The 72,089-nt window shown below is 38.9% G+C and overlaps 1 protein-coding gene across 1 annotated transcript; it reads left to right on the top strand.

Annotated features, from left to right (window-relative positions):
• Window positions 1-39,064: 39,064 nt before the first annotated feature.
• Window positions 39,065-40,062, top strand: LOC103376867 (calmodulin-like). The gene has a single exon (XM_008307403.3). The coding sequence runs from the start codon at window positions 39,267-39,269 to the stop codon at window positions 39,714-39,716; it is 450 nt and encodes a 149-aa protein (XP_008305625.1). The 5' UTR covers window positions 39,065-39,266; the 3' UTR covers window positions 39,717-40,062.
• Window positions 40,063-72,089: the final 32,027 nt, after the last annotated feature.

The following is a 72,089-nucleotide window of genomic DNA, read 5'->3' as shown; positions in this document are numbered from 1 at the left end:
GTGGTTTGTACAGATAAAAAGTATACATATTATTAGGCTCTCAATAGTATTTCAATTTGTAGGGGTATGTGTCGGGGGGCCGGGGGGAGGGGGGGGAGGGTTCGGGAGTGCATGACAAAATGCACTGCAGTGCATGAGAAAATAATTAAGAACCACTGATCTCGGACATACATATTCTGACTTATGCTCTGGAGCTAAAATGAAGGGCAAAAAATCCCCAAGCAATGAACACGAATTAGCACAATCCAATGTATGGCATACAACCGCAAATGTAAACAAAGCTGTGTTTTGCATATAACATTTTAACACACGGGTGCAAATGACTGTACCTATTAATTCTAGCGTCTGTTTACTCGTTAATGCTGTAATACATGTTGGCACATATCTGCAAAAAACTCAAGGTAAATATGGAAGAAAATTAAAAATGCTTTAGCAGAAATGCTTTTTCATTTTCAGAATATACCTGCAATTTTTGACTCCGAAATTAAATTAATAATTAATCATGCCATTTCATTTTGTTCTTCAACACCGCTCATTCTGTAACACAACTGAATAGAAAACAAAACAGGAAATGTATTTTTATTTTTCATTTTCATGTAAGCCCTACAAAAAAAGGTAACAAAATTCAATCCGAATTCGCAATCCGAATCTGGGTTGGTTGGGCTCACACTCACCACATGGCTCTTCCTGACACTATCGTGCAATCCTTATTAAAGTTAGCTTCAGTTTTCTGTCACGGGCGATATAATTTATCAGATTATGGAGAGCTTGGCAGTATACTCTGCCGACGCGGACGTCAACATTGTTGCCTCAGCAAATGATGCTCAGTTACTACAACAATTACCAAAGTTTCCAGACTATAAGTCGCACTTAAACATTTCATCCTTTGGCTAGGTTTGCGACTTATCCTCAGGTGCAAGTTGTATATTAAAATATATAATTTCACGTTTGGTATTTTCAGTATTTTTCAGCTAGAGGGCACTCTACGCTTGTGTACCCAGTATCTGATACTCCTGTACCACTTAAAATTGACATGTTTGCAATTTTCGCACTGACAGTGTGAGACTGTTTTTTTTTTTTCTTCTTCATTATGCATTATTTGGCTGGTGTGACTAAGTAATTCTATCTGTTGGAATAGTCACGAATGGATCGCAAATAATCCACAGCTAGCCTATGATTATGATGTACAGAGAGGGACAGGAACTGTCTCCACAGGCTGGTAGCGTAGGGCTACCTTGGTCATAGACAGTTCTCTGGACCTCACTCAGGAACTGGGTAAGAGAAGGTTTTTTTTTTTTTTTTTGCTGAGCTAAAATCAATGATGGACTACTCCTCTCTTCCTCTGCATCACATTGTGGACGCACAGAGCAGCTCCTTCAGCAGCAGGCTGCTGCATCCACGCGTCGATCGTTCACCCCCGAAGCTATAAGACTGTATAACACCATGGTGTAATCTCTTTCTCTCTCTCTCTCTCTCTCTCTCTCAAGTCTCTCCTGCCCCCTCTCCTCATACTGCGCCTCACCTTCTCTTATCATACTCCAGTCTTGCATTATGGGTATAGTCCATTATTATTCTGCTCATGTGCCATAACTGTCAAATGGACAAATACATTTTTTTTATTTACTTTTACTTTTATTTCCCTACTTTGATTCAAACACTGTATTATATTATTCCACACTGTATATCTATCATTTGCTCGACTGTTTTTTGTTTTTTTCATTGTACCTTGTTTCCTGTATTGCTGGGAAAATTCAATCTAAACTAGTCTAATTAGTCTGATGTTCATTATCCCAAAAATGTGTCCATGCAGCAGAGTTTCTTAACATGAGAAATTAAAGGGTTTTTTTTAATTACACAGCAATAAACCATATTTGTAGCTTGAATAAATAACAATCAATCGCAGAAACATGTGTTAGTCTGTTATGGAGTAGTTACTGTACATCTATACCAGTGGTCCCTGACCTTTTTTGTTCTAAGGACTGGTCAGCCAGTACCAACCAGTACTACGGACTGGTACCAAGGTGCTGAGCATTGAAGGATCTTTCTGTTTGTATCAGAGTCTGGATGACATATTATTTTAAAATATTCCCAGATTATCTTTAAATAAAGAAAGTAAATGATATGACAGGATTATCTTTGAATGAAGTAAAGTAGTAAACATTTAAGTACATTTTTCATTGTGTCCCACTGCAGCTCAGTACAAAATGACCTACGGACTGGTACTGGTCCGCGGACTGGGGGTTGGGGACCCCTGATCTATACAGTCCTCCATTTACAACCGGCCCTTCAAGGGGAACTATATTGGTGATGTGGCCCCCGGTGAAAATGAGTTTGCCACCCCCTGACCTAGGTGTAACTCAGGCATTGCAATATTGGGTTTTCAATTTATTGGAACAAAACCAATAACGATTCCCACCGGTATCGTTATATAAGTTGCTTTATCCCTTATACTGAACAAATTTCTGAAAAAATGAATTTTATAAAATAAAGCGACTGAAGTATCTTAAGCTGGCCTCAGTGAATATTCAAAAGATGGACAGTATTACAGAGCTTCACTTTGTCATTTTAATTTTTTTTTTTTTTTGTCGATCACTAGATATTTCAGACGACCCCATTTGAAAAATGTGTGGTTGTGACTCCAAGGTTGATCAACACTGCTCTATGGACTTTTGCAAACATTTTAATGTGTAAACAGTCTCACAATTACCTGAAATCTTCCTCTCAAATGTGCTGTAGGGGATTTTTTCCGCATTTGAAAAAAATGGCAGTTTTTAATTTTCATTAGAGAAACTTCAATTTCTACTCCGTATGTTTTAATGCCTCTGTGAGGCACACATTATGAGAATAACTAAGACCTGAGATATGTTACACACCAAGGCTCATTACATCCCATGTATAATGATCTCATAAAAAAAGCAGCAAAGTGTGACATATTCTTACTCTTCTTCCTGCGAGGTATGAAAGCCATATTCTTTCACTCCGCACTTTCCCGGTGGTGTAGTGAGGAGAAGACTAATAGAGCTAATCTAATCTAATCTGAGCAGCAGCACGGCAGAATGGCTCATGAAATGACTGGAGTTTGTCTGCAGCTGTTTCCCTTATGACTGCGGATTGACAATTTGCTAGTATCATATGTACCAGTGTAAATAGGACTCCAAAGGCATTTTACTACACACATCAGCTTTATTTATTCCTTTACATCTTTTTTCTTTCATGAAATAAAGACGTCCGAATGATTCATTCCGCACTATTCCACAGCTTGAATATAAGTTCAAATCAGATTTGCAGTGTGGAACCACTAATAGTAAGAGGACAAGTAAAATTCTAGATTTTTAATGTTTTTTTTTAAAACAATTTAAAGTAAATCTTTGAATTGATAATTCACTATACATCACTTTTGCAAGAGAGGCAATAGATTTAAATATGTTGGTGTGGGGAGAGGTAACTTAGCTAGATAGTTTTGAGCCCTGTCATGTTGAAACGAGTTGGTTATACAGGAGGTGTTAAAACACTGTTTATTTAACTGTTGTGCTCGGTGTGGCTGATAATAAAGACCCCAACTTTGCTAATGGTAACTTCGGCCCTGGAGCAGATCACTAAGTCTCCCCTGTGCATTCCAACTATGGTCGGGGCTCAGAAGCAGGAAAGAGCTAACGTCTTACCAGCCGTGTTATGGGCACTGTTGGGAAAAAAGCATTTATTTAATTGAAAGTGAAAAAAAAAATCTTTCTGTGTAAATACAGACACCAGCGGCCTATAGATAACCTGTGACCTATATATGTACGATTATTTCTTTCTTTTTAAATTTAGTGCGTATTATATTCAGGTGCGCTCAATAGTCCAGAAATTACGGTAATTCTTTGGTAGTTCCCTTTGTAAAATTAACTTTAAAGCCCACCGACCCACTTTCCTTTTTGGTAGCGTAACAGAATGTGTTTTATTTTGTTTATATTATTATCGTATTGAAACCAAAAAAGCTGGTATCTCCACCACTAACAGATACGGTGGAACTACTTAGTGCGGACGGTGCAGGATTGTTATAATACCGTGACATAACAAAACGGCTAAAATGAGAACAACTCATCTTAAGGAAATTTTCTGGATATAGACAGACACCCCCGGTATTTGTACCTAAACCGTGACAAAGTCAGTTTTGAATAATATGTCCCCTTTAGGTTCTAGCCGCCTTTCCAGCCCACCACTCTGCTACAGCTTTTGATGTCTACAGGAAATCCCTAAATTACTAGTTTTGAAAGCTACCCTTTGGAAGTGTGCGTGGACTTTTCCACTAACAATAAGAGCTAGTGCTCAAGAAGTCCAGACCTGCGAAATACAACTGGAAACCTTTGGTCACCATTAGGGTAGTATTAGTATCATTTGGACATGACTCTCTGTCCAGGCCTCTACTTCTGCAACTGTACCTGCACTCCACTCATCTGGCTGAGGTTTTCCTCTCCTGCCAAGATTACAGGGTTGGCCTTTAAAAGCACACCTCTACTCTGTCCACTATCACTCCCATTCCCTCCTATTAAGCCCTGAGTGTCCAGGGCTAATGCTTTTCTTCTCTGCAGGCTATTGATCAGCGTCAGTGCTGCCTGGCCAGGACTCCTCTCCCCACAGATAGATCAGGGATGGGCTGAGCCGCTGGCTTTTCATTAAGAGAACGCCACAGACAAATGGCAGGGAAGAGGTAAAGGGCATCAGAGCTAAGAGTCTGATAATCAAACTTGATGGTTCCCTGTCAGCCTGCCTCTGTCCTTCCTGTTGGTTTATTAGTTTGGCTGTTTGTCTGCTTTCTCTGAGCAGTACAGCTTTTTTTTTTTTTTTTTGATTGAGGGAATTCATGACCAAAAAGCTTTTCAAGTTAAGTTACTCATCAATCTGAAGCGTACTGCGAAAAACATGTTTTTTCCCCAGCTCTGGTGCCTACTTGTGTGAATTTAGCACTTTCAGTGGAGTTTTTTGGTCGTGACATGAGCGGATCAGCTTTGGTTTGAATTTCAGTGTAAAAAGTTGTGCTGAAGAATAAAAAAAATATATAATAATTTGACTGTAAGGCTAACCTTAAGTGGATTTTCTCATATCAGATTTCCCGTTTTATCAAAATTGTGATGTCGTTCGGTACTAATGCGTCCAGTAAAATGAGTAAATGTCAGTCAACAGTTTGATGGTAGGGTAGACAGCGGGCATTGAGAGCAGCACTGATTTTATCATTATTTTTAAGATAAAACTTTTTTTTTTCAGTCTGGCAGTCGAGAGATTTTTAAAAGCACATATTTTTTTATGGCCAAAACACATGAGGTAGAATATGTGGGTAACATTCTGTTTAGATTAGATAGATAGATAGATAGATAGATAGATAGATAGATAGATAGATAGATAGATAGATAGATAGATACATAGATAGATAGATACATAGATAGATAGATGATATATAGATAGATAGATAGATAGATAGATAGATAGATAGATAGATAGATAGATAGATAGATAGATAGATAGATAGATACATAGGTAGGTAGGTAGGTAGGTAGATAGTTAGATAGATAGATAGATAGATAGACAGACAGACAGATAGATAGATACATTCATACATACATCTGTGTAGCATTGGCTCTAGCACATACGTGTCATACTCAAGGCCCAGGGGACAAATGTGGCCTGCAGGAACTTAAAAAGCATTTAATAAAGTCCATGCAGCAGAGTTTCTTAACTTGCGAAATTATCTATGATGATCTATACAGTCTTCCGGTTACAACCGGCCCTTCAAGGGGAACTGTATTGGTGATGTGGCCCCTGGTGAAAATGAGTTTGAAGCCCCTGCTCTAGCACTTAAATACTCAAAATGACACAAAATGTTTCAAAAATACAAACTATTACGTCATGATCTGCCTATTGAAGCTTATGATTGGCAAATGTTGTATTCAGAATAAGTAAGGTTTAACATTTAGAAATCAAATCACATTGACGTGAGGACATTTATATTTGAAATGTAATAAAAAACATATAATGCAGGTTTTTCCACCAGATCCACAGGAAGACAGTGATGTTGCTGCTGACCTGCAGCTCCAGCTGATGTCTTAGAGATACATACTGGACACACACACACGGGTACACTCAGTTGGACCACACTGCTTGGGTCAGATCTCAAGGATAGTGAGTGAATCTCCTGCCTAAAATGAAATCCTCTGTCTGCATACCAATAGAATAGCCTGAGGGCTGTGTGTGTGTGTGTTGGGGGGTCTTTTTTTAAACTAAGGAAACCGCCTGGAGAAGAAGAAGAAGTCAGTAGATACCTGCAGTTTAAACGGCATCCAGTGTCCTTTATGAGCCCTGAGGGTGTCCAAGATGGGTCAGGGGGTGAGTAAGGGTGAGGTGTGGAAGTGAAGAAGTCTGTGCAGTGGTTCCTTTTGCCAAAATGCTAATGCAAAGGCAATTCAGGAGGGATCTAAAAATTCTACTTTGACATATTCAGTACAATGTGATGTGTAATTTCACATAGTGGTTGTTGAAGTTAAATAAAAAAGTAGTGATATTATGTGGATTGTTGCATATATTTCAGTATTTTATTCTATTAGGGTTATCCAATATTAACTTTTTGCCGATATGCCAATATTGTCCAAACACTTAATTTCCGATTCCGATATCAACCGATGTCGATATAATGGGGCAGTGATGGCCAGGTGGTTAGGGAAGCTAAGTGCCACCTTCTCACTGAGGTGATGAGTTAAATCAGTGTTTCTCATTATTCTCTGCCATGCTCCCCTTAGGGGACAAAAGTTATTTCTGCCCAACTACGTAATTATGCTAATATTGGGCCGCTAACATCAGACGGCCGCTATTATCAGACATCCCTAATTCTATTCTATTCTACCCTAGTCTGTTTAACAGACTGTAGCGGACGGTGTATTCACTCAGAAATTACATTGGGTACACGTGTATTTGTACCAAACGTCCTGAACTCTACACCTGTACTACCATGTGTTTCAAGTGGAAACCTTGTTAATGCGGAACAAAGTCCAACTTCCACCAGACCGCTTTTGTAACGTAACGCAGTTGCTGACATCACTAACCTTTATTATGAAAGTGTGAAACGGGGCATGGTGAGGTGGACGTGTCCTGGCCCATATTCAGGTCAGAAGGAGGAAATGAATCCGTCGAACCACCATTGGTTAATTTGATTTATTACTTTTGTCAGTTTCTTAAGTTTTTTTTTTTTTGTGATTATTGTTGGTTTCCCTTTCATTAACAAAGGGGTTGTGGTGTTTTGTGTTTCCTATCACCTGGGCTATTGTCTTCTTTCTACAGCTGCACTGAATCTGGAGCTGATGAGCAAGAGCACTGGAGGGCGTGTCCTCCAATTGATCTTTGAATGCTACAAAGTAATCCAAAAAACAGGAAAACGTTTTTTTTTTTTAATTCCTGCCCACTGCCTAGATTGTGTATTTTTGGAGTTTTTTCACCGGGGATTTCACTACCACTGCCACTTGAGAGCAGAGCACCTCTCACCATGTGGAGTCAGGGCACTCCACGCTTTCGCAGGACCTTGAACCCTCCACCTCACAGAAACTCTTGTACGTGTACCTGGTAAGAATTATCTTTGGTACTTACTTATCGTTTCTCTCAGTCGTCTGTTCCTTGGTTATCCTCGTTGGCAGCATCAACCTGATACGTAAGAGAGATATCAACAATATTGTTTTTAATTTGTTCAGTTTTGATTCAAGTGATCTTATTGTGGAACGGTAGAGACATAGGTGCGGTGATAATGTTGACTTAAGTTGGTAATAAAAACCTCAATTTTGTCTTTGGATATACAACAACAACAACAACCATTTTGCTATAGTTTGTTCAGTAGTATATTTAATGCCGGGTGTAACTACATTGTAAAATGACTTTGAGAAGGCTCAGTAGTTTCAGTCTAGCACAATCTAGAGAGAAACACAGAGAAGCCATGTCGATCTTTTCTTCTGAACGTCCTTTCAGAAATGTTCAGCAAGAAGGAGTTTACAGTGAATTGCTTAGACACAAGAAATAAGATGCTCTCTTTCTCTGAATCAATTGACGTGTTATTCCTTCGTTCCTCCGTTTCTATCTATCTATCTATCTATCTAACTATCTATCTATCTATCTATCTATCTATCTAACTATCTATCTATCTATCTATCTATCTAACTATCTATCTATCTATCTATCTATCTAACTATCTATCTATCTATCTATCTATCTATCTGTCTATCTATCTATCTATCCGTGGTAAAAAAAAACAAACAAAACAATTAGTAGTATCACTATCGGTATCAAATCAAAAATGCATATCACAAGTAAATACCTGATTAACGATGTTTCTTTAGATATTACATTTTGATTCTTTTGATTTTGTCATGAAAACGCATACAATACGTGTTAGGGACAGTAATGAATAAACACATACAACCACCCTCCCCAAAAATGCAGTTATTTCAGGTAAACCTTCAGTTAAAAGTATTGACTAAACAAGAAAAGCTCTCTGACCTTTTGAGCCATCATCTAACATCCTGCACACACACACACACAAAAGAAAAGGTCAGTTGTGTCAGTGTCACCTGGTCTGATCCTCCACCAGTGGGTGGCAACAGTGTGTCCCAGCCTTTGTGTATGATTTTGTTCCTTTTTATTGTCTCTCTCTTACTCTCCCTCTCTCCCTTTCTCCTCTACTTTTGCATTCTTTACACTTTCTGCCTAAAGGGGAAATGTTGCCTAATCACCAAGTGCACATCTTTTCCTAATGAATCCTGATAAAATCCTATGATGCAAAGACAAATATATAAAAATCTCAGGCTTTGTGTTTTAAATGTTGATATTAATTAATGACATTTGATGGTTTTCAGATTACTTTGATTATAATACTCAGTAGAGTACATAACTTGGAAGGTGTCTATGAGAGTCCTTAGGGTCGGGTATGGGAACTGGTGCTGGTCCATAGGTCAGGCAATGTCTCAAAACAACATGGGTCATTCAGACTTTGATACTAACAGAATAGAAGCCTAAAATATGTTTTATTTTGAAAATGTATTGATCTTTCAACAATGGCGCGGTACTTGATATTTTTTGTCCTTGGTAGAAAAAAAGGTTGGGGACCACTGATCTACACCAGATGGTTTGATTACTTTTTTTTCCTAACCTTTAGGGTGTTTCACAAACCTTAATTTTCCAGTGAGATGTTTTGGTTGCCATTTGCAGCGTGTCTTTGTGATTAATAATTTGTGTCCCTTCATATATCCAAAATACTTATCGACACAATGTGTATTAGTTGATTAATAAGCATTGTTTCTTATTGGGGGTTTGTTTGGTAATGTTTTTTCGGGAGTCAAATACTGTACATAAGAACCTATGTCACTCCCCTATGCTAACACAGTGTTGACATCGTAATCTAGGACACAAGGTCTGGTTGTGTCCGAAATCGCTCATTCATTCCCTACTCCCTATATAGAGAATTATGCAGTGTTATCCTTTCGGTCCCTCTGTACATCGCAGATTTTTTTTTTAAACCGATCTAGCGTTATTTTCGCTATATCGCAAAATATAGCAAGAAATAAACTAAAATACATTATAAAATAATTATACATACAAAAGTTTTGGCTTTAAAAATGTTTTGATTCTCGAGATAAACGCATTTGCAAACGATCAATGGTAGCTTTGTTTACCCATTTTGAAATTGAGATAAACGCATTCGCGAACGATCAATGGTAGCTTTGTTTACCCAGATTAAATCGTACACGGCCTACTATTGGCGGTGTATTTTTGACTAATTGAGCAACTAATTGAGTGGATGTCCACTAGATTTTGCGGTGAGTTCTGGGATACACTAAGTGCCCTTTATAGTTGACTGCTTCTGCTCACTAAACATTTGGACACCACAACAAAATGGCATGCAGCCTACGTAGTGCACTATGTAGGATGTAGGGGGTGACTTTGGACATAGCTTCTGAATTACTCTCAAGAGTCACAATGAAGAGCAAAGAAAGTTAGCACAATCCTATGTACATATGTCCTACAACCTTGGAATGTAAACAAAGCCGTCTTCCGCATCTGGCGTCGTGTGACCACATTTTCGCCCGCTCTTTCCCGCCATTTCTTGTGGGAACTAGTTTTAACACTGTACTTTGGACTTAGATTGACTTAAATTTATGGGTGATGGCGACGTAACCACAAAACACTGTATGTTGTTATTTTACCTGTATATTTCCAACTGCCTTGAATGCACCAGGTGCTACAATATCCTGAAGACTTTTTCTGTTTCTATATTTTAGTCAACCCTCGTGAGGTCCTTCGGGTCTAGGTGACCACTGGGTCACTTAGACCAAATGTACTTTTGTGTGCGTGTGCATGTTCCTGTATTGCAAGGCCTGTGCCAACTTTTCCTCATATTTATTAATACTCATATTCTGGGAAGATGAAAATCATTGCAAGGACGAAGGGTGTGTACAAAAATGTGAAGGACAACAGGAGGGTTAAACTAATTTCCTTTAGTAAAACCACATCTTCCTTAGCTCGCCATGTCTCTAAAATTCAATTTCTGAGAGTGTTAAACATTTTTGTGCATGAAAAATGACCACATCCAATAGTTAAGGGGAAAAAAATACAGAAATAAACAAAACGCAAAAATATATGGAAAAATTACATGGACTACGTGGATAATGTAATTACAAATTTCATGGATAGAATGACTATAACACCTATTATTCGCTCAACCTGCTGCTGTGTGGGAAGAGCTCTCCAGTGCTTTAAAAGCTAAATAATGGTTCCACCAAGGGCACCATCCACAGTTTTAAAATTCAGCTAGAACATGTTTTGTAGTGCTTCACAGCCATTATCTCTGACCTTCTTGTTTGAACCTCTCCAGCTTTTAGATTGGTGAAAACAGCGCAGAGTCACAGCTGATGTCATACTAAAATGTGATCAATGTGATCTCCACGGCTAAATGCAGTCAGAGAGAGGATTGTTCTTCACATGAGCCTGTCTGCATTCTTAGCTCAGGTGAAATTGTACTAAAAATAACTTTTATTTCAATCTGAAAGAAATAGGATATAATAATTTGTTCCAGAATCCAATTTAAAAAAGAGGTGAAAGGTGAGAAATAAAAAAACAACATCAAAAACAATGGAACCCCCTGGATCATGTGTTTTCCCTCTTCACTTAAGGGTCTCATTGTCCTTAAGGGTAGTTTTTTAAAAATGTCAGAAGTTTGGAGATATTTTAACATCAGGTACGAAGACCATGAAAAATAAAATGTTATTAGGGATGTCCAATAATAGCTAAATTATTTAGTATTGGTAAATATTCCTCCGATAATGAAAACCCGATAACACAATGCCCAAGTTTCACCCAGCTAATGTGACGTAAAAAAAGTTTTGTAATAGCATCTTTAACCCCAAAGGGCTAGATATATCAGTATCGGGTGATATCAGTATCGGAAATGAGTGTTTGGACAATATTGGCATATCAAATAACAGCAAAAACTTAATATCAGACCGCCGTTATTCTTTACATTTAAATATTAATACAATAAATTAATTGTATCCTTAGATCGGGTTGACGTCTTTTTGTTCAAAACAGAAATATTTGCTTCTGTTGAGATTGAAACAGCCTTCTGTTTATGAGAAAAGGATAAAACTAGCTACGAGCATTTTCCTGCTTGGTCTCCTCATTATTGTTTGGGTGGAACCCGCACAAAAACACTCCACATGACCCTATTTCCCAAAGAGCAAACATGTAACACTGGCTTCCAGTCCATTGTATATTTATCGAAACTCAACCAAAAGAAGTTTTGGTATGGTTCTCTTCATAGTACATGAGATGCTAATACACACTCACACACACACACACATATATATATATAGGTAGATAGATATGTATGCTGTATATAAAATCCATTATTCTATGTTCAAATTACTTGAAAGAGTGATTGCACATAATTGTGGACACCCCTACGGCGGCAGCAGCTGTGTAAGTGTTTCCGCATTTTCCAAGCTGTTCCACAGACGGCATTTTCACTGCCATTCAGGACGACATCATCTCCCACCTGCCAATTTGGTCCCTCTCATATTATCAAATAGAACACGGTGGACAGTATGCTAGATCCAATGTCCTGCGCACTAAAATATGCAGTTGATTGTAGAAAGGGGCGGAAAAAAAAAATCACATATTTCAAGCTTTCAGGCAGCTGACTGAGGTTTATTAATGTTTCCATTGTCTCATATATCTGTCCATGGAATTCAATTTGGAGCCTGAACCTTGAAAGCGCTGCTCCTTCCACTCTGGGTAGTTGCTATTGATGTAGGCAACATGTGCCTTTGCCTCCAAGCAAGCAGCCCAATTTTCAAACTATTTACGCCACAGTTATGACCCCATTGATTTCAAATAGCCCCTCTGCTGTAGATGCTCTTCTCTGATGCGTGCACTGACAGCGGCTGATCAACACTACAGGATACCTCAGTGGTCTAGCCAAATGTGTGCTTTGTCTTTAGTCATTGGCGACGTTTCTCATTAATTATAGTCCTGATTGTTCAGGGCCAAAGATGGATCAAAGCTCTTTGGTCCTGGATATATATCTATATCTATATATATCTATATATATATATTAATTCCTAAACAATATATGTGAGTATGTATTGTATTGGTATCATATTGTGTGGGTGTACACTGATAAAAATATTGACAAAACCAGTACAAAATATTATTGCCCCATAACATTGTTGTAAGTGTAAATAAAATGTTGTTGCCTTGTGAGCATCACTCACTGGCTCCAGCAGACGATAACGCAGCTCCATCTGCTTTAATGTGAAAGTAGCATTTGACACTAAAGGGACACTTTATCAAGATGATCAGTTTTTTTTTTTTGTGATAAAAATTGTCAGAGAGATGCATGGCAATATGAACCCAACGTCACCTGCACTCCACCACAGCCGCTGCATTTAGAAAAAAGAGCTATCCAATTTTATAGATAAAATAAAAAACAGCTGTATGATTGTGTCAGTATGTTATTCCTTTGGAGAGCGCCCAGCCTGTTCTTTATTGTGAGACATAACTTTAAGCATGAAGGCTGCCTTTATAGCACTGACGATTTATGCTCCAAGAGAAGAGAAGGAAATGGTCCGCCTTATGATGTTGCCGCTACGCCTGGTAAGTTGCAACAACGAAAGAAAGTGTGCTTGTAGGGCAAACTTTTAGAACCTCGGTATGGAGCCTCCTATCTTGTGTGTGCCACAGAATGGTACAGTATAATCTCCGCCCTTTCAATAACATGCCGTGCATAAAGAATGCACAAAGATAGAATAGTAGCCGACGTTTTTTTGGATTGTTTGAAGTTAGTCCCCAGCTAAACATTTGCTGGTCTCACTGTGATTAGTGAATAGCTAGCATTAGCTTTGTGATGTGAATTTGATAGTTTTTTTTTATAGAATGACATCAACATCGCGATTATTTGAGAAGCACTGAGTTAAAGACGGTCTGCAAAATAGAATGGTTCCTTTTGAGTGTGATTATTGCGAGGATTGTACGAAGAATGCCTTCCATCTTTAAAAGCATACGATGGATGCATGGATGGACAGACAGACAGATAGACTTTAATGATAGCTTTGTAATGCTTTTTAATTAATGCTTTGATGACCTTGAAGTATGCATAGAACCCAAGATAGTCCATATAGAAGGGATCAGGACTTTACAACACTATGCTGGAAAATGCATACAAATTATGTACTCTCAAAAAAATTACAAAATAACATTTCCATTGTGAGCTTATATCTTTTTTAGATTTATATTTTAGCCCAAGTTATACAGATATTCAATTAAACGAACACTTCAAATTTGAGATAACCAAATTTGAGATAACCAAACCCAGATTATACCATTTGATGGAGCAAACTGTCAGGACTGTATTAGTTTTTACTATCCGATAAACTCTGTATTTTGTATTTGTTGCTACTGAATTTATATATTGAAATAATTAGTATAATAGTTATTGTTTAGCCATTCACTTGATTAATATAAACGCCTATTTTATTCCACATAAGGTCCTCGTTAGTATAGTGGGGAGTATACCCGCCCTGTCACACGGGAGGCCGGTGTTTGATTCCCCGACAGGGAGACCTTTCCTTAAGTTCCCGACGGCAACTCCAGAGGGATTATTAGTGTCTAAAATCTATTTTTTTTTACGATGAATGATGGGCCTGTGACACCAAACAGTCCTTCAGTTTTAGTGGACAACAAGAAAACAAAGAATATGCAGTAAATGATGATGATGATGATGAATCACCAGCTATCCTGGCTATAATCAGCCAGGTTAGAGTCAGGATGAAGATGAAACGGTACCAAGGCTTCGACCTTGTACCATGACATCATACACATCAGACTTAATGGCTTTTATTGTTGCCTGTTGTCGAGGACTGGGTTCAGTCGGTGAACAACTCTTCGGCGAACAACTCTGTACATTTACAACGTCCAACATTGTAAATGTAGATAAGAGACTGGATTGGTTGAAGATGGTAAAAGTTAATATCTTTATTGTTATACATAATAATGTGATATAGATAAAATATAATATTGCAAAGGAGGCTGTTATTTTTAATTATCGCTCTAAATTAGGGATGGGAGTCTGTCTTGCTTCCTTCTATCTGCTTCTTGGGTATATATGGCTCTCGCCTGCTCTCTGACTCTGACTTGTCTTTGCTGGGTCATTGTTCAGGTTGTTGTTCATGCTGCAGTCGTTTACGGTCATAGTTTGGAATACCTGCTTTGTGTATTTACTCTGTGCTTTCCTTTCCCCACCTGGTTTGTTTGCCTGTTGCTGCCTAGGCTGGATCCTTTATATCCTATGAGTTGTATATTTAAGTTTGAACGGCTGTGAATAAACTTTCTGAGACTGAGCGTGGTCTCTTGAGTGCAGCACTTTGGGTCCTGGGTCTGGTTTCCCAAGTCCCTTAAATGTAGCAGGAAGTATCGATTCAGTGGTATGGGGATATCAATCCTCAAGTATAAATTGAGTATCGATTATAAGTATACATTCAAATTAATAATTGAAGAAAGAGCATCTGAGTGGCGCTTTAGCCTAGAGGCAATGTCTCTGTCGTTGGGGTGGAACCCCAGGATTCACCTCCTGGGCAAGTTCGAATCCCACTTAGGGCGGTTGGTACCTTCCAGTGGACTCACCACCCGCAGGAAGGTTTAGGGGGGTTGGTATGGTGCAATGTGATTTGGGGGTTGACTGCTGTCCCCGTGACCTGGTGATGGATGGATGGATGGATGGATGGATGGAAAGAGCATCTGTTACTTTTAGGGCAGCAGTTCCTGGGGGGGAAATAAGGGGTGCCCGCTTGAAGTGGGTGTAAAATAAATACCTGATAATGATATTGCAAAGGAAGCCGTTATTTTTAATTTGTGGTCTCGTTATTGCCGTCACATGTCTGAAAACAAAATGAGCAGAAATATTTATCCACATATTAATAACGCAGATACATCTAGTATAAGCATCTGCATCCCTTAATTTGTACAAACCCATCCAAACCAGCTAATTTCCCAGAGGCATCCAAAATCTCTTTTTTAAGGATGTATATTTTATGAGCGTAATCGATACTTGATCAATACTGTATGAGTATCGATACCATGGAATCAATAGTCCCATCACTAAACAGGGCCCTCTGTAAAGTTTGGATCAAAAGTCATGGGGAAAACACCTTTGTTTTCATAAATACATATTTTCTCTATTTAAGTTTTGTTTTATTATATGTACCAGTTGTTTGTTTTTTTCAATGCCAAGAAGGTTTTTGTTGACTTAAGGGAACATTAAAGGAATATATCTTTAGGATTCTGTGCAATAGCATTACAACCAACAGTGATTTTTGTGTTGCACATTGTTTTTCTTAATCTTCTTGCTTCTGTACAGACAAAATAATAAAACAAAATACGTTTTTTAGTACAACTGTATCAGACAATAAAACCTTAATACCATTTCAAAACAGACTGATGATATTTTCCAATGTCTGAAAATTCTATAGATGCTTATATTATTTTGAACTAGACTTTTGGACCTTATAACGTAACCAAGATTGTGTAATTGAGAGACCATCTTTCCTCATATTCTAGTCACTCGCACCTTGTCACCCAAGCTACATATATATTTTAAATGGCTTTAAATGTTTCCACCGTTCAATAGTTTAGTCACTGACTGTCTGTGTTGTATTTACTAGTAGACAGAAACTGAAGTTCTATTTTAATCTGTCTGTTCTTCGCTCTTTTGTGTCCCTGCCTGTAATAGGAAATGAGGCAAACGGGAGGAGAGAAATTGAAGAGCAAAAAAGAAAGGGGGAAATAAGCAGCTGTAATATCAAAGTTTTATTATGGCTGCCGTTTATATGTCTTCTGTGGTGAAACGTTAGCAAATGGGGTCTTGTGTTTCCTCTTTGTTCCTTTTGAATAATTTAGGAGCAATTGTAGTGAAAAACATATTGGTTCATCTGTCAAATTATGTCCCGACGCTTCAGGCTGACACTCTTAGTGAACCCTGATGGCCAATTTCCTGTCTCCTCCTCTCTGTGCAGCTTGATAGGTATAAAACATGATCCTAAAAATGCTCAGTTATTATTTATGCCACTGTTGTACATGGGCTTTATTCGAAAAAAATAAAATGTATGCGTAACATTTTAGATCCCTGTGTAATTTTACCGTAAATACTAATATCAAATACATATCATCGGAGGAGGTTGACTGGTAAACAATGTTAGTTCTATGCTTCATGTAGATGTAAAAAAAAATAAAATATTATTTTAAAATTCAGAACAGAACACAGGCTTAGCTTTCAACCTTCCTAAAATGCTATCACATTTTTTTTAAAATCTGGACTTTTTAATACATTTTGGTTTGAATTTGACAACATATATTATGTATAAATCCATCCATCCATCCATCCATCCATTTTCATCCGCTCATCCGTTACCGGGTCGCGGGGGCAGCAGTCGCCACCCAAATCACATTGCACCGTACCAACCCCCCTGAACCTTCCTGCGGGTGGTGAGTCCACTGAAAGGTACCAGCCGCCCTAACCGGGATTCAAACTTGCCCAGGAGGTGAACCCTGGGGTTCCACACCAATGACAGAGACATTGTCTCTGGGCCAAAGCGCCACTATTATGTATAAATGTTGCTTTGGTAATACATATACTAAAATTGGAACCATATAGAAAGGGTCAATTGATGTCCGTTACAGCTGGGGTTCGGACATGCGAGATAGACCTTTCAAATCTTCCTTGGCATCCGCAACAAGAGACTGGCTAAAATAGCGATCGGGACGAGGCGACTGACTGTGTATGAGTGATGGCTCTGGAGGATACCACCAGAGTATGTCCACACTGCTTTCTTCTTTTTGGACAGTTTGAGAACCTTAGCAATCCACCCCTCCCTCCACCTACATTAACTCCATCAGTCACAGCAGGGATCCCTCCCCACCCCCTACCATCACAGATTACGTCAGAGGAAAGTTGAGGAGACTACACCCCTGGGAAAGCAGATGGCCTAGACAGAGTGTGTCCAAGAATGTTCAAGGCCTATGCTGTAGAACTGGGTGAGCCAACATGTCTTCGACCTGCGTCTGCGCTTGGGAAGGGGTACCTACACGGTGGAAGACGTCATGCCAAATACCGGTTCCCAGAGGAGCATGTTCAGTGGCAGACTTCTGTTAGTGTCATGTTCCACAGACAGACTGAGGAGGTCTTTTGTCCCCAAGGCCATTCAACTCGTTCAACACCTCACTAAAGGTGAGAGGTGCAATGGACTCAGTAACTCTCGATGGACTCTCAATAAACTTCTCACACACTACCCCCTCCACACGTACACATCACACAAACATACAGATACACACAAACACCACCTCATCATACCACCACTGCACAACCTTTTGTGCAACCCCTTGCCCTCTTTGTTCCTTCTTCACCTTTTTGTACTATTTCTTTTGCACTGGCAAATACTTCTCTTTCATGCTTACTTTGTAGTTATTGCCCTGTTTCATATGTTTGTAGCTTATTTTCTATCCTCACCTCTACTAACTCACCTTTTTCGTTAACACGAACCATGTCATGTACAAAGTCCTGCACCTTTTGCTTCACTCCGTTGGAGCAAGAAATACTGTACTGTCTGCCATCATATCTGTGGCTGAACTTTTCTTCACAGAGCACTGCCTGGCGTTGGCAGACATGAACCAAGTGCATCCATATCCACTGCTCCACTTAGCCCTGTGAGGTTTTTCTGCACTGGCATGAGAGATTGAAGGATGAAATCAATCATGAAGTATCATTTGTCAATAGAGGCAAAATATCTGTTGCAAAAAAAAAGTGCATGGAACACAAATGTACATCGATGATGATAATAATTGCATGCTTGCATTGAATGATACTGTTGGTGTAGGCTATGTGCACAATGGACTATGTTGTGTAGCTATTGCAGTAGGTTGTCTGGCAAAGGAAGTTTTACTTCAAACCATTGATTTTACTAGCTCCCTGCGAAGCAGCTGTACAAGGTCTATCTTCAAACTAAAATCGAAAAAGCATGACTAGATATGCATATAAACATAAGGTGGCAAAACCAGTTACTGGAGCATCAGTTGGAGGTGGGTAGTGGCACAAGTACACTGTTTAACTTTCTGTCAACATAAAATATTAAACGTCTGGTATCATATCTTGCAGGAAAGAGAGGAAATCGTAGTTGTGCTTGAAAGTTGTCTTTATTATACAGTCTTAATTATAAATGTGTGCGTCTCACACTGCGTCTCTGACAGTGTGGCCATCTCTTGAATCTGTGAAGTGGGGTTTGTCTCTGACATCTATTTCTGGTGCCGCCAGCCAGTTGTCTCCCCGAATGGTTGCAATGTTGTGCAAGTTGACACATGCCACAATTATGTCGCACCCCTCTCTGGGGTGACTCTAAGTCCATGAAGACACTGGAAACGGGCCTTGAGTATGCCTATTGTCATCTCGATTCTGGACCTTGTGTGACAACTCCTCTGATTGTAGTTTTCAGTAAGGTGAAAAACATTGGTGGAAAAGTCATCAAACACCATCCCAGTGAAAACAGTCAGCTGGGCTGCATCACTGCAGTCCACATACTCGTCGCACTGAATAGAGAACTGCACCTGTTCACATCCGATTGCAGCTGCTTTACTGCATCTGCAGCTAGCGCAGATGCTCCTTACCTTGCCATCGTATTAGCACCAAGCTGTACATCAACAACAGCACACAAAGTTTATCACTTTGTCTTACTTTTAGAGTCCCTGATAAAAGGAATTTAGGAACTCCCATTGGAATTATAACAGTAAACCTCCATTTTTTAACGCTATACAACAATTGTTTACATCATAACACCTTCTTAATGAAGTACAATATATCAGGGAGTGACAACACCAGCACCGAGGGAAACAGAGTTACAATTCACACACTTAAAATGGTTGATTGCATCATACTCGAATGTAATTAGCACCATTAAGGATTCTCAAAAAGTTATTTGCAGTTACATAAGCAGAGCCCTCCCTCCCTCCCCCCCTTGTTATAGAGGCAAATTATGTACTTATGTGCTAGACTCTAGCACATGGGGGATCATTCTCTAGCAGCTAGAGAATGATCCCCCAACACATACAGTGGTTTGTACAGATAAAAATATATATATTACCTGTGCAAAAAACTTCTGTCCCCTAGTGGACAGCATGGCAGAAAATACTTGAAAAACACCGATTTAGGTAAATGTGTATGGTGAATTTGGGATATACAAATACAATTGACTTCATTTCACTGCAGAGCCTTTGCGGTCGATGTATTGGACCACAGCTACGTGTCCATCTCCTCGACTTGGTGAATCTGATCACCTAATCAAGAAGCTGGACTCATGCATATAAAACCACATTCATCCAATTACTTGGCTGTCTGCTGTCTTTCCCCCTTAAACTCTTCTGTTTATTTACCAAATTGCATTACTCTGCTGACAACTACATGCACTGAGCTCTCTGCCTGTATCTCTTGAGGCAATAACGTAACTCTTATTCACCCTGTTTCCTGCCTTTTTCCTCCAGTCTTCCTCCCCTCTTCAACCCCTTATCCTCTAACACAGAAGAACACAAACCTCTTCTGTTCTACATGGTTGTATATTCATCTGTATTTGTATACTAGGATTTCATTTCCAACCACAAAGAAAATTGTTTCACTCATTCATATTAATGTACAGAGGGGTTCTTGACTTACATCAGAATAAGGTTCCTTTGGGGGTGCCGCCACTTGATTTTTGGGGCTCACATACTGTAGAAAAGTACCTACTGTATGTTACTCATCCACACTAACACAGTGGTAGCATCATAATCTAAGTCAGGGGTCACAAACCTTTTTGAAACTGAGAGCAACCTCAAGGACACTTGAGTAATACGAAGAGCTACTTGTTTGATACAGAGTTCCAGAACAATGTAATAATAATAATTAGTTCTGGGACATACAATAGTAGACACTCTTCTTACCATCATCATTGCACCCATTTGATAGCACTGCAAGTGCAACTGATCCAAAAAGCACAGTAGCAGTACAATTTTTGACCCTCTTGTTGACTGTTTTTTTTTTTTAGAACATACCACCGCAATTCCCAGGTGCTTTCAAATCCAAGGCGCTACCAGGTGCCCTGGGCACCACGTTGGTGACCCCTATTCTAGGACATACAAACATCAGAAGAGTCGGACTAACGCTTGGGAGCTACGATGAAGGGGAAAAAGCCTCCACCACCCCCCCCAAAAAAAACCAACACAAACAAAAAAAGTGAATGTAGCACAAACCAATGTATGGCGTACAACCGGCAAATGTAAACAAAGCCGTGTTTAACCCCATACTTCGGAATGATGTTGGAAGACGGAATTAGGACTTTGTCAATAGATTTATGGACGATGGCGACGTAAGCTCAAAACGCCATAGGTCGAGGACATCGTAAACCGAGGACCCGCATGAGAAAGATCTGTAATTTGTGCTGAGATTTTCATCGTCTTTTTTTTTTTTTTTAAATGATGCTAAGGTTGTGTTAAACCCTTTTCTTATGTAGAGTCATTTCATGTAATTTATAACCTCTCACGGTCCACTGGTTTTTACAACAGCGGAAGACTGCCTTTGTGTGTGAGTGAGTGAGTGTGTGTATGTACACGGCAGCAGGTAGCTACATCAATTTATCATTATTAGGAGATGACGGGAAATGTTAAGTGCCTGGCCCTGTGTGGCAGCCGCACAAAAACTGCAGACATTCACTGGTTTGTCATTACTTTAAGGACTCGACATTAATCCTTCACCTTCATCGTAACCTTTCAACACTAAACCATAACTTTTACCTAAACACACGATATTAAGCAGAGCCTCGGAGGAAGGTTCCCCCTCTTTGGGTCAAGTTTTTGTTCAGCATGAGGACAGTTTTATTCACACACACACACAGTTCTAGCTCTGTTAGAACATAGTGTTAACATTTTACCCTAATGATATACACCCCTTGCGTTAAGCGCTGGGGTTTTAATTGCTTGAGTCAACCTTCCTTCACAAGCGTTTAATTAAATGTCTATAATAGGCATTGATTGAAGAGACCAGTAAACATACTGTTACATTTGCATATTCTGTGTAACACCCTCTCATCAAAGAGTTAAGTTAAAAAAAAAAGGGAAGGACAATGAAAAGAGTAATACAAAGACGAGTTCAAGAAATTAACAATAAACATTCTGATTAATAAATGTTAAAAAAAAGAGGCAAACCCACAATACGTGTCTTATGTTACATGTTACATGTAAAAATATGCATTTGATGTAAGCGAACTTGAAGTCTTACAACCGTTTATATATATATATATATATATATATACATATACATATATACACAGATATATATCAATATATGTATGTTTTTTAGAATCAATACATTCATATGTATGGATGTTTTTTTCTAAATTATATTTAATCTAATCCAAGACTCTAAGCCAGATCTAAACTAGACTCTTCGGGAGTATCTAGTCTGCTTTATCCTATTTCGTTTCGTTATTTTAACCATTTGTCCAGCCATCCGTTCCTCACCACTGGCAGTCAGGCGAAAGGCAGCACACATCCTGGACAGTTCGACCCAAAGGCACTTTTAAAGCCACATCCGTCTCATTTAGTCTTCCTTAGTGTATTTGTCAGCCCGTTGTTTGTGCCCTGTCTCTCTTCTTGTTTGACTGATTCTTTGTCGTATCAGTTAATCTATTTTATCTTGGTCATGTGTTTTCTTGTGACCACTAGACATGATGGGCCTCAGTCTGGCTGTCTGTGTTTGATTTATGATTTTTTTTTTCAATATTACAACCAAATTATATAATTTTTAATTGTCAGTGTCCCTGGAATTTTTTGTGCTGTTACTGATCTTCACGTCTTGTGACTTTTCAGTTGCTTTTCTCTGTTACCTGTACAGATAATACGATAATCATTTATAACAATCAGAAGTGCTCCTGCAGGTATTTCACATGCACATCTTTGACACTACAAATCCCAGACTGCATTGCAATAGTTGACCTCATGAGCGAAACTTAAACTAACAATAAGCCCCAAAACATGGGCAAACAAAAGGTTCGAGTCCACACCTCTGCTGTTCACATTATAGGAAAAGTTTAAATGTGGGGCTGATGTAGCTATCTTTAAAGAATATAACTAAGGGGTGTCAAACGTTCGACCAGCAGGCCAAAACTGGCCCAGTAGGGGCTTCAATCTGGCCAGCTTGATGAATTTTGAATTAAGGGGTGTCAAACGTTCGACCAGAAGGCCAAAACTGGCCCACTAGGGGCTTCAATCTGGCCCGCTTGATGAATTTTGAAAGTTAAACTATCCACAAACTTCACGTTGGTGATGTTTTGTCAAATGAAACAGTCGTCTTCCTCGTTGAAATGAGGGAACAAGACTTTCTTAATAAATTCATAGGCATAGAGATGTAATGGTGAAACGTAGATGGAGGATGCCGTCAACTGAGGGCTCCCTGTACAAATAATTTAATGGCTGTTCATTTTTTTTTTGGGAAGCTAGCCTAGTGTTACCTCATTGCATCTGATTCTATCAACTGGTGGTAAGTAGTAAGTGTGTTGCTCTGGCAGGGCATCTGCTGCCACCTGTGTGAATCTTCCAGCCATATGTCCTTTTTGTGTTGCTCGATGATTGGGACAGTGAATGGGGGTTAAGAGCAGTTGCAGTAAAAGCCAGGGATATTTTTTTTTTTACACAGGAAGTGTATAAGCCATCTGCTCAGTCTGCCTGAGTCTGTGGCTCTGACAGCGTCCCTTCCACTGCATGCTGGATTTGCTGTAAAATACAACGGCAGACGATGCCGAGACCGCATAGATTTGCGTTATTCTACAAAAGACTTTGACATTTTTTATTGTTTGTTTTTTAAGCTGACACGAGACGGAGGCAGCAGTGATGCTTAAGTGCTTTATATTATCAAATCAACTTCCCCTCTGAATACTCAGCCTCTGGTAAATTGAGCAATCAGAAAGCTGTTTACTTGCTTTTCTATTGCATCATCCTATTGTTTGCTGATGTCTTTAAATTGTGTCACAGCCTGGCATAGCATGGCTAACATAGGGACACAGAATGCATCACAGCAGAAGTGTAATTGTTGGTGGTTTTTCAAAGCAAGGTGTAGCATTCAATAGTGATGGAAGATACCAGAACTTTTAACTCGATGTGATACCAATTACTGTTTTTTTCTTTGAACCCAATAAAACACATGACCAATACTGACCATTTAACAACTTAAATAAGTATTTCCAAAAACATATTACTCATAAACATTTCATTTGTGTATTTTTATGCAATGCAATTTAAATAGTTTAACTTCTACCATTAAAGGACAAAGATGTTTAGTGGACTTGATCACAAGGATTCATTGACCATGTGACCCAAATGGATCAGTTTAATTTGACGTTATTGGGGGTGTTATAACACAAGATAACGGACTTCATTTGTGGTTGCATAGAGTAGTGGTTATAATGCTTGCCTTACATGAAGAAGGTCCTGGATTGGAGTACCAGAGGAACCACATTCTTGGCACCCCCCGTGTGGCGGCCTGTTGCAGCAGATCTGCTGTCGACATTGATCTGACACTGTGACTGGTCTTTACCACTACCAGCTGTGCACATATGGGTGAATACATACAAGTTATGCACTGTTCTCAAATGTAGCAGCAGGTTTGGACAAGGAAGGATGATATAATATAACATTATTGAAATTGTTTCTAAGATAGGTAGAGACATTCACAAAAAAAAAAAAAAAAAAGTTGCATTGGCCTGGAATTGAATGCCAGTCAATTGCTTGGAAGGCAGCTATGCTCACCACTATACCACCATCTCTTTAGAGAAGGCCAGTAATCACCTCTGCAATTTTCTTTAAAAAAACAACAACAAAAAAGACTTTTTTTTGGCAAGATGCTGTTTATGTTTCATCTCTTGTACCTTTGAAATGTATACAGTATACCAAAAAATATATTCTCTTTCATGTTTTTTACTAACTACGCAATCAGTTGTTTCTCCAGTTTTAGCTGTCGTGCGAACAGCATATAGATTGACAAAACAGTGTGAACACCTTGTCTACGTACAGTTTCACAGTTTTCCAGAAAGATCCAAGGTCAGTCATGTCATGAAAGCACAGTGTTTCACCCCCCCCTTCTCTTTGAAACTCTAAATCACTCTTTTAGTCCTGCAGCACCATTACAATAAAAACATGCAGCAGACAAAATGTAACCTTAGAATTTCTCACTTTTCTCACGATTACATTTTCGGTACACAATTGTTTGAAAAATAAAATGTTGAGAAAGTAAACAAAGAAGTGGAAAATAAGTGCTTTAATGATTTTCTGCAGAATAGTCTCATTGTAGTCCTCTCAGGCTAACCTTGAAAGTACTTCAACAACAATTCTTTTGTCTCTAATGCACAGCAGTGATGACTCCTGCGTACTCAGCATTCACGTGTCTGATTTACTGGATTCCATCATCAGGAATCTGCACTGAACGGCGTTTCACCAGCCAAAGATTTACCTTTTCTCTCTATGAATGCTGTGTGTTGATGTGCAAATGCAACCAGTTCAACATTCCCCCCTGGAAATGTTCACATAAAAACTAAAATAAAAATTGTTTATACTTGTGTTAACTTTGTCTAACATTTAAATGTATATGATAATCTGAAAAAAACAAAACAAACAATCAAAAAAACAAAAGGAAAAAGCGTCTGTTCTTACGAGTTATTTGGCCTCATGACAGTGGTTCCCAAACTTTCATTTTCTCTGTGAGTTATTTGGCCTCATAGCAAATTTACATAAGTGGTTCCCAAACTTTCATTTTCTCTGCAATATTCTCACCAGTGCAATACTCCTAACTCCTAAATTCTTTTTTTCTGCCCTCACCCTCTCTCTCTCTCTCTCTCTGCCTACCTGTTTTTCTGTATGTTTCTTTCTCTCTCCTGCACCCTCTGTCTCTGCCTATCCCTCTCTCTTTCTTCCTTTCTCTCTCTATCCAACCCCATCTCACAATCCCAGAACTAGACTATTTGTTACTCACTACTTACCAGAGGTGGGACCAAGTCCTTGCTTTGCAAGTCATAATTAAGTCTCAAGTCTTTGCACTCAAGGCCGAGTCAAGTCTCAAGTCAAGACAGGCAAAGTCCAAGTCGAGTCCAAGTCAAGACTAAAAAGTGTCAAGTCACGTCCCAAGTCCTTACGTTTCTGTTTCGAGTCAACAGAATAATAATATATTTACACAGATCACTTTGGGTTTTGGAGAAAGTATCGAGTCTTGTCGAGTCAAAGGGCTCAAGTCCAAGTGAAGTCACGAGTCATTGATGTTAAAGTCCAAGTCGAGTTGCAAGTCTCTTTACATTTTGTCAAGTCGAGTCTAAAGTCATCAAATTGATGACTCGAGTCTGACTCGAGTCCAAGTCATGTGACTCGAGTCCACACCTCTGCTACTTACTATTATTATTATTTATCACTCTGTCTCCGACAGTGCCCTCTGCTGTTCAGTACTTGAGGTTACAACTGTATTTTCTTCCCTGTACAATCCACTGCTTGCTTGACAATAACACCTTACCTCCCAATGCTCTACGCTGTGTTTTATATCTCATATATTGTTTTTTTATTTATTTTTCCTATTTTTATTTTTTTTATCCAGTGTTTACTTAAAACTGTTGACTCTGAGAGCCCACATAAGATTCCCAATGTGTCTGGACTGTCGGGTTTATGCACAAATGACAAATAAAAACCTTGATCCCTGTTGGGCCCCTGTTTGGTTACCTTTAACCTTCCCTCACAGTGGAAGTTTTCTTGTCTGTGGACTTGATTGACTTGAAAAGTAAAGGAATATAAAGTGTGGCTGAATACGTTTGTGAGAATAAGTGGCATGGGACGAAATAAAGGCACCTCAACGCGGTTTCCCAGAGCAAAGAAGCTCAATTTGTTTTAATGAGTTAGCACCAATCAATAGTGTTATGGACGGTGAGGAAGGAGCCATATCCTTGGTCTGGTGTTTGTGGTCGTGAGAGAGAGAAAAATAAGACGGCGTCGGGAGCATGCTAATATTTCTGAATGTGCACAAGAGTGTCTGGAAGTAATTGCTGCTCAGAGGGTGAGTCTGTGCAGTCGCTGCGAGGTAACGTTGACCTTTGCAAGTGTGACAATTAAAGTGGCTTCAGCAGCCACCATGTATGACACTGAGAGAAGGCAAGAAGGTGTTGAAGGTGTAAGTTGGCTTTAGGTTCCTCTCACTTTTGATGATGTTAGGCACTATACAGCTGCTATCACCTGTGAGGCACCAGTCTGTCTTACACAACAGATCTGAGACTACTGGTCATTAAAACTTTAAGTTTAAAATTGAAAAAACTTTCACTTTGGAGCCATGTAAATATACTTTATAAAGCTATTTATAGTTTTGTCCGCTGGCTCTTTCTAGTCCTTTTGCTATTTCGCACTGACAGGTGGATGAAATACTGGGGAGTCAGAGCCTGCCGGATGGCTGCACCACTTAAACGGTCCATCAAACAATTCACAACTTCTGCTGCTAACGATAGCACATGGGGTGGGTTGTTCTTTTCTAATCATTGCTATGTTGGGCAGCACCACACATGCAGTAATGATTTTACGAGCAGGGTCAAGATGAACCTCAGGCCACATAGGCAGTTGAAGCTGCAGTTGATGTCCCCAAAGGTCATTTCTGTCCTAACCCCGTGCATTTACTCAGAGCTGTATTAATGCGACTCTGAGATGATGTCTGTGTCAGGTTAGGGGGTCGTGGACAGACCCAGGCCATCTTGCTTCTATACTTGTGACTATCAATTGATGCTTGCTTGCTCTGGTTTTCTGTATCACCAAGTAGGTGCAAGTAGGTTCCCGTGGAATTCCATTTGTCTCAACAAGTTAGTAAATGTCCCAGAGGCAATGTCTCTGTCATTGGTGTGGAACCCCAGGGTTCACCTCCTGGTCAAGTTCGAATCCCGGTTAGGGTGGTTGGTACCTTCCAGTGGACTCACCACCCGCAGGAAGGTTTGGGAGGTTGGTATGGTGCAATGTGATTTGGTTGGCAACTGCTGCCCTCGCGACCCGGTAATGGATAAGTGGATGAAAATGGATGGATGGATGGATGGATGGAGTTAGTAAATGCAACTTATTCCCTCAGCTGAAAATCTGTCAATCACTCATAGAGAATTTCATCAGTAAATGCCAGCGCGTCATCGCAATCTCATAGAAGCCATCGGAGTGCATTATTCTTGCTCCCTGCTCTACTGGGTTCTGCTAAGCTCATGACCTGGTCGTGTCTAGGTGTATGAACTGGTACTTTAGACATGCCTTGTGATTCCATGTTGGTGCTATTGCATGTGTTCCTATATTGCTCCGCTTCCTACATTATTATTTCAATCGCTAAAGATTTTTGCATCTGATCGTTGTTGTCCCGAGTCCTACCAGCTTCCTCGCACCACAGAATGTAACACAAGTGATTCTCATGTAAGAAATCCTTTCCGCATAAACATGGCATTCGACGTTACAGAGTTTTACATTTCACAATTTGTGTTTTCACCACACGTGGGAAAAGTATTAAATAAATGTAATTAAGTAAATATGTCTTTGCTTAAATTCTCCTCAAGTAATAGTTGAAGTACCCCTCTAAAAATCTACTCGATTGATGAGTTTTTTTTCCAATGTAGCACAGTTACCCTATCTGCTCCCTACAGCCCTTGCAGTATTGTAAAAACAAGGACTGGTATTTGAAAGCCACTTCCAAACACCAGTTGTAATGTGATTTTTTTTTCCCCTAATTTTATCATTCAAATTGACTTGCTTGAGTAAAATGGCTGCGTACCGAGTTTCATGATTCACCTCCTGCTGCTCATTGACGTTACCCTTCTGTTCCCAGACTGCGTCCAGCTTAGCATGTCCATTGTGGCATTTTATGTGGACACAGTTCCGTTAAAGCCGTGAGCATTTTATAGGACATTAGTGAGATGCAACATGTCATTACATGACCATTTACACATAATCACCCGCTTAGGAAGACCCCATAGGACAGAAGTGAAAAGCACGGACCATTTACACACACAACATGTGTGCATGTGGGGCAGTTGAGGTTTGTGCATATGCTTAAGCCTAATAATCCATCTGCAGATGCCTAATGTCGGTGTTCATCACAATGACCCATATGTTGTTTTTTTTTTTTTTCATGGCATCATGGTTTCATTCAAGCTTTACATCACACACACACACGATAGAGAGACTTTCACAGTCTTACATGTTTGTGATAGTTATAAGTTATCATCAAACCATCCATTTTATATTTTTAAAGTTTTTAAATCTGCACAGAGCTCTAATATCTATGGAGCAGTGTGAAAAATAAAATGGAATGGAATAATGGAGTTATCCTTTAAATCAGGGGTTTCCAACCGGTCCATAGGTCATTTGGTACCAGTCCGCAGTGGGACACAGTAGAAAAAATGTACTTCAGTTTCAGTCACTAATTTACTTCATTCAAAAAGAATCCAGTTATAATAATAATAATCTTGCAATGTTTCAAAACAATAGGTCATTCAGATTATGAAATTTACAGAATAAAGTCCAAAAGATGTTTAATTCCAAAAATGTAATGGTCCTTCAACAACGGCACGGTATTGCTGGTCCGAAGTAACTGCTGATACCGGCCGACCGGAACCTGGGTGCAAAAAAGGTTGGAGACCGTTACTTTAAAGCAGAGGTCTCAAACTCAAATAAGTAATAATGACATGACACTAGTGGCAATGTCTCTGTCATTGGTGTGGAACCCCAGGGTTCACCTCCTGGGTAAGTTCGAATCCCGGTTAGGGCGGTTGGTACCTTCCAGTGGAAGGTTTAGGGGTGTTACGGTGCAATGTGATTTTGGTGGCGACTGCTGCCCCTGTGACCCGGTAACAGATAAGTGGATGAAAATGGATGGATGGATGGATGGGTAGGACATGACGCTATATGAGGAACACGTCTCGGTTCTTCCATGACACTATATGAGGAACACGTCTCGGTTCTTCGACAACATCACTGACTTCAACGCAGATTTTCCCTTAATGTTACGGAAAGCAGTGACATAACAAATACATCTCAGATGCCACATGTCTATTATTATACACATGTAACAAATGGATAAGCAGCTGACAGGCAGAGCAGTGGTAAAAGCACGTTGGTGATATGTCGAATTAGAGTTGCCGGTTACAGTTACACAAAACCTATTCTAGTCTCGTGTTTGTGTGAAATGGAGGGCGATATCAAGAGCGATGATGAGCTGCGATTCACTGTGAGTATTCTCTGCTGTTGTTGTCAGCTGCACACTGACCCTGCTGCATAACCCTCTTATTCCATTCTTACACTTCTGTCTTTCAGCCTGATCTCTGTCACCTCTCCTTATCTCTTTCGTCTTTCTCACTCTCAAGCAGTGCCTGTTAAAATGATAACGAGAACGGCAAAGAAGTCAGGTCAAATCGAATCGTTTGTAAAGCCCATATTCACCATTTGCGTTTAAGAAAGAAACAACAACAACAACAAAAAAAAAAACAACAACAAAAAAAAAATTCTTTGCGCACCACAACAATAAAATGCTGTGGCAAGAAAACATTGGCTGTAGTTGAGAAAAATTCATTTTTGCTTTTATAAATGAGAAAAACATGCTTCAAACTCAAGTGCAATGGCCACAGCTGCCACAATCATTTCACTGGAGGGCCACATCAGTGTTCCATGTTCCCAAAAGGAAAGGGAACTTAATAAAGATCTATCTATCTATCTATCTGTCTGTCTGTCTAAATGTCTGTCTATCTATCTATCTATATATCTATCTATCTATATATCTATCTATCTATATATCTATCTATCTATATATCTATCTATCTATCTATCCATCTATCTATCTGATTGCAGAATCATCTTAAATATAAAAAAATCTATCTCTCCAAAAGTAAAAGATAAAGTACAAATGTTTTTGAAATAAGTATTTTTTGTTAAAAAAAGAGACAAAGTGCTCAAAAATAAATGAAATAAAACTGCAGTACAAACAGCTAGTGCAAATGTTTTCCATTCTTTTATGACCAACTAATGCATTTTAATAATTGAAAAAAAAGGAAAATGTGTTAATTGTCGACATGATGTGGGAGGTTAGCGGGCTACGAATGGTTCCTGGACCAGGAGTTTAAGACCCCCTGCCTCAGAGAGATTAACCAGAAATACAACATAACATTATCTCTAAAGCTTTTCACTTCTTCTTAATAATAAGTCTTAATAATCAGAATGGTGCATGATCTTTTAAATGTTGGAAGATTTAACAGAAAGTGCTTAAAGTCACAATGTCAGGAAAAAGTAAGTCCTAGAATATAACGTCCTCATTATTTTTGTCATACCAACCTTGTGTCTGACCTCACTTAACCTCATTTTTGGCTCATAATTCCATCATTTTTTTTGTCTCTTAATACGTTAAAGTCAGAAGGTAAAATACTAATGAAGAAGAGCTTGTTTTTGTCACTGTAGCCCTAATCACTTTGAGGCAGCAGAGAACTTTCTTTTTCAGTAAATGTGCATATTAAAAAAAGTAACAGGGATCGTGATTCAAAAAGAATAATTAAGACATGTTTCCCTCTTAATATCTTTAGAGGATGCAGGCGCGATGGTAGAGCTCTGGCACCTTGGGAGATTGTAATTAAAGTGGGTGTTAAACCGAGTACATGTGGCATGGAGAGTCGAACGACATCTAATCTGTGGAGGTCGGGCGTTCTCCGAGGTCTCTCGCACAAATGCAAAATGCTAATTATTGCCAGCATGGAGGTCTGTGCTGATAATTACTCCAATGGGATGTTAATTAATAGGCCAGTGAAGTGAGAAAAAGCTGTGGTGACATAAACTGGTCACCGTGTTTCCCACTGTCTGAAGCTTTTTTTCTAAATTCTACGTACACAAAAGCTACCGATGAAACTCAAAAAAAGAAAGTTTGCTTTAAATCCCAACAGGCACTCATCTATCATACATTTATTTACTTGTTTTCAAAAGTTAATTCTCAACCTTTTTGAGATGTAATTTGATTGACAAAATGTCAAAATCTCAAACTGGCCCATAGACTCTACATCACATTGCTATATACTGGTGGCATTTGTAGTATTTGTGGTGTATGCACAATATCATATTGCATACATAACATTTTGGTTGGTTGTTTTGGTGTTGGGTTGGAAAAAAGATGTACATTAAAAAAGAACTTGAAAGGCTAGAAATAGACAGAGACAAGAATTAAACAAACAAATACTACTGATGTGTGTTTTATTTCAAATTTAATTTCTTATGTGTGTTTGTAGTATTAAGCTTTGGTTGTTCAATTTTTACGCAAAACTAAAGTAAGTTTTCATATGAAAAAAAATTTATAATAAAATTTTTGTGTGTCAGTATACCTCTCGATTTCAATTTTTTAAAAATGGTAAAATGAACCTCAAGAGAATCATATTAATAAATAAAAGGTTGCCATGATACCTGATTATTACTGAGGGGTATAGAACACATCTCTTAAATAAATTTGTTTTATTTATTTTTTCATTTTATTATTAATAACTAAACTAACATTTATGATGTTACGGGTCAATTTGGACCGATGTATATTTACATCAAGAAAAGGCAAAAAAAAAAAAAAAAATTTCAGATTTTGTCAGATCTCGCTCTGGTCTCTCTGTTGTCAAATCTGAGGACTATTGATATCATTTCAAATGTCATCATCATCAATATCTTTCCAGATGTCGCCATGGACTTTTTTTTCCTTCAAGGTTCATTATAGTAATGATGATTCTATTTAGTGTCAATGGCATAAATATCCCAAAACCTGTCTTGAGGTCACTGACTCTGGTCACAGCAAACCTTGTAATTCTAGGGGTCATTTTGATGACATTTGCAGCAGCTGCCCTGCCATGTACATCATGAGGTACTGAGCTCCAAAACATCTTTTAATTTTTGGTCTTGAACCTTCCAGCAGGAGCAGCTTCTGCAAGTCATATGGCCACTCAAATGCGTGAATTCACTTCACATCTCTGGACACGCCCATCTTTGCTTGTTTTGGTTTTGTGCAGGTATACTGGAAAACCACGCAAAATGAGAATCCCCTAAAGCTCACATGATTAAGAGAGGCTCTGGCTGTCAGTGTGTCAGCTAACAGTGCACTTATGATTTCAGTTTTGGCTCTAATTATTGCTTTGTAATCGTATTATTGTTACATTACAACACAAAGGTCATAATTTCCACCAGACCATTTTATAATTTAGTGAAGAAAATTTTGTTTTATTTTGTTGAAATAGAGGTTCCTGACAAGGTCAAAAAGCCTTGATGCAATAAAGAAATTGAAAATGATTTGTTTATGCATTTAAAATTCAAAATGGCTAAGAAAAAAGGAAGGTTAATTTCCCAACGGGAATCTATCTATCTTTATAGCTATATATTTATCTGATTGCGGAATCATCCTGAACATGAAGTGTTTGTGTATTTTTTATTTTTTATTTTCAAAATTCATCAAGTGGGCCGGATTAAAAACCCCAGCGGGCCAGTTTGGCCCACGGGCCATATGTTTACCACCCCCAGCTTTAGACATACCGTGTTATAGCTTGGTAAATACACTCCACCAAGGGAACGTGCGGAGCCTTTTCTTCCCACACAGCAGCCATATTTTACTCCAAGTATCAACAGTCTTCTGTCAGCCAGCCACCGTGTCAATAGCTTGAGGTCTTCCCATGCCAACAAAACTTATAGCAAGTGAGTGGGAAGGTGTAATCAAAAGGCAGATGGCCTTGTAAAGTCACCGCACAGCTTCACGTCAGGTCTGAGTCAAATTGTTCTCGGATCAAATGTCTTCCCACGCTACAAATAGTCGCTGCTTTCCCCATCAACCATCGGAAGTCCAGCAGTTGCGTTGGATGAACTGGCTTTGTTGAACAGGTAATGGCTCATTCATCACAACACAAACTAAGAATAGTTTAATCCAATGGTTCTCAATTGTTGTCTGTCATGCCCCGCCCTCCCAAAAGGGAAAAAAAACAACACAAATTAATTGGTATTCTTTCACGTGATGAAGAGCACAGAAAGGACAATAATCACTGTTGCAGTATTAACGGTCAGATTGCCAATGATTACACCATCATGGGGGTCCCATTAACTGCAAGGACTGAGCACCAATCAAGGACTAATTTTTAATAGAATTAATAGAACGTGAATTACTTGTCATTGTCACTCAGCACACCACTGCACACAACGAAATGTGACCTCTGCTTTTAACCCATTACTAGAAAGAACAGTGGGCACCTCAGTGGTAACTTGGCAGTTTGTGGACTCGAACCTGAAACTTTCTGCTTCATTAACCACTAGGCCCCGACAAATCAAAGGGTTCACTTATATGATCTATTCTGTCAAACGGAAAAATAAAATCAGACATAAATAGGATAAGAAAGTGCGACCACAAAAGCTATTAAAAACACAACTCAGATAACGCACAAATTACCAGATAGGTAAATAATTAATATTGCTACACTGAACTGACATTTTGCACAAAGGACAGTAACGCGAAGGCTTAGTTTATCTCTGAAGCGATAACACCTTCCAGACAGGAAAACAGAAACCCAGTGTTATTTCCTTGAAACACATCAAGAAATAATTTGCTGAATTATCTTCTGGTTTATTCAAAAGAAAGAAAAAAAAAACAAAGCATGTCAATTCTAACAAAACACAGAGAAGCGACTCATGAACAGATGTGGCCTTCCACATCAGATCTGGATAAGTGACAACAGGACACCGAAATCAATGCCTTTGATTAACAGCTGCTGATTGGCTAAGTAAATCTTCCTAAAAGGTCATGTCCTATCTGTTTAGACCATTGCCTGCAACAGGCGGTGCAGTCAATAATGGTTACAGCAGCAGCAGACAAGCAAACATTCTATTGTCATTAAAGAGTCAATGCTACATGCAGCCAGAACGCATGGAACAACAATTTAAATACAGAATGGGTAAATTTACATCTTGATTGTTTTTGAATAACGTCAAAATGTTTTGCTCTTTTTTTTTTTTTGCAGTGTTTTTGAATGAATGTGAGTCCAAATCTTTTTTTAATAGTGTTTTTGAATGAATGTGAGTCCAAATAAACCTTTTAGTCATGTACTGTATCTTTCTTACAGGGATCCTACAGCTCCATAAAGCCTTTTTATTATTAAAAATTCTATCATCAATCTAAACATTTCTCATGATACGTACAATGGAACCTCGGTTGTCGGATGCCACCCTTTTCTAACAATTAGGTTCACAAACTAAATATTTAACCAAAAATTGCCCTTGGTTGTCGTACTATAACTCGGTTGCCAATAAGAAACCATACCACGCAAGCAGCAAGTGTGGCATCAGCCTGCGCTCAGGATACACACGCTAAGTACTGCTGTATATTTTTGCCGTTATTTTTTGCATTGCAAAAAAAAGTGAGAACAACGATGGAACTGGAGACAGACAATAAGAAAGCATGAGAATACCGTTCGTGTTTCCAATCTGGCTCTACGGTATGGCTTAGCAAAGTCGTCGATTTGTATAATCATTAAGAACTAGGACGCAATAAAAGAAGATATTCAGCTTCTTACTAGTGATACCAGAATCTTTTATTTGATACGATAGTGATTACTTTTTGGCAATTTATCAATACTGATATCAATATTTTGTGTGATTTTTTTTTTTTTTTACTCAATAAAGCACATGAGAAATTCTGGCCATCTGACCCTTTAATATGGATTTTTCATACCATATTAGTCATAACATATTACATTATTGTACACAATGTAACCTATCCCTTAATATTGAATTTTCATACATTAGTCATAACAGATTACATTATTGTACACAATGTAACCTATATAGTTTGACTGCTAGCATTAAGGGACAAATTTTCTAGTGCACTTGATCACACTGCTCTCTTCTGGTCGGTGCTTACGTAACCGAAAAAGACGGTGTAAGTGGCGCATGCTATTTTTTTCATTTAATAATGAGTACCAATACTTTATGAAAGTAATCACCACTCATATCAATAGAGTACCACAAAATCGGTACTCCCATCACTACACCTCGCATTTGTTTTTACACACAGATTCCAATCTAGTACCTTAGTTAGTCAGGAGAAACAGATCCTTCGTAAACATTAACACTGTGGAAACCAAGTCAGGAGAAACAGATCTTCCGTAAACCTTAACACTAAAACCTTAACGTAAACCAAGGTTTTCTGGCTAAATTTAAAAGTCAGGAGAAACAGATCCTTCGTAAACATTAACACTGTGGAAACCAAGGTTTTCTGGCTAAATTTAAACACAGAGAAAAAGAAAAAGGAATGAAAGAGGTGTGTCTTATTATGTCCTCTTTAACTGTGTTTAGAATATTAAATTAAATGACTTTTTTTTTTACAGCTCAATCAAGCAGAACACCACTTATTGTAGCTCCTGGCTCCTTTTGTCAGTCCTTTAATAACAAGGACTTACATACTTACCTGCAAATCTGCTGCCTACAGAAAAAGACCTGAAACAAAAACATTGCAAGTCTCCTTGAATCGTGGACAACGATGTTTGGATTGACAAATGTTTCTACTATGTGAAGAAAAAATCTGAAGATGGATAATTATTTCCTGGAAACCAATGTCAGTTAAAATGCTATTTCAATGACGAGATGTCAAGATGTCATGTCAAGATGGCGCCGGTGTGTGGCCTGCCATCTGTCACTGACTGTGTTGTGTGTATTTGTGCTGGTATTTTCCTTTTAGTCGCCAAGCACTTCTGGATCTTCGAACTCCCACTGAATATCTGCTAGATTTCATTCATGGTGGACATGGAGTTTTGCCCCCGCACCTTGTGAGCATCCCGACACACCCCTACCGCAGCTGGGTTTCACCAGTTTGGCCTAAGCTTTCTTTTCAATTGATATTTTAGTGTACTGACTTGGTTACTTTAATAAGTGATACAATGTATTTTTGAAAATATTAACCAAATATACACGTTCAAATCAGTTTTTTAAGGTAATTTTTTTATAAATTATTTGTATAATTTACCAGTCTACACCATTTATCTCCATGTAAAAATGTAACATTTTAGTGAAAACACACTGTTCATAAGGTCGTACCATTAAGAAATAATGTAAAACAGCATCACAACGTAACACACGCATCGTGGTTTAGTATTCATTTATGTTGCTGAATTCCAGGCTGTTAAAAATGTACTCTGACAAAATGAAACACATGCAGAGGGAAGGTGCCTTTGTTTGAGTGCTTTGTTTGATGCTGCACCAATTAGGATTAGAACATAAAAACATGATTTGTTTGGTGTGCGCCTCTAGACTGCATGCAAAAAAATGGACAGAGCCACCGAGGTCTCATTTTTTAAGCCTCCAGGTATGCGAGGTAATTAACACCATGTTGTTTGGAGCCACATGTTTCCAAATGTGGCCGCTAACCAGGCTCTAACACGTTTTGTCAAGTTTGTGTCAGTAACCCATGCATTTCTCATTATGACCAAAAATCCTTTAAAATGTGAACATAAATACTGTAAAAAATACCTACTTGTACAAATGCTGGAACTGAAGTAACTGCAGACTAAGCTACCCTTTTCGTAGAAGCCCAAACCCATTTCAAGACGACACATTATAAACAAACATACCACCAGCTGTCTTTACAAGTACTTTACAGCGGTCAGTCACCATCTTCTTCATCCCTCTGCTGCAGCTCCGTGTGGCTTTAGAAAATAAATATTGAATACCTAACTTAAACTTACTATACTTACATTTGTTAATAATTTAATTCTATATTTGAATATTGTGGTGCGCGTAAAAATAGACATCACAGCAGCCGATCATCCATGTGGTAACATAGAATATTTACCAGAGGTGCGGACTCGAGTCCGATCATCCATGTGGTAACATAGGATATTTACCAGAGGTGCGGACTCGAGTCGCATGGCTTGGACCCGAGTCAGACTCGAGTCATCATTTTTTAATGACTTTAGACTCGACTTGACAAAATGTAAAGAGACTTGCAACTCGACTTGGACTTTAACATCAATGACTCGTGACTTCACTTGGACTTGAGCCCTTTGACTCGACAAGACTCGATACTTTCTCCCAAACCCAAAGATTATAAAGTAAGTTATGAAGGAGCGCTCTGTATCTCTCATTGTGTACATGTGTACGTCTGTGTGTGTATGTGCTGTCGGCACAACATCCAATCAAATTAGACCCACGTTGTTTTGACATAATAGCATCGAGCCGATCAAATTGCGAGACAACCAATACGGAAGAGCTGTCAAACAGCGTGCGGGTTAGAGAAAATGATACCAAAGATCGTGTTGTTCGGATTTAAAAACAGTGAGGTGGTCAACAAAAAACGACTTGCAGTGATCTGTGTAAATAGATCATTATTTTGTTTAAAAGGACTCAAAACAGAAATGGCAGGACTTGGGACTTGACTTGACACTTTTCGGTCTTGACTTGGACTCGACTCGGAATTTACCTGTCTTGACTTGAGACTTGACTTGGACTTGAGTGCAAAGACTTGAGACTTACTTGTGACTTGCAAAGCAATGACTTGGTCCCACCTCTGATATTTACACAGAAAGATTTTTTATTTCACTTTTAAATCAATAAATGTTTTTTTTTTTTTTTTCCAAACAGTATTTGTAGCACAGTTGGTTACACGTTAGCTCTTTCCTGCTTCGGCCCCGTCGACCGTAATTGGAATGCAGAAGGGAGACTTAGTGACATTAGCTCTGAGGCTAACTTCCTTCACTTTGTGCTTGTCCACAGCAGATATAGCTTTATAAAAATAGCGACTTGTAGTCCGACAATTATGGTAGATGGTTTGAGATGAAGTTCAGGAGCAAAATAAAAGCAAGTAAAAGTAAAAAAAAAAAGAAATTTAGTGAGACTAGCATCCTCCACAAAACTCCTTAAACAATAAATAAAATACAAATGGTTCAAATGGAATATGGCACACATATGGACATAATGCTGTAATGCATGAATGATAACAAGCCTCCAGTCACTAGGTGGCAGCAACTCAGTGCATACAGTGGTTTGTACAGATAAAAATTATACATGTTAATAGGTTCTCAATAGTATTTCAATTCACGGGTGTGGGTTGGAGGGGGACGGGGGTGTGTGAAAACAAGTACCATAATGTGACGGTAAGGAAAGTGAACTACATGTCATTGTGACACAGACCACCACTGCACCACTGCACGCAACCAAATGTGACCTCTTTTTTTAACCCATCACCAAAGTGAACAGTGGGCAGCTTTAAGCACCCGGGGAGCAGTGTGTGGGGATGGTGCCATGCCCAGAGCACCTCAGTGGTAACTTGGCAGCTGGTGGACTCGAACCTTAACCACTAAGCCACCGCTCGTTGGAATTTGTTGGAGAAGTACTGTTTAGAACCATGACTTTCATCCTTTGAAATAAACAGATAAAATAAGCTTTGATCTTTTGTAAATATTTGGTTAGAGGGGGAACAATCCAGATAACTAGTTATAGTGCCTACATGATCATTTTCTTCTAGTAAAACAAAATAACATTGCTTGGTGTTTATAACACATACACACCATTTGTCAAAAAAAACCCAAACAAAACAAACAATATATTGCATTGCTGGCTCAATTAAAAGTCACATCAGATCAAATAAAACATTAAAACCACCTCCACCTGACATGGCTGACCAATTAACAGAAGAGCAGATCGCTGAGTTTAAAGAGGCATTCTCTCTGTTTGATAAGGATGGAGATGGAACCATCACCACAAAGGAACTAGGAACAGTGATGAGATCATTAGGTCAAAACCCAACTGAAGCTGAACTCCACGAAATGATCAACGAAGTGGATGCAGATGGGAACGGTACCATCGATTTCCCAGAGTTCCTGTCCCTCATGGCGAGGAAAATGAAAAACGTTGACATCGAGGAGGAGATCAGGGAGGCGTTTAAAGTCTTCGATAAAGATGGCAACGGTTTCATTAGCGCAGCGGAGCTGCGACATGTGATGACCAACCTGGGAGAGAAGTTGACAGACGAGGAAGTGGATGAGATGATCAGAGAAGCTGACATTGATGGCGACGGACTGGTCAATTATGAAGAATTTGTTCAGATGATGACCACTAAATAAAGTGGACCATCGCTTCAAGCAGTTAAATGTTTCAACTACCTAATATTGTACAAATGTAGGGTGTAACCATATTACAACAAAATGATTTTGTTGTGATAATTAATCTCAGCAAATAAATGTTATTATTATTATTGTATAGTGCTGTTATTAATTGCAAACCCAAGACCTGTACATAATCCCACATTAGCTCAGCTAGTTTCAAGTTTTTAAACCCAGGTCTGTAGGTTAGTGACATGTAGAGTGAATTCTATTAGTACCAGGCTACTATTAATGCTAGGCTAAAACAAGAAGCCGAAAAAGAAGACGGCTGAAAATATATTATACTTTTTTGATCAATTTTTTTTTTCTTAACCCTTGTGCGGTCCTTTTTTGGTCTAGGTGACCACTGTGTCGCCAAATAGCCTGATTAGAGTCTAGCTAGTCAATGTTTTTTTTTTTTTTTTTTTTGTTTCCATGCTGTTAAATACATGTATATTAACAACTACTCATAATAAATATAAATATCATTATACAAAACATCATAAACATGGAGTGTTTGTACTTTTAACTTTAAAAATTCACAAGCGGGCCAGATTGAACTCCCTATTGGGCCAGTTTTGGGCCACGGGCCTAATGTTTGACACCCCTGCCATAGCTTATCAGTTGTGTGTGACCAAAAAAGGTTTCTCTCTAGCAACAAGCAAGCTTGTTAGGAGGAAGGTGAGTAAGTCGGTACAAAAAAAAATCTTCCAAAAGCATGCTAGTCATTTGTAATCGTTCCTCCTTAAACTTAAATTCACGAAGATCCAGTTGCATCCTTACAACCATATAAACAGCTCATGTCGAACATGTGGTCTTCAAAGCCAGTGAACGCATAGTGTTCTCTCCTGCAGCCACGACAACAGTGGAAGCATCTCCCACTTATTACCATGACAACAAGACAGCCAGAGCATGCAACATGATCCACCAGATCCAATTAGGAGTATGGGATTAAATTTGAATAAATATGATTGCATTAAGGATAGATTAGGTTTATTGCATAATTAGTTTTAGAAGGGCAGGAAAACTGAGCTCTACACAGGGTGGGGGGAGAACCAAATCATCTCATCTTTTAGAAACAGAGAGAAATAATAAAGCATATACAAATACATAACAAGTGTTGACTCTTTAAATACATGGAACATTTCAGTTGAAGAGCTATATGCATGTAATATAATATTTGTACTTGACTTTCATTTTCTTTGAAATATAAGCCTTGCATTATTGCTTATACTATGAGTCAATGATGATGACCATATATTGTAACGTAAATGTAGCAGTCTACCATTGCAGTAATGCTTGAATGCTAACAAGCCTCCAGTCACTGGGTGGCAGCAACTCATATAGTGGTAGTATTTCAAATCGTGGGGTGTGGCCCGGGTGGCGTGAAAACATTTCTGTCCCCAAGAGGGGCATGACAGAAAATTAAGAACCACTTGTATAAATGAAGAATACATATATTAACATGTACGTTAATTCACAATTGGTTAAAAGGTTGTACATTTATTCACATAAAAACCAAGGATTTCTGAAAAAACATTTAACGGCTTTAATTGAGTTTTTTAATACATTTAAGATTAATATGATTTCTCCTAATACCATATTTTCCGGACCATAATTCGCACTTTTTTCATCCTTTGGCTGGGTTTGTGACTTATACTCAGGTGCGACTTATATATTAAATTATATAATTTCACATTTGCACTGGAAATTTACGTGTTTGTTAGAGGGCACTCTAGCTGGCTGGTGCGACTTATACCCCAGAGTAGTGTTTCTCAGCCACGGCACACCCCAAACAAAAATCTTACAAAAAGTATTTGTAATTAAACATAATAATATTCCAGTTTAAATTTACTAAAAATGTACTTCCTGTTTAGTTGAAGATAATGCTGATGTACTGGCAGGGATTGAAGAAAGACATTCACAAAGATCTTTAACAGCTCTGATTATCTTTTTTTAGTTTCAACAACCATCTGCTGCCAGCTAGCGGAAGAGGATTTAATTGCTCTGCCTATCACACAATGACGAAAAATTATTTGCAATAAATTAATGATAGTTTTGGGACCAATTAAGTGACATTGGATAATTTTTCGCGGCACACCTAATGATCTCTCACGGCACACTGGTTGGGAATCACTGCCCCACAGCGACTTATACTGCATATGTTTTTGTCATCTTCATTATGCATTTTTTAGCTGGTGCGACTTATACTCCGGAGCAACATATAGTCTAGAAAATATGGTACCTAATAGTGATTTGGAGGAACTGTTTTGTTTTTTTTTTACTTTTATTTTCTGCTTCTTTGTTACCTGTTTGCCTCAACATTGGTGGTAGGGTATCATAACTCTTGGATATTGGATGTGTTCCAGCTCAACTCATGAGACCAGGTTTTTCCCAGATCATCAATTATTTCTGAAAGTAAATTGACCATTGGTGTGGTCCATTCACCTGTGAACCGTCCAGGGTGTATCACACCATTGATCGATGACTTTGACGTTTTTTGGTTGCCCTACTGTGTAGCTACCTCCTCTGTCTTCAGCAACCATGTCCATGTGGGCCTCCCCCTCAGGTATCACGTGCCTACCTACAAATATGGTTTTGGATCGGGCTGGCAAAATTGTATTGCGCGCCTAACCTCCTTCGACTGTTTTATATACAGCTTATGTTGAAAATGTGTGTGAACTTAACAAGCGAGCATAAACAACGTCCAGCGGAACTATTAAGAATATGGTTGAATAGAATGTGTTTACTACCCACTTCACCTGTATACCAAACAGCATCCTTTTACCGCCGAACCTCTTATTCCCCATGATGAAACTCCCTGACATCCGTTTAGACAGTTGAGTAATAATGGTCTTATAGTGTACACGAATGCATGCACACACACCTACCAACACACACGTACGTATGTCCACTACTACACACACACACACACACAATCATTTACAGGCTCCAACGAGCCACTAAATAACTGTGATAGATAGGTGTGGGAGAGTAGGCTCATTTTCTCTTCTGGACCATAAAGGGCTGCTTGGCCATTTTCAGCAACTCGCTGGTCAAACAGCCATCTATCTCACCTCCACACTGCCATAAATCTTACCCCTCCTTTAGCCAACCTTTTGGTGCCTGTCTGTTTCTCTTTTTCTGTTTTACTCTACCATCTATAATGGACTGGAAACGCATGGTCTGCCGACATAGAGTTACGTTACATTTTTGAATATATCTTTAATGGGTAAAAAGAAAAGCTCTGAAGAACACTTAAAAAAATATCATAAATGAAGCCAAGTTTGGTTAGATCAGGGGTGGCAAACTCATTTTCACCATTGGGCCACATCAGCAATACAGTTTCCGCTTGAAGGGCCAGTTGTAAATGTAAGAGTGTATAGCTGTAACTACTCCATAACGTATTAAAACGTGTTTCGGCAATAGATTTTTATTAAATATTGTACATTATTCTGTGTGATAAAAAATTGAATTTATCAAGAAACTGAGCGTCACAGACTTTATTGTAAGGCAAATAAATGTTTTTTAAGCTCCCGCCGGCCACAGACTGACTTGGCAGACCGCATTTGGCTTGTGTGCCTTGAGTTTGACACATGGGTTAGATCAGTGTTCCCCATCCCCCGGGTCGCAGACCGGCATCAGTCTGTGGGTCAATTTGTACAGCGCCACACAGAACGAATGCATAACTTAGATTATTTGTGATTTATTTACTATCTGATTCTGAACAAGGTTTTATTTTGAAAAAAATGACCAGATTCTGTCCACCGCCTCTGTCTATGACTCATACATGTTAGTGCTGTCAGTCAGTCAAGTGCTGCTGATGATTCACGGAACAATATTTCACGTACAGCAGTGACGTCTAAATGCATCTGCGACGGCCCTAGTCTTCCTCCCTACAAGGATCACGACGTACCGTATGTGCTGAGATGTTTGCTGACACTGGTGGATTGTTTCATTCAAAGTTTGAAGATTGTGTCATAGAGTTTTATTTAAATCATCAACTACTCATCATTCAAAACACATAAAAATCACAAAAAAAACCCACAGAAGACCTGGGTGCTAAACACGCAGCACGTCACCATACATTTATCAAGAGAAAAAAGCGACAGGATTTATCATAAGTTGTGGGAGAGACATTAGTCAGTGTAGGGGAGTGTGGAATGACAAACAACATATATAGCACCAAACAACACCCTGGGGCTGTTTTAAAAAAAGTACTGGACGTACATTGTGATTTTGCCTCTTTCACAGTTCTCTGATTAGTGTTAAGACAGTCCCTTGAAATTCCAAGAGACACATGTCTCCTTTTTTCCCCATTTATTCTCCTGTGAGTATCTGTGGTGTTATTGAGCCACGGGTCAACTTTTGTGGTTTGGAGACTGAAGACTGGAGCTGGAACCTTAGGGTCCGTCGCCTTAGAGGAAGCTATGTGGAAAGAGAATAAAATGTCATAAAGACATGATGGAGAAACCCATTCGCTCAGAGCAAAGGAAGCGGGAGACGCTTAAAGCAGCAGACAAATCACCATTTGTAGAACCAGTGAGCATGAAGTGCCAGCAGGATGGTGCAATGAGTTTTTTGATTGCTGACAGGCCAGTAAATTAAGAAAATGATGGGGAAATGATCTGAGATGGCACTCATGGATACTTCTTTAAGGAGATTAAGAGCCCATGGGAGATCCAAGGTCCAAGATGTGTTGGTTAGTGCACTGACCGAATTAAATCAAAATAGGCCAAAAGAAACTGACGGTAAGGTTGATCAGAGGGACAGCAGACATGAAATCTGCACAGTTTAACAGCTGGGGAGAAACTTGCAGTGGTGACATCTGCTTAAATATCTGAAAACGTGAAAATAAAATTCTAATTGTGCTTTTGTGTGTGGTTGACAGCTGTATATAACACATAAAAAGGTTCCGCTTGGGTCCTAAACCCTTCATCCATGGGTCATTCGGAACTGGGCAGCAACGGACCGCAGTGAAATAATTAAAAGGGGTCCTCAACTTATGCCGTAGATCTGTTCCTACAGTGCGACATAACTCGATTTTCGCCATAAATCGAACTAGCATACTGTACACTCACCTATGCTAACACTATGGTAAGCATAGGTGGACATAAAAACGTCATAAGGGTGAATCAATCCGTCTATTGTCATCCGCTTATCCGGAGCCAGGTCACGGGGGTAACAGTCGGTGCAAGGACACCTAGACTTCCCTCTTCCCAGACACTTCCTCCAGCTCTTCTGGAAGGATCCCAAGGCTACCCGAGATACATAGTCACTCCAGCATGTCCTGGGTCTTCCACTGGGTCTCCTCCCAGTAGGATATGTCCAGGGCATCTCCCGAGGGAGGCATTCGGGGGAATGCGGTTTGAATGTCCAAGCCACCTCAGCTGTCTTCTCTCGATAAGAGAGAACTCCTCATCCTGCCACCCTAGGGAGAAAGCTCATTTTGGCCGCTTATATCCAGGATCTTGTATTACCAAAATTTCATGACCATAGGTACAATACTTAATAAATTCTTAATAAATTTATAGGAGATTGCGACTTAACCAAGAAATGCTGTAGGTAGGTAGGACATCGTAAACCGAGGTCCTCATGATAAATGTATATTATCTAAAATGAATTTGGTAATTTCCACTAACTTTTCATTTTAAGACTCTGATACTAATAGTCTACTAGATGTTTTATTCTAAAAATGCACAGATTCTTAACGGCCCTTTAACGATCCTTCTACAACCGTCCACTGTTAGCTAGGAGGGTATATTGTTAGTGTTGCCACAAAAATTTGTAAATTGCCACGACAGTTGGGAGCACATGGCAATGATATCCTAAAAGCAATGACATATTCTGAAAGCAGAGCAGCAGAAGAGCAAAAGTAAACTGAACAATACATAAAACAATACCAAATACAGTAAAGAAGACAACCAGCCAAAATACAGTGGCACCATCTTGGATCCCATGTCGCTAGATTTTAGCTAATCAACCAAAACTTTCACAATCCTTCCTCTTATAACCACTGTAGTTGTGGACCCCCAACTGAAGGTGTCTTGTCCAAAACCTTAAGGTATCTACTTAGTAATTTGGTAAAACCTAAAAATATAAATAAATAAATAAAAAAAAAATCAGAATTTCACAAAATCACTCACAAAATAAATATTTAGTATTCTTTTGTATTTATTGTATTATCTTCGATGGCACGTGCGACTCTGCATGTGTGACTCTCAAAGATTAATTTGTGATGCCAGGAACAATTTTCAATTTTCTTTCACCAGTCTCCTCCCAATCACTCAGGGTATCATACATTAACGCTGAGTTGTTTATCCCTCTCTTGACGGCTATGCTTAGTCTAATTTGTGAACGGTGTATTATTTGTGATTGTGTAATTAAACTGTCAAAATGAGTGACGAGACTTGCACTAAAATGGGGAATAAATCATGCACAGAGGCATATTCGCCATTCACTTGCTTAATAAGATCGAAGAGATCGATAACTATCCGTTCGCATCGATTAAAAAAAGTCAAATCAGGTTTCTTTTAACTACTACTTATTCGCACACGTTATTCTGTTTTAGAAGACTTGTCAGACGCGGTATTTGAGTTTTCAAGTTAGCACTTGAAAGACCAGGAAGCAGTTGGTTGCTGCCTAAAATCCATGCAAATGGAACCTAAGCTCGAGTCAAACCATATGGATGGATGTTGTTAGAATTCGTCAGAATGTAAACTAATGTACAGAACCTCAGGGTCAAAATGACCTGAAGGCAGTAACTGACCACCAACGTATTAGGTTAAACATTTATAGTGTATAGGTGTTTTCTTTATTGCTTCTGTTCTGAATTTAAATCAACGGTTCTCAATTATGTTCTGTCATGCCCCTCAAATTGGAATACTATTGACAACCTGATAATTTTGGACAGAAATGTGTTCACACACCCCCCATATTGGAATACTATTGACAACCTGATAATATGTATTTTTTTTATCTGTATAAATACTCAGTCAGACTCGAGTCATCAATTTGATGACTTTAGACTCGACTTGACCAAATGTAAAGAGACTTGGACCTTGACTTGGACTTTAACATCAATGACTCGTGACTTCACTTGGACTCGAGCCCTTTGACTCGACAAGACTTGATACTTTCTCCAAAACCCAAAGATTATAAAGTAAGTTATTGATGAGCGCTGTGTATCGCTCATTGTGCACGTATGTGCTGTCGGCACAACATCCAATCAAATAAAATGCTGGCCAATCAAATTGCGGGACAACCAATGAGAAAGAGCTGTCGAACACTGCGCGGGTTAGAGAAAATGATACCAAAGATCGTGTTGTTCGGATTTAAAAACTACGAGATGGTCAACAAAAAAGGAGTGGCAGTGAATGGAAGGACTCGAAAGGACTCGAAACAGAAACGGCAGGACTTGGGACTTGACTTGACACTTTTCAGTCTTGACTTGGATTCGACTCGGACTTTGCCTATTTTGACTTGAGACTTGATTCGGACTTGAGTGCAAAGACTGGAGACTTGCTTGTGACTTGCAAAGCAATGACTTGGACCCACCTCTGGTAACAGGTGCGTGGCCAAAACATGAGCGGCCAAAATAGTCAGTCTGTCCTGGAGGAGAAAGACTGTCGCAAAGCCAAGAGTACAAAAAAGTGACGTAAGATACGAACATCTCACTGGGAGCTCCCCTTCTGAATCCCCTTCTGAATGTGACCAAGACAAGTATCAAATGCGAATCTAATCACAGAATAAAGGCAGTGTGAACACAAAAGTGTAAAAGCTGTGCTTTACTACTAGGGCCTCAGTTAGCGGTAACCTGCATACAGACCATCAGTAAACCTCATGCTGTCAGGCAAGAGCACTAACCCCGCTCCCACCCTCTGTTGTTAATAATAATTGTGCAGAATAAGAAGTGGTGTTGTATGAATGGCGTTTCTTCATAAGCAGCGACTGTGATTAGATTTAATTAACGTTTCTCTCATCTCGGCCTGATGATTGAGCAGATGCTAATTAAGAGTCAAAGATGCTGTTACAGCCAGGTGAGTGGGGGCATCGCCTTGAAATTATTCATATGTGATAATTGTGTTTACATCGACGACAGAAGGTTTGTTTGTGCAGCAGCAACAGCGCTAAACATGTGCTTGGGTCTTGCATTGTGTGAATGTCTTCATTTTACGTCTCGGCACGGCTCAAATCACAATAATAACATAAGTGTAAATCAATGTGTGTTTCCTAAACCATAAACCAAATGTTAGCAATAATTGAAAGATTTACGATTGAAGAAACAGTTTGCAAAACAGAAACCATAAAAAAATGCTTAGCGCAGTGGTTTAGAATGTATTTTCCTTTTTTCATTCGCTAAACAGTAAATATTATATTTGTTTAGCATCATTAACAAACCTTGTTTTCAGCACGGTATATTCCCACCAAATTTTGTGCAATCATCACAAAGTCATTTCTTTGTGTTTATATATGTTTGTGTGTGTATATATGTATGCGTACTGTACATATATATGTTTTTAATGTTATTTATTATCAAAAAAATCCATTTTGTGCTCGCTCGCCACATGCTAGCTTGAGGAGCAAAGCAGATCGATAACAGGCACAAAACACCAGGTCTACACATCTTATAAAGTCGTCATTCTGAAGTAGCATACTGTGTATGCTAGCAGGTGTATATCTATAGCTATAGCTGTGTGCGTCTATATATGTGTTCAACCCATCTCAATGTAAGGACGGTCATCCTTTTATTTTAGAATAAATACATGTGGCAGCAAAAAACAAACAAATATATATATATATATATATATATATATATATATTGAATAAAAAAACAAACTCAAACTAATATATATTTATCACGTATGTGATAACAATACATTTACATTACACATTCGATACCTTGAACTTTAATAATCCCTCGGGAGTTCCCTTTGGAAAATGAAGGTTGCTGCAGCAGCACAGCACCATCACACACATACATTTCTGTCTGTGTGTGTGTGTGTGTGTGCCTGTGCCCACCTTCTATTCTGCAGTCTTTTGCTATCATCATATATTAAACAGCTAGCTCCCTCACATCCCAGATGATTGAAGCTGTGTATGCATCATTGTGCATGTCTGATAATTGGCAGAGCAAAGGAAGGAATCCACATGCAACTGCACCTTGGTGCACACATGCACACACACACACACACACACACACAGAAACACAGACAGAGGCAGGTCCTGCAGCACATCATAGGGTCAGGCAGCACATATCAGCATGGATTATCACACTGTCACACTCCGCCTCACTCCAAGGGAGAGCAGGCTGGAGACAGGCGCCTGCTGGGTGAGGAGCAGGCAAGGCAGTAAAGACGAAGAACAGAGGGGGAGGGAGGGAAGAAACAAAAAAGGATGTGAGGAAACAAACAAAAGAGCCGCTTTCTTGATTCTCCCTTTGTGTATTCCCCTGCTGTGCAGACAGCACTTTTATGCTGTCTCCGTGGACGTGACGTGTGTCCAAACATTAGCATGCGAGGTCCGGGCTTCATACCTTCAATGCGTCTTTTCATCATGGGTGTCCATTAGCTCATCCTGGGTGTAAATGGGGAAACTTGGTGTGGTCTGATCCTGCAGCTTGATTGATGTTACAAGGAACATGTCTACAGTGTTTAACACCAGGGGTTTTATGGAATATTCAACACAGTCTGTCAAAGGGAATACAGCGATCTTTAGCTCTCTCTCTCTCTCTCTCTCTCACACACACACACACACAGTTTAACGACTGCATATTAAAAAGCTCTAGTTTTGTCAGCAATTAGCCTCTATACCAAATGTTGGGTGTGTAAACACATACATTTCTCTTTATTAAATCACTCATTTCATCAAACGTTAATATCTCATTTAACATAGGATTTACATCCTGTCAGATTAATGGTAAAAAGGAGAAATTTATAAAATACCACAAAACCACCTCAATTAATAAATAGCATCATTTTATATTTTCATCATTTCATCAAGTGTAAAGTGGCGTTAACACCAGATGCAATAGAGATGAAAAAAAAATGAAAAAACAACCTTGCGCCACTTGACCATCTTCGTCATTCGCTTGTTGCGCCGTTAGATGTTGGAGGGAAAAACAGCGAGTGGTAATGTTACGTATCCGCTCATTTCTTAACCCGCTCAACCCAGGTTCGAGTGGTTCCTCACAGAAATAACAAGCCACAGATAGTCTCAGAGAGCCCCACCACCTGACTAACTAAATTTTATTTTTATTTAGTCAGACTTTAGTCAGACTCGAGTCATCAATTTGACGACTTTAGACTCGACTTCACAAAATGTAAAGAGACTTGGAACTCGACTTGGACTTTAACACCAATGACTCGTGACTTCACTTGGACTCGAGCCCTTTGACTGGACAAGACTTGATATTTTCTCCCAAACCCAAAGATTATAAAGTAAGTTATTAAGGAGCGCTCTGTATCTCTCATCACATACGTGCTGTCGACACAACATCCAATCAAATTAGACCCACATTGTTTTTTAAGCAATAGCATCGAGCCAATCAAATTGCGGGACAACCGATGACGAGGAGCTGTCAAACAACACGCGGGTGAGAGAAAATGATACCAAAGATCGTGTTTTCAGATTTAAAAACTACGAGGTGGTCAACAAAAAAACGAAACGAACGTAAAACGACTCGAAACAGAAACGGCAGGACTTGGGACTTGACTTGACACTTTTTAGTCTCGACTTGGACTCGACTCAGACTTTGCCTATCTTGACTTGAGACTTGACTTGAGAATTGAGCGCAAAGACTTGAGACTTACTTGTGACTTGCAAAGCAATGACTTGGTCCCACCTCTGCTAAAAACTATACAATTTTTTTGTAATAATGTTTTTGCAAAAATGTAAAAAAAAAATTGGGGTTTTTAATGTGTCGGGCTTTACAGGGTTAAGATTGTTATAATGTTTATAAATAAAGTAGCATCAACTTGAACAGTCACTACTTTTGTCTGTTTCCACAGGTCACTCTCTTTAGAACAGTAGTGAGGTCATGTGTAACATGCTAGCGAGCAACACAATTTCAGCTCGTGAATATACTAGAGACAGCTTGATACTACTTTTGCATGTCTGATACCGATACTGCATTGGAGTATCTGCAGATACCGTAATCAATCCAATACCTTATTTTCTCTTTCCAGCGGCTGCGGTTGCTGAGGCAATAGTGTACCTGTTTACGACGGCAAAGTTGAGTTGAGTATTAGGACGGGCTAGAGTTGCTTTTTTCAATGTTTGGTCCTAATATTTTGACCAATAGCGATACCGAGTGTTGGATTGAGCCATCACTAGTCTTTAGTAAAGGAGGCGTTCTCTATGTCAGGTCTCAACCATATAGTGGGGGTAAACATGTGTCCATGGAGGAAGCAACAGTGTTGTGGGTCCTGAATGTGTTAGCTATACACATTCAGGACCGACAACACTTGTGAAAGCTCCAACAATGAAATCACGGTAGTCGATCGTGTGTCGAATAAAATCATCTTCTTTAACAAGGGAAACAAAATGATTCTTTTCAGCTGTACATTCAACTGCATGGTTCATGTGGTAACCATGGCGACGTAGTGGAGCCATTTCCATTCTGTTAATAGTCTTATAGGAGGATAGGGACAAATATATATATTGTCCTTCAGAATGTGGGATTGCTTTCTCTGTGGACGTTAGATAAAACAGCAGCAGACCTATAAGCTGTGGTAGTAGTTGGGCTCAACCTGAGGTATGCATGAGAATTTAGTTGTTGCTGTCCCCCATATATTTATTAAGAAAATCTTGTGTTATCATTCTGACATATTCTGACGTTAAAACTAGTTCGCACAGGAACTAGAGGGCGAGCAAAGCGGTCTATAAATCAAGGTGCTATACACGGAAGATGGCTTTTGTTTTTTTACATTTGCCAGTTGTAAATGTACATTGTTCCAATGTAGGCCAAGGAAGCCGCTTAATTGTTCAATGGAACTGTTGTTTATATTCTAACTTTCTCTTCGTAGGTGTGTTTGCAACGTAGTGTAGCAGATAATACGCTAGTAATTTGATCATTTCTTCATATACTTTATTTCTTTAAAGGGAGAAGGCCCAGGCTTATGTATTTTAAGTTTGTTGGTTTTATAGGGTAGGTGCCTAAATGCAATTTTTATAAATTCATACTTTGATAACAAATTGAGTAAATCCATCCATCCATCCATTTTCATCCGTTTATCCGTTACCGGGTCATGGGGGCAGCAGTCGCCACCCAAATCACATTGCACCATACCAACCCCCCTGAACCTTCCTGCGGGTGGTGAGTCCACTGGAAGGTACCAACCGCCCTAACCGGGATTTGAACTTGCCCAGGCGGTGAACCCTGGGGTTCCACACCAATGACAGAGACATTGCCTCTGGGCCAAAGTGCCACAAATTGAGTAAATATGTCGCATATTTGTATAGTATAGCCTATAGCCTAAATTAGATTAAACATGCCCCGACTAGAACAGTCTAAAAAGATGCTGCTATAGGCCTAGACTGCTGGGGGGCATTGCATTGCATTGCATTTCATTTCATTTCACTTCATCTTGCACTTATAATGAGGACACAGACTCTACGGTCTTACTTTATTCTTCTGTCCTGTCCTATATTCATACCGACCACCATGTATACACTTAGGAAACTGGTCCCACTCTTTTACAGTTCTGCTGCCACCGGTGAACAGGAGGAGCACAGGACTACTGCCACTACCACGACTTTTTTTTCTTCATTGGTTTTTATGTATTTGTACAATGTATGTTCTGATAACATCTATTGCACGTCTGTCCGTCCAGGGAGTGGATCCGTCACCTGTGGTTCTCCCTAAGGTTTCTACCTTTCTCTTTTCTCCCTGTTGAAAGGGTTTCTCTTTCGGTAGTTTTTCCTTACCCTGGCTGACGGTCTAAGGACAGAGGATGTTACCAACCCTGTGAAGCCCCATGTGACAAACTGTATTTTGTAAATGTGGGCTATATAAATAAAATTTGATTTGATTGATTTTGATTGCGGAAACATTTTAAATGTCCATCCATCCATCCATCTTCGTCCACTTATCCCTTACCCGGTTGCGGGGGCAGCAGACTCCACGACCACCACCCCAAATCACACTGCACCACATCAGCCCTTCGTGAGCTTCCTGCGGGTGATGAGTCCACTGGAAGGCACCAGCCGCCCTAGCCGCATTCGATCTTGAATTCGAATTCGAGAGATTAACCCTGCAGTTCCACACCAATGAAAGAGACATTTCCTTTGAGGCCAAAGCAAATTAAAAATGATTACAAATTGAATTTATGTGTGGCTTTTGTAGTACTTGCAAGCAAGTTGTGGCTTCAAAATAATTGTGCTTATTCAAGTGCTTTTTTAATTTGAAAATTTGTAGATGTAGTTGCCTGAACAGACAGGTCGGTCAAGCAAGCATGGAGTGGAGCAGCACAGTTTTGACCTCTCACTTGCAAGGTTCCTTTGAAGTTTTACATACAGTACATATTTAGTCTAACATGTTTAAGAAGAAAAAAACTTTGAGGATAAAGCAACAGGAAATTGAGCCCACCTCACTATTTACTCTATGACCTACTGACAGGCACCGTTTGTGTAAGCCTTAATACTAGCGAGCTATGGAGCACGTTGGTAATGAAGCATTAATATCCTTCCCCACCTCTGGCTTTTGCTGCAGTTGACTATGAGACAAAAGAGAGGAAAGTAGTAGAGAGAATGAATGAAATGTACAAATTATACACAGAGAAAGAGACCGATGTCTCAAGTCAAGCAAGCTCGCTTGGTTTCGCATGATTGTTGTGGGGTCGACATTAATATATGCTGATGTCATATTAAATAGCAGCTTCAAGGCCTTGGTCTATTCAGTGGCTTCTGATCATTCTACCCAAACCACATTCTGTGAATATTTTGCAGATGGTAACCTTATGGAGTCTGTTGATACATTTTAGATTTTTTTTTTAATTATGCCTTTTTTTTTTTTTTTTTCGAGATCCATCCATTTTCGTCCACTTATCCGTTTCTGGGTCACAGGGGCAGAAGTCTCCACGACCGCTACCCAAATCACACTGCACCGTACCAGCCAAGGCGCCAACCTCCCTAAGCGGGATACATCCATTCATTACTACTTAATCCTTCTCATGGTCGTTGGGGGAGCTGGAGCCGATCCCAACCCTCAATGGACAAAGGTGAGATACAACCTGGACAGTAGCCAGTCCATCATAGGACAAACAATCATTCACTCTCACATTTTTAGCTATGGTCAAGTTAGAGTTATGCCTTTTTTTTCACAAATGTAGAGTTCACCCAAGCACTGAGATATCCATCCATTCTGGTCGGCTTATCCGTTACTGGGTCACAGGGACAGCAGTCTGCACGACCACCACCCAAGTTACTCCGTACACCGTACCAGCCCCTTGTGAACCTCCCTGTGGGTGGTGAGTCCACTGGAAGGCGTCAACCGCCTTAACCAGGATACATCTATTCATTACTACTTAATGCTTCTCAGTGTGGTTAGGGGAGCTGAAGACAATCCAACCCTCAATGGAGTGAGATACAACCTGGACGAAACAATCATTCACTCTCACATTTTTAGCAATGGTCAATTTAGAGTGTCCGGTTACCTCTGCATGTTTTTGGGCTGTGGGAGGAAGCAAGGCATCCTGGGAGAAAACCCACGCTCACACATATAGAGAACATGTGAAATCCATGCAGAAAGCCAAGGCCCTATGCCCAGCTATTGATTTAAAAAAAAACTGGCCTCCACGCTCACTCACACCATCTGCTCTGTTAACGAAGTTGAGACGGGGTGAGATAAGGAGATAAGGCTAAGAAAAAGGATCATCCAGAAACACTAAATAAATAATAAAAAACTGATGTCCTGTGTGGTAGTGTGTTTCATCAAACACTGCACATAACCTGGATCAGAACATAGGACCTTCTGTGTGTAAGGGAGATGTGTGTTATACTATGCTATACTATGGAACCACCATAGGGAAATTTGAGGTGCTACAGCAGCCTGTATGTCGATCCAGGACTCTCGATTAACAGAGGAACACTCGGACACTGGTTGCGCTAAAGAGCTGTTGGCTATACTTCTTGATTCAGCATTTACCACTGTGGTCCAAATGGCAATTCTGACGAGAACAAAAAAGTGGCCTGTGTATGGGTATGAATTAATGACTGTTCAATGACACTAACATTCATCTGCTGGAAGTTCTCTTTATTAAACCTTAACATTAACCTCTGGAACTGACCATAGTGACAATCACAGCTAGGTTAATACCTGCAAAATGCCAAAATCACCCTAGCCTTTAGCCCCATGACAACTTCTACAAACACTGTCCACCACTAGGGTAGTAGCCTCATTGCTGAGTAAAGTTTCTAAAAAAAAAAAAAAAAACTTAATGGACACAGGAGTCTCTCACAGAGAGACATTGGCAGTCTGGTTATCAGACCACCTCTGAAAATGATGAATAAGGCAAGGCTTCGGGGGCTGTAATTAAAACCCTGGTTGAGTGGGAGAATCTCTGACATATTCATCCAACCAAATTCAAATGGGGAAATGTTAATTAAAAATAATTAATCCTCACCAACCCCCCTGAGCTGTGCTTTGTTGCATCATTCAGATAGGTGAAAGGATGTTCATTTTTGTTGCCCCTTGTTTTTTTAATTTATTTTTAAAAAGACAATAACCTACTTGACTGAAAAATGCTTATTTATTATTAAGCATTTTACGACAAAAGCTAAATGCGCAAATAGACGAGGGAGTATAAGCAAATGACAAAGGTATACTCGTACACGTGAGCATAATATGTCATGTAAATATAGTTTATGGTATATGTATATAGTATAGTAGTATGATATACCTACCTACCTCCTTCACTCAGTCTTTGATGGGTCATTGTCCATGTGTCATTATGTTATGCTTTGCTATACTATGCTAAGCTACGCTGATGCTCTGCTCGGCTCGTGCGCATCTGTGTTCCTGCATCCTTCTAGCCCCGCCCTGGATTCTCTGGGGGTATTTAAGTCTCACAAGTGCTGCACTTTGCCTGCTTCCCGAGTCCTTGTACGTGACAAAGAATATAGATAGAGACAAAACAGCCCTCATGTTGTGGTCCTGTGTTGATCACCACTGTGTCCCAGTTCAACAATTCTGAGGCCTACTTGTGAGGTAGTCATGAAGCTGGGATACAGTAGATACACGGTCATCATCTTGGGTCACTTCTTAACACAAATTTGTGGGCTGTTGCTGAAGAAGAAGAAGTCGAAGAGTCTAAAGCAGGTGTCGGCATACTTTCTGGCTCACAATGGGTCCTAAAATTTGAAAAGCAAGTCGGGTCCGGAGCAGATAGATGGAGCATTCTTATAAAATAAAACAAATTATATGTAAAAATCATAACGGCTAAAATGCTTTAAGCTTTTTGTACGCCATCTACGGAAAAATGCGGGCATTGCAGGGAAAAGGCAGAAGTATAATGATAATAGAAATTAATAACATAATTTGAAACTTTGGCGGGCCAGATTAAAAAGCCAAATGGGCCCCATCTGGCCCCCTGGCCGTAGTTTGCCCATGCCTGGTCTAAAATGTTCTTGTTTTTTTTCCTGAGTCTGTGCCGAAGCGCTCTTTACCTCGGATTGGACAAAAGGAGCAGTTGGTAACACAACAAAAGAACACCTCAACCTAATTTGGTCCCCAAATAGTCATATGTGAAAATCTACTGTAATCAATTGTATATAATTGTATATGTACAGTATATTTAATAAGCTGAATGATCTAACTATCTATACTTTACATTGTGCTACTTTCGCTTTCTTTTGTTTGTGTAGTTTTTTGGGGGGGGGCGGGAACTCGTTGCTCTACATTACAGCTCCCCAAGCATAAGTCTAAGTCTATGTCTTAGGTTATAATATCACTGTGTTAGTATAATTGAGTGACAATTGTACTTATGAACCGGATGTGAGTTCCAGCTTACGCCAAGAATTGCATCACATCCCATCGTAGGAACCGAATTACCAAAGTAAAAGACCGTATTGTACCCTTGTATTATCATGCCATCAACAGTCCACGACATGTTAATTCCGAAGGGCTTTTTTAGAACAACCACAATGGCTCATCATATTTGGTTTTCTGCTCCCTCGCTGACCTAATATTAACAAGTCATTCTGTACTAAGCCAAGATGAATTACTCCTCCTCTAATTTTCAGTCTCAGTGGCCTCATATGGACAAGTGTGAAGCAGAGGTAGAGCTGTCTGATAAATGCAGCCTGTGCTCATCCCCGGGCAATTTAATTGTGGAGAAGGGGCCGGAGAGGAGGGGGGTGGAAAATAAACAGGGCAATTTATCCCCGACTTTATGAAGTTCATGTCCCTGAAGGTGTAAGGACATGATTAGAGGTCATCGCCATTAATTCAGGTCTGTGGGTGTGTGAATGTAATTACATTCTTGTAGAGACTGGTTGAACATGACTGTAGGAAAAGAGAATTAATTTAAAAAAAATTGATAAGATTTAACTACCAAATGTATGCCGTTAAATTGAGTCTCTTGTCGTACTTTCATCTTAAAGGACCCATTCGCATGATGTGGGATTGATAGTAGGACGGGAACAAAGTAAAAACAGCACAAAAGCTTTAATCCATTTCACTTGTCTGACAATAAAGTTGAAGTAGAGTTTTCCTGTCAGACTATCTTATCTGACAACAAAGTTGAAGTAGAGTTTTCCTGTCAGATGTTTGTATTTTCTTTTTCTTAAAAAAATAAAAAAATCAAACATTTTTCTAAATCTGCTGCATTGGTAATAATAATCAATACTGTTGCGATGGATGAGAGAGAACTTTCTTTTTTTACATTATTAATAACCATATACATTTAATTAGTAATTTTTGTTTATCAGAACATAATTTTTTCCAGGATATCCATCCATGCATGCATCCATTTTCATCCGCCTGTCTGTTACCGGGTCACGGGGGAAGCAGTTGCAAGCCAAATCACACTCCACCGTACCAACCCCCAATAACCCTCCTGTGGGTGGTGAGTCCACTGGAAGGTACCAACCGCCCTAACTGGGATTCGAACATGCCCAGGAGGTGAACGCTGGGGTTCCACATCTATGACAGAGACATTGCCTCTGGGCGCCACTTTTTCGCAGATATATATTTTATCTGTTAAAAATAACAACATAACATGCACTCAGACAAATTTGGAGGCATTGCGGTAATGGAAAAATGGTCATAAAATGTAAATAAAACTCAATCATTCAATATAATTTCTTTGGAAATGACTCTTTGTTCCATGTAGAGAAAATTATTAGATTTATTATTATGTTTTGTTATGTTACCAAAATCCATATTTGATCACTAAAACCATTATTGGCATGGTGTAATGATTTCATGAGAATGACCCTTATAGATATAGACAATGGACTCACACCATTTGATCTTAAATGAAAAAAAACAACGATCATATGCAAAAGTACTATAAATGTATTTAGACATTGGTTGGCTACCTGGTTTCCTCTACTGTTGTACAGAAGACTGTTGTGTGATTTTGATGTACTACAATGTACTATTTACAAATCACGCTCTATGTTACAGTTACAAGTTCAATTCATCTGCACTTCACGAACGCCATTTCATTTGTCCATGCCTTTGGCTTCCGTACATACTGTATGTGCCTGCTTCATGTGCCTGCTTCATGTGCCTGCTCCATTACACATCCAACAGATCCTTCAGTGTGGCGGTCATCTGTGTAGGATAACAGCTGTTTTGCCTGAAGAGATTGGGCTGTCAGAAATGGAGAGAGAGACAGAGAGACAGAGAGAGAGAGTCCCAAAGGTGCCTTTAGGTTCCAAGTCGTCTGAGACAAAATAGTGCAGTGTTCTACAGGCAAGCTTGAGGGAGATGGTGTGAAAAGAAACACTCTGTGTTACTTACAAACACACACACATTCCAAATGTGTGTGTTGGTGGGTAATGTGAATATCTTTCTGCAAATCCCCCGTCCTCCATGTCTTATACAGATACCTAAGAACACATCGCCCCCACCTCTCCACTGACAGTTTACCACTGTTGGGTACCTTACTTTAAAAAAAAGTTATTATTAATAAGGTTATAATTAACCTATTTAATAGGTTAATTAATTAAGTTACTTCTCTGAATGAGTGACAAATATATATATACACATATATGTATAGAGTATATATAGTTGTATATGTGTATTATGTGTGTAGATATATATGTATATATGTGTATATATATATTTGTTACTCATTCAGAGAAGTAACTTAATTAATTAACCTATTAAATAGGTTAATTATAACCGTATTAATAATAACTTTTTTTTAAAGAAAGGTACCCAACAGTGGTAAACTGTCAGCGGAGAGTGGCAGCAAGGTGGGGGGCGATGTGTTCTTAGGTATCTGGATAAGACATGGAGGACGGGGGATTTGCAGAAAGATATTCACATTACCCACCAACACACACATTTGGAATGTGTGTGTGTGTTTATACACACACACACACATATATATATATACACATATATACATATATATCTACACACACAATACACATATACAACTGTATATACTCTATACATATATGTGTATATATATATATGTGTGTGTGTGTATAAACACACACACACACACATATATATATATACACATATATACATATATATCTACACACATAATACACATATACAACTGTATATACTCTATACATATATGTGTATATATATATATGTGTGTGTGTGTATATATACACACACACACACATAACCAACTTAGTTGGCTTCAATTTGAATGTGAATTAATGAAAAATATATTAGAGTTTATTTGCACATTTATTTGAACAAATAAAAGTCAAGTTTGACAACCCTTGTGTTGTCAATAGCCTTGTGTGTTTTTACCTTGGATTTCCTCACACACTGTCCTAATATTAGCCTATATGCGAGTAGTGGGAAACCTCTGGACTGCTGTTGGCTTCCTCTGCACCAACAGTTCCTTTCTCATTATCACTCTGTTTCCGTCCGCTTCTGTCCTTCTCCCCCATCCCTTTGATCAATGAGTGAAAATGGGACGCACATCGCAATTTCCCTCTGACAAGTGTCAATCACCAAGCTGGCACTGACTTCGTAGCTTTCTGTTCAGTGCTGTAAAAATCTCGTTTTTTTTTTTTTTTTTTCCAGATATAATTTCCTAACTTATCCAGACACGTCTCTACGGACTTTAAGCAAAAAAAAAAAAAAATGCTCTTGTACACATTTACTTAAGATTTATTTGCTGTGTGAAATTGCTGGTTTCTTTTTTTAAAATTTGTTTTGATTACTTTTTAACAAGGTGTTGGTGGATGTCTTAACAAATGTAATAGTTTTTGAATAGTGAACAAAATTAAGAAAATACATTGTAAAAGTTGATGTTTCTTTACATGTTTTGAAGCATTGTCCGTGGCCCAGAAGCTAATGTTGTTTGGGGGAGGTGGGGTGATAGCATGGAAAAGTTTGTAAACCCCTGCTCAACAACTATTGAGATATACTGAATTAATATATATATATACAATGGGGGAAATAAGTATTGAACGCATTAACTTTTTTGTTATTACATTTATTTCCAAAGATGCAATTCATGTGACATTTCTTCCAGACACTGGTATTAACTCAAATAATCCACACATAAAAAGAAATCACAACATTCAAATCCATAAATAGTGATTATGTGGAATTAAGTGCAATAACACAGGAAAAAAGTATTGAACACACCATGGGAAAGCTGTATAGTTTGGCAAGGAAAGGCACCATACCATCTCAAAGCTGAAAGTAATTAGTCTTTGTACTTCCTATAAGTGCAAACCAACATCAGCTGTGTTAATGCTAATTGATGGCCCTATAAACAGGTTGTTTTTTCACCAAGTAGTCAAACAAGACACATCTCATGATGGGTAAAAGCAAGGAGCTCTCTCAAGACCTTCGCAACCTGATTGTTGCTCAGCATCACAATGGAACTGGTTACAGACTTATCTCAAAGCATCTGAGTATTCCAGTAAGCACCGTTGGGGCCATTATCCGCAAGTGGAAGAAGCATCACCTTATCATCAACAGGCCGCGCACAGGAGCTCCTCGCAAGATTTCTGATCAGGGAGTCAGAAAGATGGTCAGAAGAGTTCTCAAAGAGCCAAGGACCACCCGGAAAGCGCTCCAGAAAGACATGGAGGCAGCAGGTACAAGTGTTACAGAGAAAACGATAGGCAATGCACTCCACCGCCATGGCCTCTATGGACGCTCAGCCCGCAAGACTCCATTCCTCAAAAAAAGGCATGTTGAAGCTCGTTTAAAGTTTGCTAAACAGCATCTGGATAAGCCTGTGGAATACTGGGAGAATGTTGTCTGGTCAGACGAGACCAAAATTGAACTTTTTGGCTGTCATACTACACACCATGTTTGGAGGAGAAATGGCACTGCACATCACCCAAATAACACTATACCAACAGTGAAGTTTGGTGGTGGAAACATCATGGCATGGGGTTGTTTCTCATCTCGTGGTACTGGCAGACTTCATATAATTGAAGGAGCAATGAATGGAAACATCTATCGGCAAATTCTTGAGATGAACCTGCTGCCATCCACCAGGATGATGAAGATGAGACATGGCTGGACCTTTCAACAGGACAACGATCCGAAGCTTTTCATATTAATCTATCGCAATGTGTTTACATTACACGAAAGCTAGATTACTTGAAAGACAGATTATGCTCAGATTAAGTCGCCAAAAAAAAAAAGGAACTAAAAGTGTGTACCTTCAACAATGTTGTGATCAAATGTTGATAAGGCCTAATTTTGAACGAATTTTCCCAAAACATCATGTTGTATACAATGATATATGAATTGGTAATAGTAATCTGTAAAGTTGTTTTTTTAAAAAACAATTTGTCAGTGGTTTTGGTCACATAAAGTTTTTTTTTTCTTTTTATTCCTTCATAGCCATACTTACATGAAGATTTAAATTAGGGAAACCCAAACTTTTTTTTTGCTCTGGAGCTACTTTTCAAATGATCAAGCTAGTCAGGTGCTTTTTAATTATAATTTTAAAAAGAGTAATAATTAGTTAAAACATATTTTTTTATCAGTAATTCATGTGACACTCTTTTAATTCCAGGCCACCCCAAGCTTGAAAACAACTGGTGTAGCTCTAGTGATTAGCATCTAAAATTAGAATAACTATTTTATTTGTTTGTTTAGTTTCTAGATTAGTTGCTCATGATCAGCACTCCCTTTGCAATTCACTGCTAGATCGTTATCTACCCATTGGTCACCCCTAATTTAAACCAGAAACAGAGTTGATTAAGGAACCAACCAGAGCTAATTTGGTATGTGTATTTTATATGAAATGCATTAAGGTGCGATGGACAGATTGATAAGATTATGTTAATTGTTAATTGAATAATCATTCTTTTCAAAAGGCAATAAAATGTCTTTTTTTTTCAAGCTAGGTGACAGAACGACAGAGGTGTGGACTCGAGTCACATGACTTGGACTCGAGTCAGACTCGAGTCATCAATTTGATGACTTTAGACTCGACTTGACAAAATGTAAAGAGACTTGCAACTCGACTTGGACTTTAACATCAATGACTCGTGACTTCACTTGGACTTGAGCCCTTTGACTCGACAAGACTTGATACTTTCTCCAAAACCCAAAGTGATCTGTGTAAATATATTATTATTTTGTTTAAAAGGACTCGAAACAGAAACGTAAGGACTTGGGACTTGACTTGACACTTTTTAGTCTTGACTTGGACTCGACTCGGACTTTGCCTGTCTTGACTTGAGACTTGACTCGGACTTGAGTGCAAAGACTTGAGACTTACTTATGACTTTCAAAGCAAGGACTTGGTCCTTAACCAAGTGAATGACATTAGCACTGCTAAGTGCATGCACATTGTCATGTGGCGTACACTAAGCTAATTTATGCTAAAACTACAACAGCAAGTGGCTGTGATAAATGAAAAAATAAATCAGATGTTACTCAGTAACTCAGTACTTGAGTAGTTTTTTTAACCAAGTACTTTTTACACTTACTCAAGTAATTATGTGGATGACTACTTTTTACTTGTAATATTATTCTGAAGTAACAGTACAATTTTTGGCTACTCTACCCACCTCTGCTGTACATACCTATGTCACTCACTTACGCTAAAACAGTGGTAACATCATAATCCAGGACATAAAACCTCAGAAGAGTCTGACTTACACTTGGTAGCCATAATAACGGGCAAAAAGTTCCCAAAAATAAACAAAACGCAAAATGTAGCACAATCCAATGCACTAATGAATTTCTTAATGAACTTTCTTCATGAAGGAATCACAAAACGCTGTAGGTCGAGAATGTCGTAAATAATAATAATAATAGTAATAATAACATTATTATTATTATACATGTAATATTTTTATTTCTATATTCAACATTGCAAAATGTAATAATATAAATATAGAGTTTTAAAAAATACCATCTTAACAGGTCTTTTTCTAGAACAAAGTCGTAAAACTAGGAATGTACTGATGTCGATGAAATGAACACAGATAATTAACCAATGGTAAATTATGAATATATTATTATTTTTATTGTAGAGTCCCTTGACACAAAATGATGACAGTGCCAAGTTTTTTTGTCACAAAGTTTAATCAGCCAGGAGTACACAGGCTAGTATGGGATGTAGCAGATGCTAAAACGACACCACAACTCGTAATATTCGCCACTCGTCACTCGTAACTATGCTCTCTCGCAGTGACATTATAGGTTGTTTTTTTGTTGCATAAATTTGTCGGATTGTTACGCTCTCTCGCTACGGCAGTGACATTATAGGTTGGTTTTTTGTTGCATAAATTTGTCGGATTGAATTCGCGCTCATTCAATGATAGTATGACGAAGAGCTGAGGCGGCTTTTAAAATAGTTCAGTAAAGTTTCTGTGGTACAAAAAACATAATAAATAACAAAAAAAAAAACATTAGCATCTGCTGAGTTGCTATTTTAAACATCGCTATCGGCGCAGGATTTGACATCTGATAAAACTGATTTTTGCGATCTGTGGCACAGAAAAGAAAAGGACAAACGGACAAACAAAACCTTCTTAATTCATTATTTTAGTTCACATCTGAAAAAAAAAATAAGAAATGTTTTGTTTTGCAACCAAAAAAAAAAATGACTAGCCTAAAACATGAGTTTTTGAATAAGGGTCAGTATGAGATCGCTGTATGTGTTAAAGCACTGCAGTGTCATCTGAGACTGTCATCTGTTGTGTGACAAACAGCCCTCTGTTGCAGAGTTGGTGAACAGAAGCCTGTATATTTGTATATATGACAGATCACAGGCATTGGCTAAGTATAAAACTGAAGGCCCAATTTGGGGTTCACCCAGAGGTCTGCTGCATCCTGTTGCCAGAGCAATGCATTCATTTTAAAATGGCTGTTGGTTATTTGTGCATTACAGGCCCACTTTTGAGTGATACCGTACTTAGTTTGATGGGGGAAAGGCTGCAGACGGCAAACCATTCGTCATAACCTCCTAAAGTCACTGGAAAGGTCGTGAAAAATAACACGGTGCTTTCAGTACATTGTTCAAATCGCCCAAAAAGTTCCAACCCATCCATTACTGCTCTATAAAGAGCCGGTAACCTATCTGTCTGTCACTGCCACTCTCTTTGTGACAGAAATTGGATGGTTAGACAAACAGCTTCCGGATGCTATGACATTTCAGGAAAACAGATGGAAGTTTAATACTATTCAATTAGCAAAGTAAAAAAAGAGTTTCATTTCAAGTTCTGTGGCTGACGTTCTTAGTTATTAACTCATAATTCATTTGTAATAGATAAAATAAATAAACAGTTTACTCAAGTATATAAATAAATCTCCTACGGTTTATTTTTTGTGTTAATCAGGATTAGGGGTTTTCCTGGCTGAGTAGAACTGAGTATTAGCCAGTACTCCCACAACTACATTACAAAATTCCTCCTTTAACAAAAATCCAATGCCATGCTTTTTACCTTACAGCAAAAAATGAAGTCTAATATTCTGCCAACAATAACTAGTGGTGTCAAACTCCAGGCCCGGGGGCCACGTTTGGTCCATGAAACCAAGTATTTTATTCATTATTGAAAGGCTTTGCCACGTTTGGTCCATGAAACCAGGTATTTTATTCATTATTGAAAGGCTTTGGTAGGTTGTTAAAAAAATGAAGGGAACTAATTTGTACTCGCTTTTGTTTGAACTTTACAATTACAAATGCAGTATTTATATTTGAAAACAATTTGTTGCAGCAGTGGTCCTGTAGTTTATTTGAGTCAGAGAATTAAATGTAAAAATAATACATTCAAAACAATTTAAGGAATTCACACACACACTAGTATTTAGTTAACATGAAAGTTAGGTATGTAGAGTATATATGTATATAAAGAGGTGTTCTTATGAAAAGAAACAAATTGCAGTTAATATTCATATTTGATTTTTATTAATAAACCACAAAAATCAAGCAGTAAAGAAAGAGTAAAAAGAGCAAAAAAACACACAATATATCATTATCGGTATAAAGAAATACAGGAGGGGGCACAGGAAGATGGCTATTTATTTGTAGCTTAGGTCAATTAAAAGATAAGACAGTGGTCCTATTAGAGCTTCTGGGACCATAAGCTATGGGCTAACATTATGTTGTAGCTAGCATGAATAACAAAGAAGGTTACCTGCCACCTCTGGCCCGCTATATCAGTAACGGTTGATATCGGAAAACAGACATTAGGACAACATCTGCAAAAAGTTAATATCGAACATGCCTAGTTATAATTCATTGTGAATATTAGTTTTAAAAATATATTATATTATTCTTATGTATTCTAATTCATATGTTTTCGTTTGAAAATGCTGTCCATAGTGCAATCGACAATCGATTACTTATGTCGTCCAGAACGGAAAATAACCATGGTGGTAAAGAGTGACTATGATCGACTTTAATTTGAAAATCCTTTTTGATGTCTGTCACCTGACACAGTCTACTATATGTTTAAAATATCGATATATATTCCCAGTTTTGTTGCCTTGCAACAAATGCCCGCGACAAATGTCGTATCGCTCTGTGATTGATTGCTCATGCATTCTTTTCGTGTTGCGAGTAAAGCGCTAATCCCAAAAAGAGACCAAGAGTGAACAGAAGGAGACTGAAGGACGTCTATACCGAAGCTGCTCATGTCGTATTGTTTTTTTATTTTTATGTACTTTTTATACCCCCCATGTGGGCACAGCATTAACGTAGGCGAGTAACAGAGGTTCTTACGTACGATATGCTAGTTCTGAATTACAACATGACTTGAGTCACGGTTCCCATTTATATAAAAACCATCAAAACTATTTATTGTTCTACTTAAGGACAGATTGTATAAACCATAACTTCTTTTCTTCGGAAATTACATAAATAAACTCCGAGACAGACATTTTTAAACAACACTTTGACAAAAGGTCAATGAATTTTTTTTATTTATTTTTTTGATATAATAATTTTTTTTCTACTACGTACATTACATGCCACACATTTTCTCAGGAGGAAGGTTTGGACTGCAAGCATACCATTCTTGAACCCACATTAACTCCTGGCTTTCGTAACATCTTCAGAAAAAAATACAAATATTTGACATGTAATGAATATAAATGACAACATTAAGTAAAAAGGTGACAGATACACGGACATGGCAATATCATATATTTATATATACATACATAAAATTTGTATAAAGTTTGTTTTTACAAATACAACCATGCATGAAATTACCCAAAGACCTCGGTTAGTTGACTTTAACTACCACCCAGCAAGGAAAAACAAAAATTTCAAGCACACTATTGCCATGTTTTTGGTGGACTGGTCGGTGAGCTTCATCAGAAGGAAAGACAACTTTAGGTGATGTTTGTGTTAAAAAAAACATACAAAAAAAACAAAAAGACTTTTCATTGTTACCATCTGATGGCGATCGAATTTCAGGGACCTTTGGTATTTGGTTAACCTAAACTCATGTTTACGTATACATAAACTCATGTTTACAGGGAGTAAATACACTGGAAAATACACGTAGGAATGATGTTACCTCCTAAGGGACTTTACGCTGTTTACAAACACTGGTGTATTAAGCTGCCAAGTCATTTCCTGTTAGGGATGAGCCTCAAGCGTTTCCATGTCAGATGGATGGATCCATCAGAGAGCCACTGTTAGCTCTGTAGCTCAGGCCTAACTTTCCCCGTTAGTAGGAATGTGTAAATGAAGAAGTGAGTCATCTTGCTCTGCTTTGGCACCAGTCATCCCTCACTTTCCTCTTCTCCAGCCCATGTGCCTCAGTCAGACACTGCCAATGTCTCAATTAGAGCTTTCCAAGACAGTTTTCACACTGACGCCCTGCAATTCTCCCGTCACCAGCAGCAGCAGCCACGCTCGTCTCCAAACAATACGCTTTGTTTTGATTGAAACAGATTAATTAATTACTGTGCACCAAAGCTGTTCCCAGTGATTAATGAGACAGCAACACCTAATCAGCTGGCAGAGGAAGCCTTGTGATTGGCCGTCCTCTTCGTCCAACATCGCTGTTCGTTACTGCACTAAGCGAAAGCCTCATTGGGTGGTGTTCAGAGGTAGCTCGATGATGACTCGGCACAATATCATTTTCATTTTCTATAGATTGATTTCCTACCTTTATGTCTACGTCGTGTTGTGTCGCAGAGATGCTTGTATTCATTCATGAAGTAACTGGTGTTTGTTTTATGTTTATTTATGTTTATACTATTTCAGTTGAATAATATAGTTCATATAAATACACTTGTAGAACATCGTGACTGATGTTCGGACCTTTGGCTGAAAACATTTCCAGCTCTCACTTTTGTTTATCAAAAATAAAAAATTCCTGATGTATTTAAAGAAAAAAAAAGATTAAAAAAATTATATAATAATTTTGATAACCAAACAACCTATTTGTGAACTGTCCGTTTTGTGCCAGCTAGCGCCACAGTAGCTTGCAGAGCACCTTGCTGGTGTCACTCGAGGTGCATTCAGGTACCATCGAAAACTTGACGATCCAACGATTATAGCAGTTTAACTTTTTCTTACAGATTGTTTTTCTCTTACTTTATCTCTGGCAACACCAAGGAGCCACATTTACTACTTTGAAACCACTGACAAAGACTCTAGGTCTACACAAATGAATGCTGAGTTGTACGCTGCAAAAGATCTTCTCACGATTGCCCTGGGACACGGATAAACAATAAATTATGCTTTTAAAATTTCCATCAGTTTAGTAAAAAATATTGAACTCCAACCACTCCATAACCAATACAACCAATAATATTGTTCCGGAAATTTTCATCAACATCAGACCAATACCGATCCTGAGTATCGGCTCAAGCCATTCCTAAAATAGACCCTGCTTGGAAGCCGCAAGTCTAGCCATTTTGTTCGCATTTCCTTCCAGTTTCATTTCAACTAACTCCGTGGATCATTGTTATGGAAACGCCAATTCGGGGGATGTTATTATTTTTGTTAGGATCCCACAATCCACTGGAATAGATCAAACACATGTTCAGTCATTGATTCATTTATTCCTTTACTCATTCATTGTTATATTGAATCATGAATCTTCAAATGCAGGATGCGAGATGGCAGGGAAAGCGGGAGCCAATCCCAGGACACCCTGGGATCAGAATCTGTTTGCTATTCCATCACAGGGCCACATGTAGAGATAACATTTCGAGTCATAAATCACCTCTCTAGTTTATTGTTTATAGACTTGAGCTGATGTAAATTTCTTCGAGGTGAGCAGTACAGTATTTTAATTAGCAGATACACTCTATTCTGGTGAACCAGCTGGAAGCCATGTTTTCTTTACAGAAAGTGTGACTTTCTGTCACAGATGGGTTCTTAGCAGGGGGGCTGCACACAGCTCAACAATGAATATCCTTTAGTTCCTCAGCTTGGACTGCGTCATACAGACCAGAAAATTGACTTGTTGGGTGCAACAGTAGCAGACGCAGTTTAACAGCCCACTGATCAAGATCGAGATCGCCAACAAATGTTTCACGTTTTTTTTTTTTTTTTGTACCATATTCACAAGGAGATTAAAATCTGATAAAGCATTTATTTAATATAGTCATTTCAAGGTTGGTCACCAAGTAAAAGCATTTTTCATATCCAGTCTTCTGTTCCTGTGGTATCAAAATAGAGCTACAAATGAATGGCTTCCTGTCAGAATGCTGGGAACATGTCAGAAACAAAAGACAGTCGCAGTTGCAGCTTCATCACTCATTAACACAAACACATATTGTCTTGTTTTCATGAGCTGTGAAAACGTCACAAAGACAGAAAGCATCTTTAAACAGAGGTTTTTCAAAGTAGGGGGCGCCAAGGGGTCCTCAGAAAATTAGAGGGAGGTTAAGAAACAGTAAAACAGTCGATGTGAGTTGGGAGTTGAAAAGTTGTGTTTTCTGCACTCTTACCAACCTTTCGTACCTCCGATTGGTTTGCACTGATATTTTATCCTGGACTTAGCCAAGAGTCATAATCGCTTCGTATGAAATTGTCGGAAAATATTAAGAAAAGTGACTTGAGGTACGAACATCTCACTGGGAGCTGATAGAACGACAGACTGCTGTGCAGTTATCGCCATTAGCAAAAGCTATGAAAGTGATATATGGAGAGTTCCATGATCATTGCTGGACGGGTGTCTGCGTAGTTCCTCCTGTGTCATTGTGATGATGTGATGTTAAATGATTCATCAATGTGAAAAAATTGAACAATGCTCTAGTACTAACCTTCTAGTAACGCCGTTTCCCACTGTCCTTATCGCTGCTAGCACGTGGAGATCGGCTAGCGCCTTTTCCCACTGTCCTTATCGCTGCTAGCATAGCATTGCAATCGAACTGTAAACGATATAAATTGCAGCATAATTGGTAAGCCAAGGAATTACATAATTGTCTTAGAAGTAGAAATATGCTAAAGATTAGTCTATATATATAAATGTATATTTTTAGATATTTATGTTGGCCCTGCTGTCATCAAGTGCTCATGGTGGGGGTGTATTTGGGGAAGGGGGCCACAGTTTGTTGTTATGTTATTGCTTGTAGGAAGAAGTTGTCCAGCTTCCTGCTGGTTCTGCTTCTGGTGCTTCTGTATCTCCACCCAGATGGCAGCAGAAAGCAGATTTTGTGGGAGGCGTGATGTGTGTCCCTGATGATGGAGGTGGCTCTGCGGGTGGATTGATATTGGTACGGCTCCATCACGGAGAATGTGAACAACGATGTGGCTGGCTGTCCTTACGATTCGGCTCAGCTGCTTCTGTTGTTCGGCCCTGCAGCCTTCAAACCAGGAAGTGACCTTGTGAGTCGAAAATGCTTTGTGTATTGTCACTGTCGAAGGTAAGATTGCTGAGTTTTTCCCGGTAAATGCGGCAGTTGTTGGTGGTTGAAGTTAGGTACTTGGCCATGTGTAGGCTAACTGCAGGCTAAATTTCTTTGTTCCATAATTTTCACAGTGGCGCTTTGGCCCAGGGGCAATGTCTCAGGTTCACCTCCTGGTCAAGTTTGAATCCCGGTTAGGGCGGTTGGTACCTTCCAGTGGACTCACCACCCGCAGGAACGTTTAGGGGAGGTTGGTACGGTGCAATGTGATTTGGGGGGCGACTGCTGCCCCCGCGACCCGGTAACGGATAAGTGGATGAAAATGGATGGATGGATGGATGGATGGATGGATAATTTGCACACAACCAAAGTTCCAATGAAACTTTCCAAGTGGTCTGGTCTGGTCTTCAAACACTGTTCTTATACATTGACTAGTGATGGGAGTATCAATTTCATGGTACTGATATATATCGATAGTCATATGAGTATCGTTTGAGTGTTGATTAGGACGAATATATTTTATTGTATGTGTTTAGGTTACATTGTGTAATTTGTTATGACTAATTTGTCATATAAAATCCCTATTCAATGTGTTAATTGGTCAGTATTTGTCGTTTGTTTTAATGGAATAATAAAAAAAAAAATCACACAAAAGTATTGATATCTGATTAAAAAAAAAAATCCCCAAAAAAGTAATCGAATCAAAATGATCAAAAAAACTGTCTGAGTCTATTGTGCTGCTCTGTGTGTGTATGTACAAGAAATTAGAGGAACTGAGGAAATGGATGATTAAATGCATCTATAAATAAATAAATATATAACTAAATAAACAATAAAAAAACCCAGCATTAGGCTGAAAATGTCATGTTGTTTCTATTTCAATGTTTCATGTTTGTGTGAAGACAAAGAACAAAGGGAAGTATTTTTGTCTTGACCGTTTTTTTGTGTTTTGCGTCGTAACACACCGTCGTGACACACCGACGTACTACACGTCCAGGCATGTGTTATTTAAGTAACAAAATAGGAGCAATTTTTCATAATCTCAGCAGAACTTGGTGGAAACACTGCCTCCGCTCGTAAAACACAATGAAGTCAAAATTGATCGGCACTTAGAGCTGCAGATATTATGTGATAGAGCTGTGGATTATCTGGCCAGTCACAGATCGATAGGATTTGCGAATCAGGCAATCAATATACAAATCCATAAACATAACAATACATACGCTAAATCCTAAAGCTATTGATATATTTTATGGTGACACAAGTCACGTTTTTTACACACGTCTGTTTAAAAGTAGAGAACAATAGGACCTATTATCCAAAATGAGCTTTGACTAACACACGAACTCAGGATAAAATAACACTTCACTGCACAGAAATACTTAAAAAGTATTTCCGTGATTTAAATGTAAAATTTGAAGGCCAACTTCAGAGTGTAACTGAAGCCGAAATGATTCATTTATAATGCAAAAATGGCGCCTCGCTTGGAACATCAAGGGGTCATCTGAAGTGTTTGCTCCGAATGTATTTTCAATTATTTTTTCCATTCATAAAAGCATTAAGAAGATCACCCGAAAAGTCGTTTGCAAATCAGTCATCTAGGTGAGGATTAGACGGAGAAGTTTCTTTCGAATACGGTTATGAAACATACTGTGTGAATGTGTGTGTATAAATATATATATATATATGTGTGAATGTGTATGTATATATGTGTGTGTAAATATATATATATATACGTATTATGTACACATTCATTATATTTAGCATATATTGTACATGTACCATGTACACACATGAATATATTGTATGTATGTGCATACACGTGTATATAAACACCTACACACAAACAGTACTTACGAAGAGGTGTGGACTCGAGTCACATGACTTGGACTCGAGTCAGACTCGAGTCA

Source organism: Cynoglossus semilaevis, chromosome 3 (genome assembly GCF_000523025.1).
Source record: "Cynoglossus semilaevis isolate Cse_v1.0 chromosome 3, Cse_v1.0, whole genome shotgun sequence".
Lineage (NCBI taxonomy): Eukaryota > Metazoa > Chordata > Actinopteri > Pleuronectiformes > Cynoglossidae > Cynoglossus > Cynoglossus semilaevis.
The sequence above is the reverse complement of the archived record's forward strand: the minus strand, read 5'-3'. Positions and strand labels throughout refer to the sequence as shown.

Excerpts from the sequence above, each read along its gene's own strand:
- LOC103376867 (XM_008307403.3), top strand. The coding sequence starts at position 39,267 with ATGGCTGACCAATTAACAGAAGAGCAGATCGCTGAGTTTAAAGAGGCA.